Raw genomic sequence first — 71183 nt, forward strand, 5'->3', positions numbered from 1 at the left:
ATCTGTAATACTGTCTCCGAACTGAGACAGATTTTTAAGAAATGTCTTTAAGAACAGGAATAATAAGTTTAATTGGGAGCACTGGGATTTCTACTTCCAACTCTTAAGAGTAAAAAAAAAAAGACAATGAAAGACTTAATAGGGCTTCTCGCTGATCAGGAAGGAAACCTTTCATGTTTTTCTGTTTCAGCTTATTAATATTATTTTGTAACTAAAGGACCTTTGAGAAGAAGAGAGCTCCCCATCCCCAGATTAGCAAGATGGAATTCCATAATATTTTCGAAGAAGAACTTTCGCCTGATTTATATCCCATCGTAGAGGGAAGCAAGGAAGAAGAAACATATATATTTGAAGAGCAAGACATGGAAGGTTACAATGATTGTTTATCTATCTGCCTGTCTGTCTGTCTACTATCTATCTATCATCTATCTATGATCTATCGACTAATATCTATCTATCATCTATTGACTAATAATTAAAAAAACCATTTCTGCTTTCTGTCTAGGTGGTGAAGAAGGCGAGGAAGCCCCCCCAGCCGAAGAGGTTTCTTTGGAAGAAACTGAAGAGACTACGGATATTAGCAAGTGAGTCCTCGACTTACAACAGGGTTCAAAGTTACAACTGCACTGAAAAAAAGTGTGTTTTTACAGCTGTTTTTCACGCTTAACGACCATCGCGACATCCCCCATTGGTCACTGGATCAAAATCCAGGCGCTTGGCAACTGACTCGTACTTATGACGGCTTCAACGTCACGTGTTCCCTTTTTGCGACCTTCTGACAAGCAACGTCAACAGGGAAGCCGGATTCACTTAACAGCCAGGTCACTAACTTAACACCTGCAGTGTTTCAGCTTAACAACGTGTTGAACGGAAGGTCGTAAAAATGGGACAAAACTCAGGTAGCAAATGTCTCGCTCAGCCACAGAAATTTTGACCTCAATTGTGATCGTAAGTCGAGAACTACCTATATATCTTTACTCTAAACCACTCAATTTATTTAAATAAAACATAAAATAAATATATCTAATGAGGTTGTTGTTGTTGTTGTTGTTTTTAAAAAAAGAAAATTCCAAAGCAAAATTTGGAAACGTTGCTTCTTTAAAGCCGGGCAAAATTCTGGGACTTCATACAAACTCCCCCTCTCCTTGCGGGAGAAACACGATGGAGCTGGGCTGGGGCATGCCCATAGAGGGCACTCCAAATGCCACATCTGGCCCGCGTGCCAGAGGTTCGCCACCACTGGCTTATGCCCATTCCTCAATGCGTTTCTTTAATTTCTAGGCTGCCCTTCTCCGTCTCAGGCTGTTCCTTGATGTCGATAACATACTTTTTTAACCAACAGGAAAAGTTCGGAAGGATTCCCGGTGCCGAGTCGAAGACGGACCATGAACTACTCAGACCGAGTTCGTGTCCTCAACTTGCGGCGAAACCTGAACCAACTTGACAGTCTCACCAAAGAGAAAGAGCTGCTCATTCAAAAAACAAGGTCAGGTGGTGTTTTTTTTTTTTTTTCCCACCGTTGTCTTCCTTTTTCTCCCATGCCCCTAGCTCAGAAAATTTATTCCGGCTCCATTTGGAAGATGAGGAAAACGCTAACAAGGAAATAACTCCATTAACTTTAATTACCAAACAATCCAAAAGATGTCAAAAGCATCAAATCAAAATCAGGACATTGATTCCTTTACAGGCCTCGGCTTACGACCACAAACTGAGTCTGGAATTTTGGTCGTAAGTCGTTGTGGTTGTAAGTCGTGACAACATGCGACTGGACTCAATTTTACAACTGTACGACAGCTGCTCTGCGAGTTGCTGAGGTCCTTAAACAAACCTGACTTGGCACAGAAAGAACATTCTTTGTTGTGCTTTTTTGATGATGTTATTGATGTTAGCTGTCCATTTTAGGTCTTGAGATATGATAGTAGCTAGAAATGTGAAGGTCTCTATTGTTGATACTGTGTTGTCTAATATTGTAAGAGTATTATCCAGTATTGTATAGCTGAACTAGTTGTCAGCACTCCAAACTACATTCGTTCCAGTGCTGACATAAGGAGGAGAAGAGGGGGGCAGCTGGCAAGAGGACGCTTGACTTTTCACCTACTTATTTTCCCTGAAGATAATATCCCCTAAGAGATTAGATGGGAGGGGGGACTTTCCTGGGAGCTGAAGTAGTAGATATGGGGAGAGTGATTTGGAAGATGGCCAATGAGACGCAGAGAATTGGGGAACGGAAAGGGAAGGTTTGGGGTCAGGAAGTCAGTGTTGGCTACGATATAATTGGGGACAGATTGTCGTGCTTAATAAACGAAAGATTTCATCAAAGACTATTTGTTTGGAAATGCAATTTATTTTGAGACGACACTGAAACCTGACACTAGTCCTCATGCTCCTTTACTTGGGAGCCAGCAGATCTAAAGGATGGCGTGAGAAACGTTCACACTACAAGGGAGATTAGAACTCCTTTTTCCTCTTCCCTCCTCCTCTCTTTTCCTTTTGTGTAGCACCTGTCCCCTGGCGAACCCTTGGGCTAGTTTTTCCTTTTAATCCATGCACGGCATATTATCAGCATGGGTAGGTGAGGGATGCCACAGATGTCCAAAAAGAAACGGACTGCTGCGCCAGCCTCTCTGGCTGAATCCTGCTCGCCTGTATTTTCAGAGAAGAGTTGGCGACTTGCCACGACCGACTGGACATGCTCACCGGCCAGCAGAAGGATGTGGAGAAAGAAATTGAGAAGGAGAAGGAGGACGGGAACATGTATGTAGTTCGCCCAGCTGATCAGCAGTTTCTTCTCCAGGTGTTTCCAAGGGGGTATAAAATTGGCTGAATTCGGCTCCGTTTGGTGGCTGAAAAATATCCGCCATCTCTTTGATTTCCTTCTGTTTAAAGGTATTTAATGAATTAGCGATTAAGGTCTTCGATAAGTAAAACAAGAGTTATCTCCAGAGACCGCAGCCAGCGACAGGAGGAGTTAACCTTTTGCTGGGTGCAAGCAAAAAACCCAAAAAAATTCTATTTCTGATGCCATCTTTTATCTGTCCCACAAGTTATTAGTGCGTGAAAATGGGCTTTTTGTTCAGCGAATCTAGGTCCGTGCAGTTGCTTTCAAACAGCTCACTGTTCTCCGCTTCGACTTCAGAGGCAAGAATCCACCTAGGAGAGTTAAAACCAGCACTAGGGACAAACAATTGTTTCCCCTTCTCCCCCCATCCCACTTTTCGTTTCCACAGTTTAATCGCAAAGGAATTGCTCATTCGCTTCCCCACTCTTTAAAGCAAAACGTTGGTTAAAATGTTCTTGGGGTGCAAAGTTCTCGCTCTGGGATCAGCCAAGAAATCAAAGAGCCGGAAGGGACCTTGGAGGCAGGGTGGATAAAAATCGATGGATTAAAAAAAAAAAAAATGGATTTTTTAAAAAAATTAAATTGGATTTTTATTTATTTTTATTAAATTTATTTTAATAAAATGCTTTTGGAGTAAAAAAAAAAAATACCTAAAGAGTTTTTCTATTTAAGATACGTTAATAATTTAGTTTATTCGACATGAAATGGAGCTCACTTATGTAGCATGAGGCTGTATATTCTGCAATATTGGGACTGTCGGTGAGTCAGCAGCAGGTCAGAGGAGAAGCTGCTGCGGGACAGAGATGATGACAGTTGCTCTTTAAAAATGGTGATTTAAATCGAGTTGATTTAAATCAAGTCTTTTTACTAGTAGTTTAAAGCGTGATTTAAATCGACTTGATTTAAATCAAATCCACCCTGCTTGGAGGTCTTCTAGTCCAGCATCCTTACCCAAGGCCGCAATTAACAAATGCATTGGGGAAAGCAGGGAGTGATCACGTTCATTTAAGGCGATTCAATCAACCACCCTCTCCCTCCCTCCCTCCCTCTCTCCCTCCCCCCTCTCTCTTTCTCTTTCTCCCTCTTTCTCTTCCCCCTTCTCTCTTTCTTTCTTTTTCTTTCTTTCTTTCCCTCTCTCCCTCTCTCCCTCCCTCTTTCTCTTTCTCCCTCTTTCTCCTGTCTTTCTTTCTTTTTTCTCTCTCTCCCTCTCCCTCCCTCCATCTCTCCCTCCCTCCCTCTCTTTCTCCCTCTTTCTCTCCCCTCTCTTTCTTTCATTCTTTCTTTCGTTCTTTCTTTCCCTCTCTTCCTCCCTCCCTCCCTCTCCCTCCTTCCTTTCCTCCCTCCCTCCCACCCACCCACCCACCCCTCTCTCTCTTCTCCTTTGTCTCCCAGTGTATGAAAAGCATGCAAATGCAACACAACATTGGCACCAGGTTTGGAAGATGGCACACAATTGTTGTGCTGGCTCCGCTCCTTCAATTTGCTTGAATTAAAAGCTGCTGGGGAGACGGGGGGGGGCAGGGAGGGGGGGGGCTTGTACGCAGCAGATCAACTACATTTGCATCCACCCTTGTTGCTTCTTGCAATTAATTGAGTTAATATAATTGTGCCAAGGCGGAACGCATTATGTGCCGACTGGCTAAAAAAACGAAACAATCCCGATCCGCAGAATAAACAGCCTCATTATGCGCCGGCGTGCAAAAAAAACGAATGGGCGAAGGTGACCTCTTCAAATGCTTAAATTTAAAAGAAACAATCGGAGGCAGGACTGGGTAAAAGTTGCATTCCGTTTTTCAGTGAACCAGATTAAATCAGGTCCTCTCGCAAGGAAAATGCTCTCATTGTTTTCTCTCTCCCCCCCCCCCCCCTTTTACAGCTAGAGGCTTGGCATTTGGGAAAGCTGGCATCCAGGAAGAGACAAAGCATTAGGATTAGGATGGGTTTAAGGAATTTATTTAGGGCCACCCACCAAAGCACAGCCTCTGTCCGGGAGTCTGAATTTCCCGTGTGCCTTTTCTCGAACTTGCCAAATGTGATTGATTTCTAAAGATATCACAACACCTGGAAAACGCCTCTTCATCCCACCTCACCTGTGTCATTATTACCCGTTATAATCCTTCCGCTCAATTCTACTTTCTAGTCATTCTCTTTCAGGGATCACTTTTTCTTCTCCAAGAGAGCAAATGAACCACAAAACACTGAAATGGCAGAAAAACAGGAATTTTAATTTAATTATGAATTACAGAATAGCAGAATGAGAAGGGACCTTAGAGGTCTTCTAGATCACCCCCCCCTCAAGCAGGGGACCCATATACCATTCCGGACAAATGAGATTCTGGCCAATCTCTCCTTAAAACCCTCCAGTGATGGAGCAACCTACAACTTCTGGAAGCAAGTCATTCCGCTGGTTAATTGTCCTCACCGTCAGGAAATTCCTCCTTAGTTCTAAGGTTGGATTTATTCAAATTAAATCGAAATTGAAATGTGAATTTTAATTTCTCCAGGAGAGTGCCTCTTTCCTAGGCTGTGAGTTCGATCCTAGGTAGAGGCAGATATATTTCTCTCTCTGGGCACGATGAGGATATATCTGCTGAACAAAGCTCCGTATTGGCAACAGGAAAGGCATCTGGCCATTCAACGCTCTGCTAGCTCCATTCAGTTGCCCGGACTCCACTGCACAAGGGATTATGAGGTCGTTAAATGATGATGATGATGATGATGATGAGTGTCTCCTTCCTGGGCCATGTCTAGGGCTCTGTGTACAGCGAAGAAACCATATTCTTTGTGGTTGTTACAGGGGCTGTCGTGATTATTATTTTAGATGCAGGAGTTGGCTCTGATGTCTGCAGGGGGAGACCAAATAAAGAACCTCTTATTTGAAGTGTCGGCTGGTGTAGAGGTTTTGAAAGAGACTGAAAAGGATTCTTTTAGAGTATAATTGAAAAACATTCCATTATTATCAACCACCGGAAATTCAGAAAAACAACGACCTGAAACCCTCCGGGCTGCAGAATTGTTTCGCCTTTGTTTACGTGCTGACTTTGAACAATTCACTATTTCCAATTTTCTTCCCCTTTCTTTCTTTCATTTTTTTTCCTCTCCTCCCCTCCCCTCCTTTTAATGGCTCAGCGCGGCCGTGTCCCGCCTGCAGGCATTACATCGGCGCTTGTGTACTGAACTGGGAAACGAAAAGGGCCTCGAATCGAAAGTCACCGCAGCCCTAAATGAAAACGTGTAAGTGAAAAGAGACCCGGGGGAGGGGGGGGGAAGGAGAGCGGGACACATTGGGCCAACTGGATCCTTGCGCAATTTCCTCTTAATGCAATTTAGCGGCTTGGCTCGTCTTTGGGGGGACTGGGAGGGTGGAATCTCTCCTGAATGTTTTATAGGGTGAAGGGGAATGGATCTATAAACAGGCAAAGCACGTTCCGGATTTTCAAGTTGGCAGCACGCTTCGTTGGGAATTTTTTGAGCTTCGGCAAGGAAGCGTTTTTTTTTTTTTTCCCTCCTCTCCCTCTTCTAACTCTTCTAACAGTTCTGCCAACCTGAAACGCCTCACTATTCCCATATTGCTGACTTTTTCTTTAGGAATTTAGGAATTCAAGCTGTCACATTAGTATCGCCTCCCCTTTTTTCCTCCCCTAATGAAACCTCGTAGGGGAGGTCTGGCCCAAGAGTGGGCTTCAAAATTTTTTAGAAAGGGGTTCTCTGCCCGGATGCTGGGTGGGCGTGGCCATGGTGGGCGTGGCCTAGTCAACTTGCACCACAGTGGATGGGAATTTTTGCCCTCCCCAGGCTCCGGAGGCTTTTCTCGAGCCTCGGGGAGGGTGAAAATGGCCTCCCCAGGCTCCAGAGGCCCTCTGGAGGCCTTCCCAAAATTCCGGTAGGCCCGTTTTTTCGCCCTCCCGGAGCCTCCGTGCGTGTCCTGCACTTACCTGCATCCAAAATGGGCCGTGTGGGGACTCCTGGGAGGGGCGGGGTGGGGTGGGCAGGGCCAGCCAGGAGTGGGATTTGGGTGTTCTCTGAACTGCACAGAATCTTAGCTAGAGGTTCTCCCGAACCCCTGCGAACTCCCAGCAGTCCACCCCTGGTCTATCCTAAGAGGAAGCAACCAGCTTGAAGCCGCCCTGAATGAGGGTGGACTTGAAACCGTATCTCCATAGCCTACGTCCAATACCTTCACCCACTACACTATCCTGGCCTGTTGTGTTGGAAATGTGTTGATGTTCCTCAACCTGGTTGAGATACTGATAAAAGCCTCCCTTTGCCAAGGTTCGAAATGTGGAAGATTGAAATAGAGCAAGGAAATTTTGCCAAACTTCGCAAGCAGCTCAAAGTGGACGAGGCGGAGCTGGATCAGCAGCGCCGAGACCAAGCGGAGGAAAGGCTCCAGAAAGAGAATGAGTTGGCCCAGCTGTTGAGCCAGAGGTGGCAGAACACCGAAAGGTAAGCTGGATTTCAAACCCCCTCTTAAGGAATGCTTTGAAATTTCCACTACTTGTTCTGACCTAGTTACTCCCTTAACAAGCAGGAGGCAGGAATTGATCCTGGCAAAACCTCTTTTATTTACACGACTGTGAATTAACGTTCATTCACAGTCAGAAAGGTTTGTCCAAACAGTTTTTCAAAGGAATATTTCTCAACACAGACCTTATCTCGCTTGGCAAGCTGTCACGTAACTTGTTTCCAACCGGAGTACAAGGCCAAACTTGGCACAGAGTCTCTCAGAGTCACGGAACGAACGAATTGTTTCCTGCAAAAGCCCCCTCCCCGTTCGCTCCTCTTTTATTTCCTATGGGAGGGGCCAATCACCCCCAAGGTGTGGCTTTACTCCTGAGTCGACCCTGCTTTCTGAGTTGTTCTTGTCTTCCGACAGCTCTGCGTATGTGCACGCTGGGAACGGGCTCCAGCTGTTCCTCTGCCTTGCTGCTGTCTAACTCCCTCTCTGCCTCCGATGCAGAGCCCTCGTCTGAGCTTTCCCCAGCCCCCAGGACTGGCCCATGTTCCTCCCCAACCTCCTCACTGTTCGACTCTGCTGCCAGCTCTGCTGGTCGCCGATGGGCCACAACACTACAACTTATGTAAAGGCACCAGGAAAATCAGGAGATCCAGACAATTCAAATGGATATAAAGATTTTGTCAGGGTTCTGACCAATGCCCTAATAAAATTTAAGAGTCTCAAGCCATTTAGCAAGAAAAATCCTGTTGTTTATTAGGAGCGCCAGGTCGGCACAACCTAGGCGAAGCCAGCTCTGGCTTCACCTAATTCACACCTTGCCTCTGACCCTGTTTCCCCCTCCCCCCCCCCCAGGTTGTGTCATCAGTCACATTTCCCAATGAAGCAATTTTGCGGGTCGTAGAAATCATTCCCTCCAGTCGTTGTGGGTCTCCGTGGAGATGGCCTTGACTTGATGGTTGGCTAGGCTGTGTCTTGTTTTGGTGCAGCTGCGAGGCACGATTCCCATCCCCCCTGCCTATGGCAACTCGGGAGCAGGTCAGGAAAGCTTCGCGAGTTGACAGATTTATTGTAAGCTTGTGCTCTCTACAAGAATCTGAACTACTAACAGCCAAGGGAAAGTAGAGAGAGATAAGAATAAGAAGGAATTCAAGGTGGGCTGGGCTTAGAACCGGGGAGAAAACATTTCAGGAAACCTTGACAGGATGAGTGATGAAAGTTCTTTGCTGTCTATTACACGTTAGGATTTTGCGGTCCCCTTTGAAAAGAATTCTGCCTTTTTTTCTTTTCTTTTTTTCCCCCTGTAGAAAAATCCAGCAAGCTAGCAAGGCTTACGAAGAAAACCTGGCCACTGTGCTGGAAGATTCTCAGAGGAACCACGCAAAGGCCGTCCAGTTTCTGAAGGAGAGTTTAGGAAAGTATGTTGTTTAATTTTTCTTCCCTCTTGTTTCTCCTTTCAAAGAATGCAAGAGGTCTGGTCCATTAACTTTTGGGATTTTTCCTTCTCCAACCTGTGGCTCCAGATATCTTCAGCTCCAAAACATACAGTCAGGAGTGGTAGTCATTTACTTTCCCTACCAGTTCGCAAATGTGAGCGCACGCGCGCAGTCGCTACATTCGCGCACGCTCCGTCCACGTATGCACCTGGCCTTCCGTGCATGTGCTTTGCTGGCGCACATGTCTTCTGTGCCTCAAAAAAGCGCCTAAATAGAATGGCATAGAGCCAGGGCGAATGGGCGGGCCCCGATTTCCGCCACCGGTTCGGGTAAACCGGTCTGAACCGGCTGAATACCACCTCTGCATACAGTACTTCAGAGCCACAAAAGGAGGTGGGGGGGAGTAGAGATAGCTGGGGTTTTGTAGCCAAAACAAAATGGTTTCCTCTGGGAACCAAGGACGTTCCAACAGTTGGCCGAAGAGAGGAGGAGCGACGTTGCCCAGCAACCGGATAGCACCTTGATTGGACCATGTGACTGACTGATTGGGGAAAGGAGAAAAAACGTGTACTTTTATTGAGGTGAAAACCACGGGGACGTTTAGAGTCGGTTTTCACCAGCCTGTGCCAATATGATATATCCAATAAAACTGTTCTTTTGAGGAATCTACCTGCCTTGGAGTTCTGTGTGCTATGGGTGTATTACTTGGAAACCTGATGTCAGGTTTTCAGGCTGTCTTCGAATAAATTGCATCGCAAACAAAGTCTTTTATAAAACAAACTTTCATTTTATTAAGCACAGCACTTTTTACACCGACTCGTTGCAGCCGGCACTGACGTGCTGCCCCAAAACCCCTCCTCTTCCTTCCCCCACTCCTTTGCATTCCTTGGCCATCTTCCCAATCATTCACCCCTAATCTACTGCTCCAATTCCAAGAATTTCCCCCCTCCCATCCATCTCCTAGGGGACATTATCTCCAGAGGAAATAAGTAGGGGAAAGGCAACCGTCCCGTTGCAGACGCCTGCATTCTCCTTCTTATGTCAGCACTAGGATAAATGCATCTTGACGTGCTGACACCTGACAGATATACTGTATATAATTTATATAATAATACGAGATCATATGAGATCAAGGCTGCCTCCTCTCCTAGGTCCCATTGCATTGCAAAAGTCCTCAGCTAGCCTGCTGTAGAAGGACAGTAGAGGTGGGGCTTGACAAACCCAGGTTGGCCATGGCTTGCTAACCCTGGTTTGTTGACTGCATGAAGCAGCCAAGCTCTCATGGCACGTTAAGCCTTGCCCTTTGATGGGCATCAGCCCAGATGGCTGGCTTGGCACCAGCCTCTTCCCCAAAAACGGATCAGGATTGACTCTGTGCTTTTCCAACAGGGTTCGTGAGAAGGAATCGGCGGAGGAAGTGAGCCATCAGGAACACTTGCAAAAAAGGATGGAAACGGTGCTGTCTCTGAAAAACAGCATCAGTTCGAACCGGGTGAGGGCTAGCTGCTTGAGAAGGAGAATATGCCACTCAGTGTTGAAATGTAAAATTTGTTACTACTGGGTCTGTGGGCGTGGCTTGGTGGGTGGGTGGTAATGTGACTGGGTGGGCGTGGCCAACTTTTTTTAAATTTTATTTTTTAAAGCATTTCTTCTACAATTTTTTCTACTCAGCTGACGAGGTTGTTAAAAAATGCTTTTAAAAGGCTCTGACGATCAGGCAACTCAGCTGGGGAAGGATACTGTAAAATCTCCATTCCCACCCCACTCCAGGAGAAGGATACTGCAAAATCCCCATTCCCTCCCGATCAGCTGGGACTTGGGAGGCAGAGAATAGATGGGGGGCGGGGCCAGTCAGAGGTGGTATTTACCGGTTCTCCAAATTACTCCAAATTTCCACTACCAGTTCGCCAGAACTGGTCAGAACCTGCTGAATTACCACCTCTGCATTGCAGCATTCCCAAATTCAGACTTTTGGCAAGTGACTCATATTTACGACAGTTGCAATGTTCTGGAGTCATGGGATCACTTTTTTGTGACCTTCTGAAACACAAAGTCAATGGGTTTTCCAGATTCGCTTAACAACCGTGTGACCATCTTAACGACTACAGCGATTCACTTAACGGGGGGCAAGAAAGGTAGTAAAACGGGGCAAAATTCACTTAACAGCCGTCTCGCTTAGCAACATAAATTGGGCTCCATTGTGGTCGTAAGCCGAGGACCACATGTAACTTTTGAAAGCAATTGAAATCCGGGAGAGGATTACCTGCTGATTTCTGCCCTCGTGAACTGCTTTCCTGCAAATCCAAAAGCGAAGGCTTAATATTTTAATTTTTTCTTTCTTTTTAATATTCTTGTCTAGGAAAATCTCAAAACCCGTCAAGTCCTGAGCAAATTGATCGGACTTGATGCTCAAGAGCAAGATCAGAAAATAAAGGAAGCCATTCAGGCTGAAGGACACAATGTAACCCGGGAATTTTTTTGCCAGAAGCGACAACTCGAATTCGAAAAGCGGAAAAAGTGAGCTGCTAATTTTCGTGAAATGCCATGTTGATGTGGAGGTGGGAGGAAGTGCTGATAAATTAACAGATTTATGAGTTATTTCCTCCTAAGTCCTTGATGGGTGAGACCTCCGTTGCAAAGGGTCAATTATGCAGGGAGGGGGAAAAAGTTTTATAAAAAAGATATTTGGACTAGAATTCCTTGTCCAAATATCTTTTTTATAAAACTTTTTCCCCCTCCCTGCATAATTAATCCTTTGCAATGGAGGTCTCACCTATCAAGGACTTAGGAGGTAATAACCCATAAGTCTGTTAATTTATCAGCACTTAATTAATTAATTAAGAATTAAGTCTTCCTTAACATTTCAGGGCAATTTTCTGCTAGGATGTGCTTTGAAACGATCCCTATTTTTTTTAATAGCTGAAGCATCATTTAAAAAGTACTGTGTGCGCGCACAGATTCCCCCCCCCCTTTCGGTATGTTATTTTGAACATATTTTCAAATTCCAGAAAATGTTGCCTAAAAGTAACCTCAGTGTTAGTGGAGTACATCTGGAAAATAGAACCATTAATCCCTTTCCAACCTCCCTCCTCCTTCCTGATATCTTGTCATTTCTTGTTAAAAACATGGAAATTCTTCTTCCTTAGTTAATTCTAGTCAATCAGCAGTAGATTTTGCCAAAAGGTGAGAGGAGACCTGAATTTTAGCAGCTGGTAGCCACCAGCTATCAGAGTTCTTTTGATAGCAGCCTCAAGAGTCCTTTCAAAGAAGGATATATGCAAATGCAATAAAAATGCAGGTCACAAAGCGCACACATTCGATTCTTATATATATATACTAGCTGATAACCCGACGTTGCCCGAGTATTTATTTATCCCAATCCCCCTTACCAGAGGGAGCCCCCTTGTGAAGTACCGTGAAGCCGTTACCATGGCAACTCCACTGTGCTGTACAGTAGAAGCCATTTTAAGGCACAACAGGCTATATCTTAACAGAACTTGAATCCAAAATGCACACTATCACTGTCAAAAGTACTGTGATTTGACACTATAGATATAATTCATTCCTTTTCATTTCAGCGGCCCAGGCATTCCAGAGTCATGCTGGAACACACACACACACACACCACACACACACACACACACACACACACACAACCACACACACACAACCACACACACCGAGGGGTGTTGGGGTGTCTTACCCCCCACAGTACTTTTATCCAGAGTAAATCATCTGTGTACCAAATTTGGTTGAAATTGCTCGAGGCGTTCCAGAGTTATGCTGGAACACACACACACACACACACACACACACACACACACACAGAGCCATTTTTATATAGATAGATAGATTTTTAAAGGATTAGCGGATTAATCCTTTTGGGCTCAGAGATCGGCGGTTTGTTCCCTCAGTTTCCCTGGTGTCTGTTCCCAGTTTGTCTCCATTATCTGTCATTGTATCACCCACAGGGAGTTTCTGGACCAACAAAAAACCAGGAAACTCGAAATAGTCGCTCGGATTTTGAAAGAAGAAGCCCAGGTGGAGAGAATAAAAGCACAATCTCGTCCCCAGAAATCTAAAGGCCCGGACAAACTCTCCGACGCCATTAAGTGGCGCATGAAAACATGGCGTTACATTGAGGAAACGTGTAGCGATAAGGTGGCGCCTGTCATACAGGTGAGAGAAAGCAGGGAGGGCTTATTATCATTGATCAACTGGTGGGGACTGTTTGGATCAGATTAAAATCCTTCTACGTCCTTCCTTCCTTCCTTCAATTAGCAACTTGTAAAGGTTCTGTGAAATGGCCCAGAATGGAAACTCTCCTAATTTGTCAATGTGGGATTTCATCACCGCAGACATCAGCCTGGACAGGCAATGCAGAGTTGTGTATCTTAATTATTTTTTTCCTTTTTTCATAAATAGCAGATTTAAATGGGAGGAATCCATGTGGATCTTACTTGGTGTGTAGACCCCAGCAGTAAAGATGAGGTATACTGATCCATAAGCAGGGATGGGATTCAGCCGGTTCGGATGTTAATTTTAATCTGGTTCGGCGAACCGGTTGTTGCAAGGATCGGCTCGCCCCGCCCACCCCACCCCGCTCCTCCCAGGAGTCTCCACACAGCTAGTTTTGGATGCCAGATAAGTGCAGGGCCCACGCGGAGGCTCTGGGAGGGTGAAAAACGGGCCTACCCAAAGTTCCGGAAGTCTGGAAATGGGCCTGTTTCCAGCCTCTGGAGCCCGGAGGAGGCCATTTTCACCTTCCCAGAGGCTCGAGGAAAGCCTCCGGAGCCTGGGGAGGGCAAAAAACAGGCCTACCGGAAGTACCGGAAGTCCGGAAACGGGCCCGATTCCAGCTTCCGGAGTCTGGAGGAGGCCATTTTCGCCCTGCCGGAGGCTCGAGGAAAACTCTGGAGTCTGGAGAGGTTGAAAACACCCCCCCACCCCTCCATCTCCATGGTGCAGGAGGCCGAGTAGGCCACGCCCACCATGGCCATGCCCCCATCAACCGGGCAGAGAACCGGTTGCTAAAATTTCTGAATCCCACCCCTGTCCATAAGCCAAGACACTTGATTCGTCTTCATGGGTGTTCTTGGCAAGAAAGCCATTTATTTGGAAGTAGGGATGGGTCTGTTCCAAATTAACCGAAGTTTCTAGGAGTTTGTGATGAATTTGATGTGGGTTTTTTTTCCTCCTCATTTTCCCAAGATTTTGTGATTAATTCACCTGGCCAAATGACCCTTTGAATTTTCGCCACTCTCTTCTGCAACAGAAACATTGGCGCAGCCCTTCAGTTTCCCCCTCGCTGGACGACAAAAGTTGTAGCGCCTCTTGTGACTTCATCCCTGAAAGCAAAACCGAAGGCGAGCAGGAAAATGCGGACAATATTCTCGCGGAGCCCGAATTTGTGGGGATCTGGGACCAAGAATATAACCCGCTGCAGGTACAGATCCATCTTTCTGTCTTTTCCGTTCGTTTTCCATTCGCTCTTACCCGCTTGGTGGATGGCAAAAATACATATTTACCAAGAGATGAACTCAATCTGTCACCCTGCTCCATTATCCCTGTTTAATGTGTTTTTAGGATAACGGAATAACAGTGTTTGGGAGTACCCAAAACTTCTGGAGGCAAGTTGTTCCACTGATTAATTGTTCTCACCATCAGGAAATTTCTCCTTAGTTCTAGGTTGCTTCTCTCCTTTCCATCCATAGCTTCTTCTCCTGCCTTCAGGTGCTTTGAAGAATAGGTTGACCCCCTCTTCTTCTTTGTGGTACCCCTCAAATATTAGAAGATGGCTATCATGCCACCCCTAAGTCCTTCTTTTCATTAAACTAGAGGATGGGATGGAGTCTCGTGATTGAGTAAAGTTGGAGTAAAGTTCCAACCCTGTTATTCTATGTTCTGGGTGTCAACTTGCAAAGCTTTCAAGTTGCCATGAGCAGGAGGGAGGAAGAACTGATAGAGATGATTGATTTCCCTAACTGAAGTGCATTCCATACATTCTTCCTGACCGCAATCAGAAGGAGGGTGTTGGATTTCACAGCCAGCCAAAGTGGTTAATTGGAGAATGTGATTTATGACATGGCCAGAGAGGAGGGGAGAGACAGGGTCATAGGGGAACGTAAATCTACGTGGGATTAGTTCTAACTGCATCCGAATATTGCCGAAATGGTGCTCCTAATAAATGACTGTATTTCTTTTGAAGTTCGGCTCATGGCTCATGAATTAATTAGGGCATCTTTCGGAAACTTCACACTGGGTTCTAGATTTAAATAAATCCCTTTTTTGACGTGTCAGCTGGGGCAAAGAACTGGTGGGCACCAAAAGACACCCTGGCAACAACTCCCACTTTAGCTGAAAAGAGAGAACGTCTTTTATAAAAAAGACAGCCTGGCTAAGTTGTTCAGTGGCTAAGACGCTGAGCTTGTCGATCAGAAAGGTCCGCAGTTTGGCGGTTCGAATCCTTAGTATAGGTCTCCTGCGTGACCAGGGGGTTGGACTAAATGACCTCTAAGGTCCCTTCCAACTATGATACTGTTATACTGTTGAGAATAAATGGAGAAAGCCACCATTTTTCTACAAATCTTCTGTCTCCAGCCCTTTTGAATCAAATGAGCCCTTTCTTTTATCAAGCTGCTCTGTTTTATAAGTCCTTTTGAAACCAGCGTTGCCTTATTTCTCAGGTCCTGGATGACAAAATTGATTCCAAACCTCTCAATGTGTCGAAACTTGAAAAGGACATTTTTGCCCGGAATTTGGAGAAGTTACATGCTGGAGTCATTCGCAAACACCGTGTTTGTGGACGTGAGTTTAAAGGGTGTCCTTTTTACAGCAAGCCGAGCCTCATTCATTTCAAGGTGAGTGATGACTTGGATCGACCATGTTCACACAGCGGGCTGAAGTTGGCTTGTTTTAAATCTGGACTAGGTCTCCCTCTCTTTCTTCCTGCGATGTGCAAACCCAAACTGTTGGATTAGTTGATGGTTTGGTCCATTGTGCAAAGCTAGGAAATGAATCCGTGATTCAGTAGATTGATTTACACTGAATATGTTGTCGGTTTGCGAGAGGAGGAACTGCCTTTCTTGGCCAAATTAATATGTTATGATTGCGATGACAACAACGTGAGCATTTTGAAGAGCTTTAATCCAATACTATAACTTAGTCTTTGCTAACTTGGATGCCCGCTCTGTAGGTAAGGATCAATTTTTCAATTCCCCAGCTAGCATATTATTGATAATTCAGATTTTTTTTAATACACATTTGGAGACCATCTACTTTTCTATCTTCAGCATCTTTAAAAGCCTTCATCCCATTAAAGAAGGCAAGCTGGTCTATAGCCAGTATGCTCAGCTTTGCAAATCTCCCAGTATAAATAGAGTTGCCATTGTTTTAAAATATGTTTTTTTTAATTTTAAAAATAGAATACACCAGATTCTCGTACTTCAGGTGCATGGTACATTTATAAAAACATTTTAAAAATTCATAATATATTAAAATGCAGTTAGGATTATTTTGTTTTGTGTGTTTGTGTGTGTGTGAGAGAGAGTGTACTATTTTGGAAAAAGGCATTTCTCCAGAATGGGGGAGAAAAAAAGGAAACGCTGCTTTTAATTCTGATTATCTGTTTTTAAAGAAATAAAAAAAACATTGAAGAGCCTGTTGCCCGGTTAATCGCAAGAACATTTTAAAAAGCCGATCAGAAAGTAATTTAAAAGTATTTAGTCGATTTGCAATCTTACTTCTGACCGAATAAATACATTCTATCTATCCAATCGAATGCTCTCCAGTTTAAGCAGTTGTGTTGCACTGATCAAACCATCATGCTTTCCGTGACAATAAAGCTAATATATTTAAAAACAAATATTTCCAGGACTTCGATGTTGGAAAAACCTATAAAAAGAAGGTGACTTTGATCAATGCCTTCTATAGTATCAACTACTTGAAGCTGGATGGCGTCAGCGAACATCTGAAAGATTTTTTCACTGTGCTGTAAGTCGATATACGCTAGTCATTTAACCAGGGTTTGTGGATCGTACGGCTACTTGGGCATTCTGGAAACATGCGAGGGAGAAAGATTTTCTGTAAAATAATAATAAGGGGGCTGTCACTATGCCAACATTTTAATAATTATAATAACAACAACAATAACAACAATAATAATAACAACAACAACTTTATTGTCATTGTACGTGTATACACAGTATACCCATACAACGAAATTCACTTAACACCCAGGTCAAACACGCATAACAATCCCCAAACACCCACCCACCACCTACCACAAATTCCCCACCCCTAAACCACCCAAACATCCACACAACAGGCCAAGTAATGCTGTCCATCAGCTCACTGATGGTGGCCCTTTAGTTCGTTGTTGAGTGCAATTATAGCTCTGGGATAAAAACTATTCAGAAAACATGTGGTCCAAGTTTTAATTGTTCTGTAATTTTCCCTCGCAGCTTTGATCCCCCGGGCCCAATGTCCTCAGGAATGTCTTGTGAAGTTGGGGTGACCTTTAAACCTATGGTAAGAGAGATGTGTCCATATGCGTTTGAAAGGGAGACAGGAGCCTGAGCCGAAATTTTGGAAACTAGGCAATGGAAGAGGGTAGAGGTGGGAGAAATATCTAGATTGAAGAGCCAAGAAGGAGACGCAGACAGAGATAAAGATTCAAGAGAGGAATTTGGGAGGCAAGTCAAAAAAAACCATAGCAATTGAAGTATTGAAGCGGGCAAGAGATGATGGATAGATGATTTCTCTTTTTTGTTTTTGTTCTGATTTGCTTTTCCTTTTCTCTCTCTCTCTCTTTTCTTTTTTTTTAGGTAGTTGACATGACTAGAAGTTAGGTAGGATAGAAAGAAAAAGTCTCTTAATAAAGGGTGACAGGATTAAACGTTAGAATAAGTGATAGAAATAAGAGAAGGGGGAATATCTGTATACACTTTAATACAACAAGAGAAAACATGGACTAATGACAGATTGCAACTTAATATAAATGAGTATTATTATTAGAAATATATAACTTGATTGAATGTAATAACTACAATTAATTCTACTAGATTAATTCTACTAGTTTAATAGTTTTATTCGTATTAGAATGTATGATTCCCAGGTGCCACGCATTGATTTGATACGTTTGTAAAAAAAAATTAAAAAACTTGGAGACATGTGTCCACTCCGCCTGATTAAATGGACGACCGTTTGGAAATTTCACAGTAGCCAAGAAGATCGATGGCCGAGTCACACTTGGGTAACAGTCTGATAAAGCCACGAATCTCCATTGCTCTGCTGTGTATAACTGCCCCGTGGCCTTTGAAGTCAAGATTTTTTTTTGAAAAAGCTTCCCTTGTGGAAAGAGGAGACAGAAATTACAGTTTATTCATTTGGGCCCAGTGTTGTTTATTTTCTTCAACTCCAGTTTTTTCAGGTCCAGGAAAAACGTTTTCCAGTTTTTCCTTTTTCTTTTAATGATTTCAGATGTTCAGAAAGGGCTACAGCAAGATTGTTCCCCAGCGTTTCTATTTAAAACCGTGGCAAAGATCCCGAGATTTCCTTCGGTTGATGTGCTACCAGTGATTGTTTTTCAGCCAAGGGTTTTATTAGTTCTCTAGGACTAGGGCAATTCGATAACAACTCTCAAGGGCCAGCGGCCTAGATCCCCGTAATGCTATAAATACCAATTTGAACTTTTTTAACTTTGAAGAAGCATTTCTCGCCGCTATATTTCAGCCATTTACAGGTAGCCCTCGAACTTACAGCCATTCATTTAGTGACAGAAGTTACAACAGCATTGGAAACATCAGGACTTATGACCATTTGTCACACTTAATGACCATTATTGCAGCATCCCCATGGTCGCATGATCAAAAATTCAGACACCTGTGCAACTGGCATGTAATTTATGACGATTGCATCTCTCTCTCCCTGTTAAAGTAGCTTAGAACTGTGTTGGCTTTTTTTTTGGCAATTGCAGCACACTGCTGGCTCATATTTACAGAATACAGAGTTGGAAGGGACCTTGGAGGTCTTCTAGCTGATTTGTGGTCATAAGTCGAGGAGTCCCTGTACACAGGAAGAGAAATAACATGCTATTCGTGAGATGAATTTCTCAGGCCCTTCAGATATTTAATGGGCTGATAAAGGTATCTTGCTTGTTTTCTTTCAGATAAATGAAGATCTTGAAGGAGAAGTCACCTTTTTATCCCAAACTGGATCCTTTTCCATTCCCCTGAAGTGTTCAACCAAGAAGTGTGTGGTAAGTCCAGATTTTGCCTTAGGATCCGAGAGGAAAATTCTATCTTGCTTTGGTATACTACCGTATTTCCCCAAAAATAAGACCCTGTCTTTTATTTTTTTTGAACCATGAAATAAGCGCTTGGCCTTATTGCCATGCGCTCAAAAGCCCGATTGGGCTTATTATCAGGGGGTGTCTTATTTTGGGGGAAACAGGGTATATACAAGAGCAAAGGAAAAAAAAACATTGGAATTCATTGTTGGAATGTATTTTTATGCAACAAGTACAGTAGTATTTAGCCAGTAGATGGCAGTGTTTACAAGCCTGGATCTATGATATATACTCTATGCTTTTTTGCTCTAAATAGAGTTTCCTGTTACAATTATGCAGTTGAGCAGTAAAGCACATGGTGACTGTACTCTTTGTTTGCTCTGTGTGGTGCTATCTATAAAACAGAATTTCTAACAAAATGTTAGCAGGAAATGAGGAGAAGCAGGAAGAGATCTGGGAGAATTCAAATGAACAGCGGCCTAACAGCATTTCAATAAATAAACTACACACTACTTTTCTTGAAATAAATCCACAAATCATTTACTCTGTAGCCAGCTCTGTCTGTTTAAAGGAGGCTACTGTGAAATGACACTCTAGCAAGCGTAAGGATACATTATTTGATTTGGATGGCAAGCCTCACCCTAAGTAAACCCACAGATGTTTAAATCCTTTTTCACACATGAAAGGAAATGCCTTTTTAATATATTTTTAAAAATGAAGGCAAGCGAAAGAATACATGAACACAGAAATCGGGCAGAGGCTTATTTATCTCTCCGTGTTATTTTATTTCTTTTATTAGATTTTTATCCAGCCTTTTCCACCAGGGGACTCAGGGTGAGATTCATACCCTCTCTCTTCCAGTTTTTAACCCACAAGAACCCTGCAAGGTAGACTGGCCTGAGGTAGAACAACTGGTAGAGTTTGACTCAGCAAACCTGTTTGTCTACTTCACGTCCAGCACCTTAACCATTTCCCCATGGTGTGTTTGTGTGTGTGTGTGTTTGTGTACATCACACACACGTCTGCAGACATTATTTTCCACCCTGATTATTATTTTGATCACCGTCAAGTTGCCAAGTTTTTGAGCTGCGGCATTTACAGGTTGATAAGTCGACGGTCTACTCTGTAAATTGCCATTTAAGATTTTGTCCTATTTTTTTTTTTAAGTCAGAAGTGTTTGAGTCGTGCCTGATGTTAACGACCTTCTTCGCCAGGGTCGTTAAGCGGATCACTTGAAGTTGTTAAGTGAATCCTGCAGTCCTTAAGCAAATCCAGCTTGCCCCATTGACTTTGCTCAGTCAGAAGCTGGCCGAGAAAGTTTCAAATGGTGACTGCACCCATCATAAATACATTATCTATGTATTTATGATGGGTGCGGTCACCATTTGCAACTTTATATCTAAATGCCCCAGTTTTGATCACAGGACCTCACGCTGTAACTGTGAGGACCGGTTGGTTATTAGTCACTTTTTTCCACTGCTGTTGTAACTTTTAATAGCTGCGAAACAAAATGGTTGTAACCAGCGGTGGGTTTCGGATTATGTTACTAATGGTTTGCCCTGCGCACGCACCAGGGGTGGGTTCTACTTACCTTTACTACCGGTTCGCATCGTGCCCGTGCGCAGATCACTTCTGATGACGTCCGGGTCAGTGGGCGGAGCCTCCCGCCGGTTTTACTACCGGTTCCTGCGAACCGGTCTGAACCGGGGGCAACCCATCACTGGCGCGCATGCTCACTTTGTGCCCGGACGTGCCCGGTTCGTGCTGACACCTGCCTTCCACATATGTGCCTGGCCTTTCGTGCTTGTGCTTTGCTCACATGCGCACCTTTTGCCTAAAAGATGTGCCTAAATAGGATGGCATAGAGCCAGGGCAAGTGGGCAGGCCCACCCGCGATTTCTGCTTCCGGTTCGCCAAAAACCATCCCGAACCGGCTAAATCCCACCTCTGGTTGTAACTTGAGGACTTTTCTGTAGAGACGCAGAAACGCTTGTGCTCCTTCCCTGAACCAACGCGATCGCCCCCGTAGCGTTAAATCAAATTATTTCCCTCTCCCCGCCCTCCACTTTCTCTTTTTTTTTCCAGCTGTCCCTTGATAAAGAGCTCATAGATTTCGGCATGCACGTGGTTGGGGAAACCATTTCACGCACCATCACCTTGACGAACGACGGGGCCCTGGGGACACGGTTCCGGCTCCGAAAATTAGGTGACACCGAGGCTCCATACGCAGTTCCAATGCCTTCCACCGAGAAACCGGTAAATCTGCATTAAAGTTCATCAGTCAATCTAAAAATAGCCAGTTAATAGTCATTTTTCCCTCTCTGCCCCACCCCGAAAGGACCAGTTTCAAGGTCCTTTCGGCCTGCATGGTAGCTCTTTCCAAAGAAGTTAATCCATGCAACTTTGCTCCAACTAAATCAAGGTGTCTTTAATTTCATATTTTGACCAGAAAGATGCCATTCTCGGCTCCTTAAATGGAGCATTTTCCCACCCTGAGGCTTGCGGTGAAGCCAAAGGCTTAAAAGAATCGGTGGGAAGAGAAGAACGGAAATAATGCAGGATAGAAATATTGAAAACAGATTTTTCCGAGGGGGTCTCTTTCCTTCGGACTTCGGACTCAAAGTGAAAAAAAAATTATCGGGAGCTGTGTTTCTCAACCTTGGTGACTTTTTTTTTTTTAATTTAATGTCATTTTTATTTTATTCCCAAAAAAAAAAAAAAAAAGTTAAAAGACAAAACTCCACTTTGATCAGAAAGTCAAAATACAATTTTTTTCTCTTTTAATGTCTTGATTGTTTGTTTGTTTGATCAGATTTTACTAATAACTTGTGTCTGGAACTCTGCACTTTGATATGGCCCAAGGGCTAATCAATAAACTAAACTAAACTAAACTAAACTAAACTAAACTAAACTAAACTAAACTAAACTAACTAGGTTAATGCAGTAGGCTCAGCCATAATTTAATTTGTTGGATTTAGCTCATTATTATTTGCACATCCAAGCCCTTGTGGCTTCTTAAACTATAAATAATTAAGTGATGGCTTGGTACAGCTTGTGAGCAAAATTCTATTTTTTTCCCCCATCTATTTTTTTGCCCCATGCCATTTCCTAACCACTTGACCAAACGTTGCCAAGGTAAGGAGATATTTTGGAATGTGGGTTTTTTTTGTAACCTCCCTAAAAATGTCCATTCTGGGATACGAAACATTTGGCTGATGTCCAGTTCAATCAATCACCTCCTGCCATCACAACGGGAAGTGCAATCCGGCCTGGAGGTGCACATCCCCAAACCTTGAGGGTCCATCTGGGGAAAATGATTGGAATTGGACTCTTTTCAACGAAGCCGCTCGTCCTTCCCATATTTAGGTCTGCTCTGCTACCGGTGAATTATTCAACATGGAGAAAAGCAGCTACAACACGGGAACTGACGCCGTGTCTCTGTCCCGCTCGGAAGAGGTTATCCAAGGCGCTGCCCCGCTGGAGAAACTACGTAGCGATGCCACCATAACCACCACGAATGGTATGCAGCTGGCTTTCCTTCGTTCGCAACTGCAGTGGTTAAAGCAGGGGTCAGCAACCCGCGGCTCTGGAGCCGCATGTGGCTCTTTCATCCCTCGGCTGCGGCTCCCTGTCGCCGCCACAATTTTGAGAGGAGCTTCCGGTTATGGGGAGGAAAAGCAAGGCGCAGCAGGAAGAAACTCTATGGCAAGGGGCAGGTTTTCCAGTCACGATTGATAGGGCTTTCAGATAGGACAGATAGAGGAAAAAGGATGCTGCGCTAGGAGGAGACTCTATGGTTGGGGGAATTGGACTTCCGGTCGGCTCCAGAATTGAACGGTGGGAACTTTTGTGGCTCTTTTGAGTTTTTAAGGTTGCCGACTCCTGGTATAGACCACTGGGCCACACAAGGTTTTTAACGATAGACAGAGCCCCAGGGTAGATATCATGTCTCTTGATTCTCCTCCGTTTCCTTTTTCAAGAGCCACAGGCCGTGATGGAGATGGACATCGCTGGAGAAATCTCAACGCTTTCTCCAGATGTCGGCTCCCTGGATGACCCCCCGGAAGAGTTCTGCGAACTAAAATTGGGCAAGGTAACAGAGCCATGGAGGACTTGTTCGATCTGAAGGTGGCGTTCGCGGATGGATCCAGGTGGCGTGATTCCCGAGTGGGCAGTCACCAGAGTGGATTATCAAAGAGAGATCAAAACCTAGAACGAAGGAGAGATTTCCTGACGGTCATCATCGTCAACTCCTTTTTATGACCCCATAATCCCTTGCGGAGTAAGGTCTGGGCAACTGAACAGAGCAGAGGGTTTCCTGGCCGGATGCCCTTCCTGTCACCAGTGCGGATTTTTTTTTATTCAGTAGATAAATTCTCATTGTGCCCAGAGAGAGAGAAATATCTGCCTCTACTACCTAGGATCGAACTCACAGCCTCCTGATTTTGAGGCGAGAGCTCCACCTCTAGGCCACCGCACCACTCAGAGATTTCCTGACAGTGAGAACTATTGGCTTGCCTCCAGAAGTCGGGGGTGCCCCAACACTGGAGGTTTTCAAGAAGAGATCGGGCAGCCGTTTGCCTGGAATGGTCTAGGGGAGGGGTAGGCAAACTTGGCTCTTTTACACCTCGTGGACCTCAACTCCCAGAATTCCTGAGCCAGCCATAGTTTCCCCCTCTTGTATAAGGTCTCCTGTTCTAGCTGGGGTTTTGAGTAGAAGCAGGGGTGAAATGTTTCCGGTTCAGACCGGATCGCCCAATCCGGTAGCGAGGGCGGTGGGTGTTTCGGAGAACCCGTAGCAAAAATCCCTGCCCCCCCCCCCACATGCCCAGCTGAGCCGCGCAATCATCAGAGGCTTTTTTTTTTTAATTTTTAAAAGCATTTTTTCGGCTTTTCTACAAGAGGTTGTAGAAAAAATGCTTTTAAAAATTAAAAAAAAAGAAGCCTCTGATGATCGCGCGGCTCAGCTGGGATCGTCAGAGCCTTTTAAAAGCATTTTTTCTACAACCTCGTCAGCCGAAGAGGTTGTAGAAAAAATGTTTTTAAAAGGAAAAAAAAAAAGCCTCTGACGATCAGGCAGCTCAGCTGGGATCGTCAGAGGCTTTTAAAAGCATTTTTTTTACAACCTCTTCTAGCTTTTAAAAGGCTCTGACGATCCCAGCTGAGCTGCCTGATCATCACAGGCTTTTAAAAGCATTTTTTTTTTTTACAACCTCTTCGGCTGAAGAGGCTGTAGAAAAAATGGTTTTAGAAGTAAAAAAAAAAAGAAAAAGTTGGCCACGCCCACTCAGTCACATTACCCCACCACCACCACCAAGCCACGCCCACAGAACCGGTAGTAACAAAGCCCCTTCCAACTCTTTTGTTATTCTATCTTTCCACCCTTGAGGTCGCAATAAGAAAATGTTAGAATAAAACCGCTTAAAAATCTCTTTTTAAGAATCGGAAAGAAGAGACCTTACTGAAAATTACTAATAAACGGAGCTCTTTGATGATGGTTTCGTTTTTTTTGCTTACCTGCAGGTAACCGAGGGCGATATCGGGCCCTTCAGCTCGGTCAAACTTCAGATTATTTTCACACCCGTGGTTCCGGGGACCGTCCAGGCTGATTTCGAGATCACCTTTGAGAACCCAGATTGCAAACCAGTGAGTGGTGGGATTAATTTCTCTCCCCCTCCCCTGCCGCAGATACATTAAGAACAGAGCCAGCAAATATCTGTCAAGGTTCCAAGTAATACATTCCCAACAATGAGTACTCCGAGCAGGCATATTCCTCAAAGAACATTTTATTGGGACATATATTGCCACAAACTTGGTGGAAAACTGGCTCTTAAATTCCCGCAGGTTTTACACCCAATTAAAAGTAAAACTTTGTCACTTCCTCCCAAAAGTCACCAGTCATATGTGTTGTGACCCAGGCCCAAGTAGGTAGTAATTGACACAACCAAGTAGGTAGTAATTGACGCAAACAGTTCCAAAACAAACAGACTTTATTAGAACAGCTGAGAATTAACTCCTTCTCAGTGTAGTCCAAACTAAATTAAAACAAACTCTTCGTAACACAAATTCTTCAGTCTAATCACCAACCTTGGTATAATTAGGCAAACTGCCAAAGGCTCCTCTTGGCAAAAGCTCAGAAGCAGAAGACGCCGACAAGAGAAAAGTGCAGCAAGACTATCAACGTTGTTTTCCGGCAAAGAGCCCAAGAGCCGTTGCTGGTTTTTTAAGCCTTATGGGAGGGGCCAATGATCTCTTGGCCTTACTCCTGAGTTGTCCTCTTTGCTTCAGCTGCTCCTGCCCTCTGGCAGCTCTTGTTATACGTGCAATAGGAACAGGCTCTTCCTGTTCCTCTGCCTCTCTGATGTCAGCCTCTGGAGGCTCCGGAGTCCGCACATCACTCCCCAATGGCCCTGGCCCCATCTCTGCCTCCGACGCAGAGCCCTCATCCGGGCCTTCCCCAGCCTCCAGGACTGGCCCATGTTCTTCCTCAGCCTCATCGCTGTCCGACTCCGCTGCCAGGTGGCCGACAAGTGTTTGATGACCATTTTTTCACACTTACGACGGTCGCAGCATCCCCCATGGTCACACGATCACAATTCAGACACTTGGGCAACAGGGACTCGTATTTATGAAGGTCGCGGTACCCCAGGGTCACATGATCCCCTTTTGCGACCAAAGTAAAGTCAGTAGGGAAGCCAGATTCACTTAGTGTTGTGTCAGCGGCCTGTGCAGATTGTAGCTGATTCCAACAACGAGGAGGCTGGTGTGGGGCAGAACACTTAACAACAAGTGGGCATCTCTGCTGGGACGCTGAGTTTTGCGCGGATTTGCCTTTAGTTGCCGATCGGGGTCATCGCCGTCGCAATGGCCGTGCCGGTTTGGGTTTGCAATCCCACGATCGACCTGAAAATCTGCATGTACGATCGACTTTACCAGGACTGCATCGTGGTTCAAAGCAGGTGAGCAGATTTTAATATATTTCTTCTAGCCCGATACTATGCCAATTTTTAAAATTATTATTATTTGAAGGACAGGGCGTGTAACGTCTAGAAAGAAGCATCCATTTTAGCAGACCCCGCAAGGAATTGTAAAGTTACAAACAAACGGGGGGGGGGCTGCGTTTTCCGAAGAAATGGATCTCGTGCGCGTGCAGTGTTTGCTTTTTCCAAAAAGCGTTGCGGGCGGCCCCCCCCCCAATTTCCACCTTCCTTTCATTCCACAGCTTCAGCTGGCAAGATGTTCTGAGCCTTGCTATTTTTAATTTCCTCGCCGTTTTAACGTTCTATTTTGAAGGCGAGCAAATAGGATCGGCTTTTTAAATATGTATGCTGGATTTATCCTCTTCTCCTTTGCTTCCTTTGTGTGTGTGTGTATGTATGTGTGTTTAACAAGCCACACATATTCTCAGTTCCTTAAAAAGTAAAGGTAAAAAGGTTCCCCTCGCACATATGTGCTAGTCGTTCCCGACTCCAGGGGGCGGTGCTCATCTCCGTTTCAAAGCCGAAGAGCCAGCGCTGCCCGAAGACGTCTCCGTGGTCATGTGGCCGGCATGACTCAACGCCAAAGGCGCACGGAACACTGTTACCTTCCCATCAAAGGTGGTCCCTATTTTTTCTACTTGCATTTTTTTTTACGTGCTTTCGAACTGCTAAGTTGGCAGAAGCTGGGACAAGTTACAGGAGCTCATCCCATAACGCAGCACTAGGGATTCGAACCGCCGAACTGCCGACCTTTCAATCGACAAGCTCAGCATCTTAGCCACTGAGCCACCGCATCCCTAAGTCTCAGTTCCTTACTAAGGCCTTAAACACTGCCAAGTTGTTTTTTTTTTCACAGTTGGAAGAGAATGAACTCAGCTTGACAAATATTTGTCAAGTCGTAAAGTGGAGCAGAATTCACCAAACAAATGTCTCACTTAGCAACCAAAATTCTGGGCTCAATTGTGGTCGTAAGTCGAGGGCGCTCCGCTCTCTTGCCTTTCTCTCTCTCCAGAGCGACCAGCGCCTTACGCCTGAAGTTTGAAGTTTGCAAGGAGCTGGCTAGCTACGTGGAGCTGCTGCCCAAAACAGGCTACATCCAAGCCCATTCTTCCTTCAGCGTCCAGCTGAAATTCCTGCCAAGGTAAGGAATGCACCGGCTGCTTTCGCTACTTTCCCGATGCGTTTCTTTCTCCGCCACCGTTCTCTTTGAGGAGGGCCTGCGTTCAAAACCCGACTTCTTTCTTCGCCAATTTGGCCGGCTTGGAGTTGCAACAGCCTGGATAGTTCAACAGACAGAGCTCTGTAATTTAACACCAGCTGTCTGCAATTAAAGTAAGATCGAATCTCGCCAGGCTCAAGGTTGACTCAGCCTTCCATCCTTTCTAAGGTAGGTAAATTGAGGACCCAGTTTGTGGGGGCAATAAGCTGACTTTGTATAAAATATACAAAAGTATGAAGGCTATTGCTTAACGCATTGTAAGCCGCCCTGAGTCTCCGGAGAAGGGCGGCATATAAATCAAATTAAAAAAAAAAAAACTGTCCTAACCGAAAGCGCTATCAATTGTGGAGCTGACCAGCGACAGGGAGCCTCAGCAGAGGAATGAAAGAGCCACATGTGGCTCCAGAGCCGCAGGTTGCTGACTCCTCATCTAGTAGTAGGTTATGGTCTACTTTATCAAATGCCTTATTGAAGTCCAAGTAAATTATATCAACAGTATTCCTCCGGTCCACTAATTTTGTCACTTTATTTTTCTTGCCTAAATGTAGAATTTTCTTGGCTAAATGTAGAAAACGCTCGTTTTCTTTCACCTCCGTTCAGGGAGGGGGCAATTAGGGGCCATGTGGATTTGAGGAGCCCATCTTTTCCTCTCCACTTGAGCGAGGACCAGTTGAGGGGTGAGTGGAGATGCCAGGATATTGGGGGGGAGCCCAGCATGGCTCCATCCGTTCGACACCGCGCTCCCACCGAGGGTGACTCAGAATTGCTGCTAATTAATTCACGTCAACGTCAAAAGGAACAGATTGGCCGAGATGGGTGCCTTAGCTCCCTACAGCTGGGATCTCGGAAGCTGACATACTGATTAGTGTGCAAGTTTAAGTTCTATTTATAGCCAAGAGTTACTGTCCTGAAAACAGAGCAATCTCTTGGTCTGTTTTTTAAAAAAAACACACACACAGTAATTATACAGCATCGGCTTATCTTCGGCTCCTATTTAATATCACGAGCTGACAGAAGGAATTCCTGGCAGTGAAAATCAGTGAAAAGCATTGTCTCGAAATCCCCGTGCGGAAACGAGGCTTAAAAAAAAAAATCTGCTTTGCCACTCAATCAGACTAATAATAATTTGTACTGCAAAAAAAAAAAACACACACACACCAAAGGAGAAACTTATTTCTCGTATATCGCAGTGGTTTGGATGCGAAGGGGGTGAACCTGAAAATACGGTACCCCGAATTATTTGCAGGATGCAAAATGGAGGATTGCGTTCCTACTTTTATTTCTTTATTCTCTTATTTATTCAAGCTGCCCATCTTTCTGTCACTTGTCTGTGTCAGGGTATTGAATAAACCAGGATTGCTAGTTCTCTTACTTCCTCAAGCGGGAGGCTAGGAAATGCAAATCCTTTTGGATGGGCTCAATGCAGGATTCAGCTTTGCTTTTTGTGAGCGCTCGGTACCAGGCGGAATACATTATAACAATATGTCATTGGAGTCAAAAAGATAAATGCCTTGTGTTTTATGGCATCGCTTGCAAAGGTCCTGCAAAAATTCCCCTGTTGGCTGAAAGAATTAAGAATTTTCTAGCATCTGGAAATAAGTTTTCCTTCCATTCTCAGTACAGATAGGCTGTATTGCAGGTGGATTAATTTATTTACCATAAAGGGTGCGATATGGGCAGCGAATAAATTTCATGAGTGAATGAAATGAAATGAGTGGCATATTTGTTTGAATCGTTGACACCCGTGCCTTAGCCAAATGCTGGTTCCCAGACAAGCCTGCTAAAATGCAATACAAAAACTATTCTTGTCTTCAGATTATCTAGAAAAAAGCAGAATAAGAGAAACAAGGATCACGGAAAGCCATCTGGAGCAAAAGCTCTTAACGGCAATATTCGATAAGATGTTCTTTTCTTCACTCTTGCTCAGAGAAATCCCCGTATGTAACTAGGTAAAGGTTCCCCTCGCACATATGTGCTAGTCGTTCCCAACTCTAGGGGGCGTTGCTCATCTCCGTTTCAAAGCCAGCACTGTCCGAAGACGTCTCCATGGTCATGTGGCCGGCATGACTCAACGCCAAAGGCGCACGGAACGCTGTTCCCTTCCCACCAAAGGTGGTCCCTATTTTTCTACTTGCATTTTTTTTTACGTGCTTTCGAACTGCTAGGTTGGCAGAAGCTGGGAAAAATTCACGGGAGCTCACCCCCGTTACGCAGCGCTAGGGATTCGAACCGCTGAACTGCCGACCTTTCGATCGACAAGCTCAGCCTCTTAGCCACTGAGCCACCGCGTCCCCTCACTAGATCACCTGAATAAATTTAAATCTGGATTTTTCAAGGAAACTTCTAAGCGTCTGAGCAACATTGTAGGAATATCCTTAAAAGTTTGTTTACAAAGTTGAGTCAAGGTTGTTTATGCTGTTTTTCCCGAAGGTATACTCAAGCTTTTAGCACAGGGATAGGCAATTATGGCCCCTTTAATGACCTATGGACTTCAACTCCCAGAATTCCTGAGCCACCCATGCTGGTGGCTCAGGAATTCTGGGAGTTGAAGTCCACAGGTCATTAAAGGGTCTATAGTTATCCATCCCTGCTTTAGCCTGGACACCCCCACTTCTCTTCTTTTTCAGACTCCCCCTTTCAAAAGATGCCAAGAAGTACTTTGATGAGAGGACCCGAGTTCTGGAAGCACCCCTGACTATCATTGTTTCTGATCAGGTCAGCCTGGCCAATCTGTGGCTTGTTGTTTGCTCTGTAAGCACAAACCTCAGGTCACATCTCATTCTGGACAAACCTGGATTCTTCATTTGAAGAATGAAGAACAGGGGTGGGCTTCAAAAATTTTAGCAAGGAGTTCTCTGCCCGGTTGCTGGGTGGGCGTGGCCATGGTGGGCGTGGCCTAGTCCTTCTGCACCACAGCGGGAGGGGGTGTTTTTGCCCTCCCTGGGCTCCGGAGGCTTTTCTCCAGCCTCAGGGAAGGCAAAAATGGCCTCCCCAGGCTCCGGAGGCCCTCTGGAGGCCAGAAATGGGCCTGTTTCCAGCCTTCCCAAACTTCCGGTAGGCCCGTTTTTGCCCTCCCCTAGCCTCTGTTTGCGCCATGCACTTACCTGCATCCAAAACAGGCCTTCCAGGGACTCCTGGAGGGGTGGGGTGGGGGTGGGATTTGGGGGTTCTCTGAACTCCATAGAATCTTAGCTAGAGGTTCTCCCGAACCCCTGCGAACCCCCAGCAGCCCCTGATGAAGAACCTCTGTTCAAATGTACCGTATTTTTTGGAGTATAAGACGCACCTTTCCCCCCCAAAAAGAGGGTGAAAATCTGTGTGCGTCTTATACTCTGAATGTAGCCCCACCCAGCTTCTCAAACAGAGGTTTCAGAGGCTGAAAAAAGCATCAGAAACGACGCTTCCCCCAAACAGAGCTTCAGAAAAGAAGCCCCCAAACAGAGCTTCAGAAAAAAAGCCTCCAAACAGAGCTTCAGAAAAGAAGTCCCCAAACAGAGCTTCAGAGGCTTTTTTTCTGAAGCTCTGTTTCGGAGGCTTTCAGACGCAGGATTTTTTTTTTCTGAAATAGGGTTTCAGAACTTTCAGAGGCAGAAAAAAAAGCAAGGCACAGAGCTCACAACCAAGGAACCTGTTGCTAAAATTCACCTCTAGGAACAGCTGATTGGGGGTATTCCAGGAGGCCGATCCACCTGCCAATCAGTTTTTTTCTTATTTTCCTCCTTTTTAGAGCAAGCCGGTTGAATTCAGCATGCACGCTATCCTGACCACTTCGGATTTGGAGATCAACCCAAGCGATGTGGATTTTGGATACTGCTCTATCTACGAAGCTGTTCGGACAACCATCACCGTCACCAACAAAGCGATTCTCCCCCAGGAGTTTGGTTTCGTCGGGCTGCCAAAGGTAAAAAGATCTGCTTGCTTTTGTCCCTTGACATTTTGCAGCCCGGATAAGAATTACGCTCAACTGTTTATGATGGGGAGGTTCTGGTGGGTCCCGCTTAGAATGAAATCTGCGTCAGGAAATTCCAACTTCTTCATTTTTCTACACTGGACCAGCCGGTAAACGTTTGTCGTGTTCCCTAGTGTCGGGGTGAAATTCAGCAGGTTCTGGAGAACCGGTAGCAGAAATTTTGAGCAGTTCGGAGAACCGGTAGCGGAAATTTTGAGCAGTTCAGAGAACCGGTGGCGGAAATTTTGAGTAGTTCGAAGAACTGGTAGCGGAAATTTTGAGTAGTTCGGAGAACTGGCAAATACCACCTCTGGCTGGCCCCGGAGTGGGGTGGGAATGGAGATTTTGCAATATCCTTCCCCTGCCACACCCAGCAAGCCATGCCCACCAAGCCATGGCCACAGAACTGGTAGTAAAAAAAATTGGATTTCACCACTGTGATCATCATCATAATTTCTGATGTTTTAAAATTCTCCTGGAAAGGAGCTTTAAAAGCATATATATTTTCAGAGCCAGGAGGACTAGTAACCTGGCTTATTTAGAATTGGGGGGTGGGGCAGCAGACGTCCATAGTCAATACAATATTCAAGATGTTTCCTTTTTTTTTTTTTTTTGCTTTGCAATCTCACTAAATGTATGAGCCTCGGTGGCGCAGTGGTTAGAGTGCAGTACTGCAGGCTACTTCTGCTGACTGCCGGCTGACTGCAGTTTTGGCAGTTCGAATCTCACCAGGCTCAAGGTTGACTCAGCCTCCCAGCCTTCCGAGGTGGGTAAAATGAGGACCCAAATTGTTGGGGGCGATAGGCTGACTCTTTAAAACCGCTTAGAGAGGGCTGTAGAGCACTGTGAATATAGTGCTATTGCTAATTGCTATAAGAATTCTGAGAATCAAGTTTAATAACAGATTAACAGATTAACATAGTCGGAAGGGACCTTGCAGGTCATCTAGTCCAACCAAAATAAAACAACCCTTTTGATAAGGGTAAAATATCTACCATTTATACCTTAGAAGTGATAGGACATTCCTTAAATAAATAAATAACCGTCCATTTTCTAATACTTTTCCTTGGTTCATTTTTCTCCCGATTTTGGGAAGTTTGTCGAAGTTCAGCCCAACGATGGCTTTGGGGTGCTCCTACCTCTGGAAAGCTTGACCCTGGATGTCATCTTCAAAGCCAAGACAGCGAAACTCTACAGTTTTGAACTCATTTGCAAGACGGAGATCAACAGGTATGGGTGTCTGTTTCAGTTGTCAATTTTCGTGATGTCGTTGGGCAAAAACGATTTTGGGGAGTCACTGAATTGGGGCGAGGTCCCCTTGAGGTTCAGCTCGCCCTAGCTAGAACAGAGGACTCCATATTTAGCTCCTGGCACTTTTTTACAATACTAGTTTAAACTCTCGAACCGTGATAGCAAACAGCTGCCACGGCGGGCACGCGAGCTGTCGCCCAAATCAGCTCCATTGCGCATCAGCCAGCCAGCTGATTTTTGGGATGCACAGGGGACAGGGCGCATGTGGGAGATGTCCATGCATGTGCATGGGCCACACCCACATGCATGGGGTCATGTGCACGGGGGGCAGCGGTTGCGCATGCGTGCACGGGGGTTGGGGGTCGTGTGCGCATGCGGAGGGGCGGGAGTGCGGAGGGGTGCAGCACGCCTCCCCCATGGCCCTTTTCTGGGCCCAGTAGGCTGCAGTGAGGCCTACTAGGCCTAAAACAGAGGGCAAGGGGGTTGGGTAAACTGGATGCTAATTTTACATCTGGTTCGCCGAACCGGTAGTTGCAAGGATTGGCTGGTCCCTCCCACCCTACCCCGCCCGTCCCAGTACTAGCCACGTGGCCAATTTTGGATGCCAGTTTAAGTGCAGTGCCCGCGTGGAGGCTCTGGGAGGGTGAAAAACGGGCCTACCGGAAGTCCTGAAACGTGCCTGTTTTCGGGCTTCAGAGGGCCTCCGGAGCCCGGAGGAGGCCATTTTCACCCTCCCAGAGGCTCAAGAAAAGCCTCCGGAGCCTGGGGAGGGCGAAAACATTCCCCTCCACCGCTGTGCTGCAGGAGGCCGAGTAGGCCATGCTCACCATGGCCATGCCCACCTAGCAACCGGGCAGAGAACCGGTTGCTAAAAATTTTAATGCGCGGAGGGTGCACATTGCATTATGGGTGCCGGCATGCGCCTGCACTGTTGCGAGCGCACACACGCTTTTGGCATGCAAAGGGGAAATGGTTAGCCATCCCTGCTCTAGAAAGACATCCAAAGAGGGGAGCAGGCCTGACAGGATCTCTGTGTGGTTTGTAGATAATTCCTGGTTGGCTTTTAAAACAACCCATCCGAGCCACTCATCGCTCTTCAGACAGAGAAGACAAAACAGTGTTAAAACATGAGAAAACAAACCCGAGAACAGCCCCAAACAACTGCCAATTACTGTCATCGTTTTTTCAAAAGTGATGCCGCCTCATTCAGGGAATAATATTTAAAACAAAACAATGAGGAAAAAAGGTTTGCTATCGAGAGACGCCCAAATCCTATATATTCCAGAATCAGGGGTGGGCCGATGGGGGTTCGCAGGGGTTCGGGAGAACCGCTAGCTAAGATTCTGTGCAGTTCGGAGAACCCCTGAAATCCCACTCCTAGCTGACCCTACCCACCCCATCCTGCCCCTCCCAGGAGTCCCCACACGGCCCATTTTGGATGCAGGTAAGTGCAGGGCCCACGCAGATGTTCGTGGAGGGCGAAAAAGGGGCCTATCAGAAGTTCAGGAACTTCTGAAAACTCTCTAAGCGGTTTACAGAGTCAGCCTATTGCCGCCAATAATCTGGCTCCTCATATTACCGACCTCGGAAGGACGGAAGGCTGAGTCAACCTTGCGCCAGTGAGAATCGAACTGCCAGCAGCCGGCAGTCAGCGGAATTAGCCTGCAATACTGCATTCTAACTATCGTGCCACCCCAGAGCTCTTCGAAGCCATGAAGCAAGTGGGGATTTCTCTCTTTATTTGCAGAAAGGGGCGTGTGTGACAAACTGCCAACTTGGTCACGCCGCTTCTTCGAAAAGAATCCGACGCTGATCCCGAAACATTTCGGTCCCGTTTTCCCATTTTAGAGAGTTCAAGCTGTCCTGCAAAGCTGTCGGAGTCCATCCTCCCCTTGTGCTTTCCCACTCCTTCGTCCAGTTTCCGGCCACGGCTCTGGACGACGTCTCGGCCGCCACCCTCTTCATCCTCAACCCTCACGAGAGAATCAGCCACTTCACTCACACCATGCCCCGAATCGGCGAGGGGGAAATCGCTCCAGTTGGACCCACTTCCTTCCAGTTCCTTGTGCCCGAAGATTCTCCCATCATCATCATCCCCTGCGTGGGGACTGTCCTGCCTGGGAAGGTAAACTCTGAGCATGTTTAAATAAGATATCACTACTACTACCTCCAGCCTCCCAACCAGCTTCATGAATTTTTGGCTTGGGGTTTTAATCAGTGGTGGGATTCAAGTAATTTAACAACCGGTTCTCTGCCCTAATGATTTCTTCCAACAACCAGTTTGCCAAACTGCTCAGAAAGTTAACCGGTTCACCCAAAGTGGTGCAAACTGGCTGAATCCCACCACTGGTTTTAATTCCTGGCGATGGATCCGCCCTTTGAAAACTTTGCCATCAAGTCGGCCTAAAAATTAGCAGATACAGATTAACAGAGTTGGAAGGGATCTTGTAGGTCATCTAGTCCAACCCCCCGCCCAAGCAGGAGACCCTACACCATTTCTGACCGATGGCAGTCCAGTCTCTTCTTGAAAGCCTCCAGTGATGAAGCTCCCACAACTTCCGAAGGCAACTTCTGTTCCACGGGTTGATTGTTCTCACTGTCAGGAAATTCCTCCTTATTTCCAGGTTGAATCTCTCCTTGGTCAGTTTCCATCCATGATTCCTTGTCTGGCCTTGGAAAATAGCTTGACCCCCTTCCTCCTCTCTGGGGCAGCCCCTCAAATATTGGACATGTATTTCCTCCCTCTTCATTTGGGCTTTGTTGAAAGCTAAGAGGAGAATGACACATTTAAATAGGAAATAATTGCTTGAATAATTAAAATAAACAATTAAAGCTACCTCCACCACCCCATCCCTCAGATGAAGTGGAAACTAAAACATAACGAAGAACGGTTGCAGGAACTGGGTGTGTCTAGTTTAATGAAAAGAAGGATTGGGGTGATATGATAGCGTTCTTCCAATATTGGGGGGGCAGCGCCACAGAGAAGAGGGGGGTCCACCTATTCTCTAAAGCACCAGAAAGCAGGACAAGAAGCAATGAATGGAAAACTAATCAAGGAGAGAAGCAACCTGGAATTAACGAGAAATTTCCTGACAGTGAAAATAAATTGATCAGTGGAACAACTTGCCTCCAGAAGTTGCGGATGCTCCAACACTGGAAGTTTTTAAGAAGAGATTGGAAAACCATTTGTATGAAATGATACATGGCTTCCTGCTTTAGCAGACCTAGAAGACCTCCAAGGCAGGGGTGAAATGCTACCGGTTTGCACCGGTTCGGGCAAATCGGTAGTAAAAAAAAAAAAAAAAGCTACGGGTTCGTCTGAACTGGTATTTCCGACGATCAGCTGTGCCGCGCGATTTAGATTCGGTAGAAAGCGGGAAATCCTACTTTCTAGCGAATCTAAATCGCGCGGCACAGCTGTCCGTCCCCCCCCCCTCACTTACCTTCAAACAGCTCCTTTTTCCATGCGAAGTGCGCACATGCGCAGGCAGTGAATAGGTGGCAACCCGCGGAGGATTTCACCGCTGCTCCAAGGTCCCTTCCAACTCTGTTATGCTGTTATTTTGAAGTTCTGTTGTAGTTTTGTGGCTTCAGCCATTTTCGTTTCCTGCCTGGTTTATTTGGTTTTTTATGTCCTTGGTCATTTCTGCTTTTAGTAAGGTCTCCCCCCCACCCCCCTCCTTATTTCTTTCTCTTCTGTCGGCTTCTGATGTCCAGAAATGCCTCCTTGATGTCTCCTTCCACCCAGCGCTGTCCGATCAGTTGATCAGGCAAGAGGCGGTCAATATAACCTGTCAGAATGCCGAAATCAAAGCTCAGATGGAGAAAAGGGCCCGAGAATTGGAAATGCAGGTAAAGAGAAGAGTGGCGCGGGACGCTTCCTCTTAGTTCTTTCTGACCAAGGGAATGTATGACAGGATCACAACTTGGAGAAGCAGGTGGCAAAAGTGCACAGACACACACAGAAACCTGGCTGTGGGGGGATATAAGGTGAGCTGGACAAAAATTAGAGACCAGCAATTCATCACAGTAGTGTAATACTTCATTCAACACCCAGTAAAAGTAATAAAGTCCAGTGACATAATTAAGAGAGTCACAGAATGGCTACAAAGGGAGGGGAGGGGAAGAGAGGGAAGGGAAGGGAAAGGAGGGGAGGGGAGAGGAGAGGGGAGGGGAGAGGAGAGGAGAAGAGAGGAAAGGATGAAGAGGAAAGGAAAGGAAAAGAAATAAGGAAAGGAAAGGAAAGAAGGAAAGGATAAAGAGGGAAAGGAAAGGAAGGAAAGGAAAGGAAACAATGAAAGGAAAGGAAAGGAAAAAAGGAAGGAAAGGAAAGGAAAGGAAAAAAGGAAAGGATGAAGAGGGGAGGGAAGGGAAGGGAAGAGTGAAGGGAAGGGAAGAGGAAAGGGAAGGGAAGGGAAGGGAAAGGAAAGGAAAAAGAAAGGGACGAAGGAGAGAACCGAAGGGAAGGGAAAGAAGGAGAAGGGAAGAAGGAGAGGGGAAGAAAGGAAGGAAAGGAGAAAAAGAAGGAAGGGAGAAGAAGGGAAGGCATGGAAGGAGAAAGGGAAGGAAGAGGGAGAGGGAGGGAGGGAGGAAGGAAGGAGATGGAGATGGAGGAGATGGGGACTTTTCTTAATCTATGCTGAAAAAATCCTGGTGGCCCCAGTCTCTCAGTTCTATCTCCAGGAGCCAAAGCTAGGATTCAGGGGAAAGTCTAAAGTTGTGTTTTGTTTGCTGCCATTCACACAGAAGGATTTGACTTTCCCATCTGCTCTTTATTTGTTTATTTATTTTGATGGTAGAGGAGGAAAGAGGAGGCAGCCATATTGGGACGGAAAGACGGGAAGAAGACAGCCAGCATCTCCTTCGTGGCTGAACCTTCAAAGGACAAGAGCCCCATCAAGCCCTTCGAAGTACCCAACCCAGAAGACATCTCCAGAGAGTGAGGATGCCAAAATCTATTTGTCAGGGTTCCCGACGGTTGCCCTAATTAAATCATAAGCCTCAAGCCAAGCTTCCAAAGAAATCCAATTATTTATTAGGAGCTTCATGTCGGCACGTTCCAAGTGAAGCCAACTCTGACCCCACGTAATTTACGACCCAGGCTTGACCCTGTTTCCCCTCCTCCCCCCCCCAGGGTGTGTCATCAGTCACATTCGCCAATGAAACAATATCGCGGGTTGTAGAGATCACTCCCCTCCGGCCGCTGTGGGTAACCCTGGGAGACAGCCTTGAGAGAGATATGTCTGGAATGTGCTTTTGTTTTTGGCTGCCATGCTGCTTCGCCGTTTTCCCATCCCCCTTGCCTATGGCAACTCGAAAGCAGGCCAGGGATGCTTTGCGAGTTGACACTATTTCTGCTTCCTGGCTAACACTCAATTGTAGGAGTTGGGTGTGCTCATCGGTCTACTTTGGTCAACTATTGATTGGTTTCTTCCCCCTCTAGCTCCGAAGAGTACATTGCGGCGCATCTCAATCTAGTCCGTAGCTACACCAGCTGTTTCGATAAGTACATCATACCTTGCCTCGTCGCGAGCGGAGACATCGACGAGAAAAGAGGGGTCGAAAACATGAACTTCAGGTACGCCACGTGCATCAACCGGAGAACCAATGCGGACGAGGGCCACTTTACCATGGCATTACCGTGGGAGGGGTTGAGTTTGTCAAAGTCTGCTGCTTTGGCTACATGTGTGGCTAATAAAATTAGCACAACGTCAGCCTCTTTTTGCTTGCCATGGACACCCTTTGATTTGCATCCGCATGTAATTAAAGACTGGGCTTTGTTTTTACTCTGATTTTAAACCGGGTTTTTTAAGTGGAAGGGCCAGATTTGGTAGGAGTGATTTTTCTTTTCGCCTGGCTTCATTCCTCAACAAAGATCTTAACGCTTTCTGGTTGTACAAAATATTTCTTTATATTTATCTTATCTATATCTGATATTTTGGGACCGCCCGTCTCAGGCGGTGTATAATAAAACAGGAAAGAAGATTAAAAACAGGCTGTAAAAATTTAAAATTTTAAAAGGACGCTATTGAATGCTATTAAAATGAGTTAAAAGTCACAGGGTGGGCTCTTCGGCCACTCATCAACCCCATGGCTGCGTGCTCCCCTGCGCTCCCCATACGAGGCCGCAGAACCAGTGGTGGGATTCACCAGTTGTAACAACCGGTTCCGCTTCGCGCGCCTTCCAGAGGCTGGAAATGGCCCCATTTCTGGACTTCCGGTACTTCCGGTAGGCCGGGTTTTTTTGCCCTCCCCAGGCTCCAGAGCCTTTCCTAGAGCCTCCAGGAGGGTGAAAACAGCCTCCCCTGGGCACTTTAGGTCCTCTGGAGGCTGGAAACAGGTCTCCAATAGACCCATTTTTCGCCCTCCGACAGCCTCCGCACACACCCTGCACTTACCTGGCATCCAAAATGGGCCGCATTGAGACTCCTGGAAGGGGAGGGGCATGGTGGGCAGGATCAGACAGTCCTTGGAACAACCGGTTCGCCGAACCAGATTAAAATTAACATCCAGTTTGCCCAAACCGGCTGAATCCCACCCCTGCGCAGAACCATGTTTTTAATTTTCTCTGCGATCAGAATCATGTTTTTAATTTTCTCTGCGATCAGAATCTTCTCTGAGAGTTTGCTTTCTACAAAGCTATTTTTGCCGATCTTGGGATCTTGCGGTGTTCACGGGCCATGATGCTTTCCGTGTCGGAAACCAGGGGCATTTGAACTGCAGTGTATTTTTCTCTCGACAGCCCTTATAATACTTTGTACTTGGAGCTCCATTGTCCATCTGTCGCCCCTGTCGTGGTGGTCACTTCAAACAACGGGAGGACCTTTTTCAACTTTGGGGACGTCGCCGTCGGTACGAAATCCTCTTTCTCTATCCTCTTTTTTGATTCATAAACCTTGGTGCTTTCTGGCGGAGATCCACAAGTTTTCTCAGTGGCCTTATAAGCATCTTAAGAGCAACAAAGTTGATTAAGGGACTGGAGGCTAAAACATACGAAGAACGGTTGCAGGAACTGGGGATGTGTAGTCTGATGAAAAGAAGGACCAGGGGAGACATGATAGCAGTCTTCCAATATCTCAGGGGCTGCCCCAAAGAAGAGGGAGTCAAGCTATTCTCCAAAGCACCTGAAGGTAGGACAAGAAGCAATGGGTGGAAACTCATCAAGGAGAGAATCAACTTAGAACTAAGGAGAAATTTCCTGACAGTTAGAACAATTGATCAGTGGAACAACTTGCCTCCAGAGGTTGTGAATGCTCCAACACTGGAAGTTTTTAAGAAGAGATTGGATAACCATTTGTCTGAAATGGGTATAGAGTTTCCTGCCTTGGCAAGGGGTTGGACTAGAAGACCTCTAAAGTCCCTTCCAATTTTGTTGTTCTATCCTATCCTATCCTATCCTATCCCTATCCCTATCCCTATCCCTATCCCTATCCCTATCCCTATCCCTATCCCTTTCCCTTTCCCTTTCCCTTTCCTTTTCCTTTTCCTTTTCCTTTTCCTTTTCCCTTTCCCTCTTCTCTTCTCTTCTCTTCTCTTCTCTTCTCTTCTATTTCTATTTCTATTTCTATTTCTATTTCTATTCTAACAAAAAACAAAAATCTCTCATTTTGGAATATTGGAGCAGTACAACACTTTGTATAGGGCAGGACAAAGGTATATAGGTAGTCCTTGATTTATGACCACAACTGAGCCCAACATTTCTGTTGCTAAGTACGACAGTTGTTAAAAGAGGGTTTTGCCCCATTTTACAATTTTTCTTGCCGCAGTTGTTAAGATAGTAACATGCTTTTTTTTTTTTTTAATAAAAAAGTTTTTATTTTCTGATCAAACAAGTATACAATATAAACAATCATTCATACTATCATCAGAAAAAAAGAAAAAAAATCAATTTGGTAAACTCAATCTTCAACCCCTCCTCACCACCCCCCACCCCCGACTTCCCAGAACAAAAACAGGGCATAGATTTCACCAAACATTCGCTAAAATAAACTAGCTAACTGCAAGATTTAATAACTCCCAAGACCCCTTAACTCCCCTTTTACAATTTCATCAACCTCCCTTTATATAAACACAAAGTAACATGTAATAAGATAGTAACATGCTTTTTAAGCGAATCTTGGCCTCCCCCATTGACTTTGCTTGTCAGAAGGCCGCAAAAGGGGATCACTTGATCCTGGAAAACTGCAACCGTCATAAATATGAACTAGTCTGAATTTTGATCACGTGGCCATGGGGATGCTGCAGCGGTCCTAAGTGTGAAACAAGTCATAGGTCACTTGTTTCAGTGCTGTTATAACTTTGAACGGTTGCTAAACGAAAAATTGTAAGCCAAGGATTACCTGCATGCCAATTCACCTGTAAATCAGATGATTTTTTTTTAGCTGGAGCAGGGAGCAAAACTCCAACCTAATGGCTGGATCTGTAGTCACGCTGAGCCATAATTCACTTAACCTGGCTTATTATAAATTGGTTTGTCTTTTCCCTGCAGATTAAGCCATCATTCATGGTTTATAGGTCCCTGTAGCTGGGGTTGTCTAATTGTCTAAGACAAAATGAAACAAGCCAGTAGTGGGATTCAATTTTTTTTTACTATGGTTCTGTGGGCGTGGCTTTGTGGGCGTGGCATGGTGTAGTGGGCGTGGCATGGCTTGGTGGGTGTGGCAGGGGAAGGATACTGTAAAATCTCCATTCCCTCCCCACTCCAGGGGAAGGTTACTGCAAAATCCCCATTTCCTCCCGATCAGCTGGGACTCGGGAGGCAGAGAATAGATGGGGGCGGGGCCAGTCAGAGGTGATATTTATCGGTTCTCCGAACTACTCAAAATTTCTGCTACCGGTTCTCCAGAACTGGTCAGGACCTGCTGAAACCCACCTCTGAAACAAGCGTATATTGCTTGAATCAGGCCATGCTGATCTCAAATCCTACTGTAAACGGAATCTGTGATACACAGACATAAACACACACAAACAGTTGTAGCTAAACTGTAATTTCCAGAAATACCGGTTAATATTGCCAATAGCAAAAGAGGATTTGAACTATAGATCGATAGGATCTGGTAGGCTGCTGGTTTCCCAAAGTTGGTTTGGTGGTTTGGCTGGTTTTGATAACGCGCACAGTGAGAATTCTTCGTCTTATGTTTTCCGAGACCAATGTAAGAATGGCTCCTTAATGTCGTCCTTCTTTTAAAATTGTCTTCAGCTGGCTTTCTTTTACCTGAACTGTCTTCTCCCACAGGGCATAGAATCAAGAAAGAAGTGGAGATCCAGAATATATCCAAAGAACACTTGGTGGTATCCTTTTCATTAAACTAGGCCCTAGTTCGCCATCGCTGCGGTATGGGCTGTGACATTGTTAAGCGACGCAGAGGCAAGCAGGTGGGCACAGGGGAGCAACTGGCGGCAGCGCTCCTGGCTGGCAAGGGGGCAGATGCCCCGGGCTGTATGTGGACACCGATGACAAGCAAGCAGGCGAGGAGCGGGAGCAGCTGGGCCTGGGCGAGTGGCGACGGCAAGCAAGTGAGGGGGGAGTCCCATAGTCACTCAGATAGGCAGCAATTTACCAAAAATTAGGCAGGCGATGGCACTCCAGCAGACGAGGAGCGGGAGCAGCTGGGCCTGGGCAAGTGGTCTGGGCGAGTGGCGATGGCAAGCAAGCGAGGGGGAAGTCACACAGTCACTCAGATAGACAGCAACTTATCAAAAATTAGGCAGGCGACGGCACTCAAGCGGACGAGGAGCGGGAGCAGCTGGGCCTGGGAGACATGGTCTGGGCAAGCGGCGATGACAAGCAACAAAGAGAGCAGGCGAGGAACCAGAGAACAGCCAAAGAACAGTTGGGGGGGGGGGCTCTGGCAAGCAGCCAACGCGGGCGAGGCGAGATAAGGAATGGCGGGGAGGTGTGGGGAGAGGAGGGGCCAGCCAGTGGTGTGATCAGCCAGTTCGCTGAACTGGGCAAATGGGATAGGGGAGGGTGGTGTGATATATACAAGAAGTCTGCCTTCAGGCAGAAAACAACTTGGCGTGGCGACGGCACGTGTGCCCACAGAGAAGGCTCTACGTGTCACCTCTGGCACGTGTGCCATAGGTTCGCCATCACGGAACTAGGCCCTAATGCTCCACCGTATTTCCCACTAGATTGCTTTTCTCTTTCTTTTTCTTTTTTTTTAAAAAAGAATAATTTGTTTAGTTTTGTTTGTTTTTTTCCAACCAGAAAGCTCCTGTCTGTGATTTAGAAATAGTAACGTCGAAGGGGGTGGGGGAAAATTACAGTTCAAAAATCAAAAAAGGTGGGGAGGGAGGAGGAGGCGGGGGAAAAAAAAGGAAAGATTCAAACTCAGGTTTCAGCTCCTAAAACCCCGGTTCACGTTACCCTCCACTTGGAAGAAAAGCATTCCGAGGTGAGTTAGTTTGTATTATTTGGCCCAAGGTTAGGAACTGGCTGTTTTTCTTTGTCCTTTGTTGGATTCTTTGAACCAAGTTTTTCAGGTGGGATACTCCCTTCTTGATCCCTTCGGACCGTTTCTGCTGGCCAATCCGATTTGTTCACTCGGAGAAGGAGAATCCCGGGAGCTGGTCCTGTCCTTCTGTCCGGAGGAGAGCAAGTCCGTGAGTTTCTCCGTTCTCTTGTCACACTTTTCATGTTTTGTAGCGCTGGGTCTCAACCTTCTTCACTTTTAAGACGTGTGGACTTCAACTCCCAGAATTCCCCAGCCGGCTGAGTAATTCTGGAAGTTGAAGTCCACACCTCTTAAAGTGGAGAAGGTTGAGACCCACTGATCTATACAGTGTCCCACTGAACATTTCATCCATTTCCCCCTGAAATTTCTCTTCCCAGTATTTTGAAATCCTGGAGATTCGAACTGAGAAAGCCACCCTGACTCTGACGTTGACTGGCAGGGGAGTAATCGTGTCCATTGCCTGTTCGCTGGAAGAAGATGTGTTGAATATGGGATATGTAGTCTCCAAGGAAACCACCACCTCTGTCTTCAAGGTACGGTCTCCTTTCCAAGGAAATCCTGTTCTCCTATTCCCAAGCGAGGCGAATCGATGGGGGCGTTGTAACATCCACGCCTAATAACAGTAAAAGAGTTGGAAGGGGCCTTGGAGGTCATCTAGTCCAGCCCCCTGGCTCACGCAGGGGACCTGTCCTAGGGATTCGAACCGCCGAACTACCGACTTTTCGGATCGACAAGCTCGGTGTCTTCGCCACCGAGCCACCTCCCTGTGGTGAACCGTGTTACCATGATTTGCAAGCAAGCTGCAAGGAAATGCCACCACTTGGTATTATTATTATTATTATTATCATTATCATTATTTAAGATTTCATCTTCAATTCGATTGACAGCCTGGGACTGGTAAAAACTTAACAATTCAAGTCCTAACCAAGGACCTAAGAGCTGTTAACATAACGTGTCATTCATTAAAATGAAACTCCGACAACTGGACAATTAAAAATGTGTCACAAATACCATTGACTGGTGCTAATGGTTGATACAGGTTGCTGCCAGCGTCCTAGGTATTATTATTATTATTATTATTATTATTATTATTATTATTATTATTATTATTATTAGTTAATCTTTAGTGAGATCCACAGCCTTTGAGGCTGGTTAATAGCTCAGCAGCTCAAGTCCTAACCAAGGACCTAGGAACTGTTAAGGTATCGTCGGAGGATGTAAGCTGTTCCGAGTAAGGTGGTTTTTTGTAGAGTCAAAATGTTCAAGTCCGGTAAATTTAGAATTTCTAAATAGCAGGGTAGCCCTTATTATTATTATTATTATTATTATTATTATTATTATTATTATTATTATTATTATTTCAGATTTCTTCCGGTTACCCCGCCTCTAATCCTACTTAGCTTCTGGACATAAGCCGACGTCAGCCTATTTATTGCCATCTGCTGTGATCTAGCAATTTTTGATCAAATACCATAAATTAGTTAATCCTTGGAGGATTTCAAGCAAATCCTATCTAAAGTTCGCAGGGTCGTCTTTAAAATCAGGAATGGGGGGGGGGAAATGACAAGAAAAATTAACCTCAAGATCAATCTAGACTACAGGGCAAAATAATCTTTATGAGTGATAAACTTTCAAAGATTTTTTTTGCAGTGAGCAATTTCCCCAGATTAGAGATGGTCCATTTTTGGGAACAAAGGTGGTCTGAAATATTTAACATCTGAACCAGGGGTGTGCAACCTTGGCAACTTTTAAGTCTTGTGGACTTCAACTCCCAGAATTCCCCAGGTCTGAAGTCCACAAGTCTTAAAGTTGCCAAGGTTGCACACCCCTGATCTAAACCACATTACTGTTCTCATCCATGACAAGCTAGGAAAGATTTCTTGCAAAAATTACTTTCCCGCCACTGTTTTCTTCCTGAACCCACAAAAAGAAAAGTTCGCGTTTTTGCCAAAGTCCAACAAGCACCTGTACTCTGCTACCGAGGAAAAACAGCTTAATATTGGAAGTAATTTTAGGACGATGGGTTCTTTTGCAGATTGACAACATTTCTCCTTTGGCCTTGAAATATTCTATCGTCTTGGACTCTCTTTCTCCGGACAGATATCAAGAGCTGCAGAAGTTTCCCCCATTCCTTAACACTCCAAGAGAAACACATATAGTCGGTAAGGAAATGGGCCCCGTTTTGAGGTCTATTTTGTGCTAGATGTGGGTTGTAGGTTGCTTCATGGTTACGATTCATATGATTTGAACAAATTCTCCAGAGGGATACATGCTGTGATGGGATTCAGCCAGTTCGCACCACTTCAGGAGAACTGGTTGTTAATTTTCTGTTGTTTGGCACACTGGTTATTGGAAGAAATCATTAGGGCAGAGAACCGGTTGTTAAATTACTTGAATCCCATCACTGGATACATGTTCCAGTTACATGAAGGTGGCAGGGCAAATTTCATAGGAAGAAATGGCAATAATATCCATCTATCCAGTGGTGGGTTGCCCCCGGTTCGGACCAGTTCGCAAGAACCAGTAGTAAAACCGGCAGGAGGCTCTGCCCACTGACCTGGATGTCATCATAGGCGATCTGCGCATGTGCAAAAGAGCGTTCACACGCGTGCGGGCACAATACGAACTGGTAGAAAAGTAGAACCCACCCCTCTATCTATCTATCTATCTATCTATCTATCTATCTATCTATCTATCTATCTATCTATCTATCTATCTCTCTCTATCTAATATCTATCTATCTATCTATCTATCTATCTTTCTATCTATCTATCTATCTATCTATCTCTATCTAATATATCTATATCTATCTTTCTATCTATCTGCCTGTTTATCTATCTATCTTTATCTGTCTGTCTGTCTGTCTGTCTAGCCATCCCTCTACTTATTTAGCTACCTACTTATCTCTATATCTATGTATCTATCACAAGGGACACGGTGGCTCAGTGGCTAAGACGCTGAGCTTGTTGATCGAAAGGTCAGCAGTTCAGTGGTTCGAATCCCTAGTGCCACGTAACGGGGTGAGCTCCCGTGGCTTGTCCCAGCTTTTGCCAACCTAGCAGTTCGAAAGCAGGTAAAAAATGCAAGTAGAAAAATAGTGACCACCTTTGGTGGGAAGAGAACAGCGTTCCATGCGCCTTTGGCATTGTGTCATGCCAGCCACATGACCACGGAGATGTCTTCGGACAGCGCTGGCTCTTTGGCTTTGAAACGGAGATGAGCACCGCCCCCTAGAGTCGGGAACGACTAGCACATATGTGCGAGGGGAACCTTTACCTTTACCTAAGTGTTCTTCAAAATACTTTGGTCACCTAATGAGAAGGAAGGACTCCCTGGAGAAGAGCTTAATGCTGGGAAAGATTGAGGGCAAAAGAAGAAGGGGACGGCAGAGAACGAGGTGGCTGGATGGAGTCACTGAAGCAGTCGGCGTGAGCTTAAATGGACTCCAGAGGATGGTAGAGGACAGGAAGGCCTGGAGGAACGTTGTCCATGGGGTCGCGATGGGTCGGACACGACTTCACAACTAACAACAACAACAAAATGTTCTTCCTTGGGCTCAACTGGTTAATATCCTGGTTTTTCTACTCGTTGGATTTCCAGCACTGCTGTGGGAAGGGGACTGTTTCTTTCCTACTGGCCTTTTTACCGATTCCTTTCCCAGGTACGCAAAACTACAGTGGCCTGAGTGTCTTCAGTATCTTCCCAATGCAAGGCATCATCGGGGTTGGGAAATCTCAAGAATTCACTGTCACCTTCAGCCCTGATCATGAGAGCTTGTATTATTCCGACCGCATCCAGATCTTGCTTTTCGATAAGGTGAGCTTCCATATATTATTCAAAAGGGAATTGGGAAAAAGGTGTGAAATTCAAGGGGGAAGAGAAAAAGAAAGAAAAGGGGGCATTGACTCTTCCTAGCACAGTACAAGATAAACACACTCCAACCTCAATGTTTTGCTTTTACATCTATATATATAATAGTGAAAACCACTCACGCATTAATCACGAAATCTCCAGAACTGTAAAGCCTACAAACTTGAAATTTGCCACATATATTCTTCTTGGCTTCTAGGTGCTCACTAAGAAAGGATTTTTCAAAATTACCATCAGAGCATTAGTATTTCCTATATTATTATTAACCCGCTCTGATGCTAAGGACTTCTACTCCTCCTCCTCACCTGAAAAGAAACCTGTTCCAAATGCAAAACACAAGCAGAGGAGAGGAGTTTCACTTTCAGTTTTACTTTCACAGCAGCAAACAGCTTTACTACAGAACAGTTGAGCTAAGCCATGCCCAGCCTCCTTCCTGTCTCCTTGCTCACACAGCAAATACTGTTTGAGTTTCCAAACACCCCTCAACTCTTTCACACATTGACAGGATGCTAGCCAGATGAATACCGATGGATGCTGTGGGCTGGGACATTCTGCTCCCCCTCTCCCTCTGTTCCAACTGCCAGTTGCATTATATTAACACACTCTGATGCTACGGAGTTACACATTCTACATTAAGTTTCAGGCTGCAAGTGTCAATTTATCAAGCCCGAGCACATAGTTACTAGCGTCCAGCTAGTATTAATATATAACGAGCCATTTCTATAATACCGAATCTTTCTCATCAACAAAACCAAAATCAAAGTTTCATTCTTTTTTTTTTCTTCACAAGCACCAATGCCAGAAGTGATGTCCAAATAAGAACATATTTTGCTCTTCAAATAAAGTATTCAATTTAACCATTCCTGCTATATCTTCTTTGCTATGGAAACAGTGTGTATTTTTATTTGCACCTGGTAATCTTTGTGAACTGTCACTATTTTTATTTTATTGTATTCTTTCAAAATTCTTTGGCCTTACCGAAGTCCACGCGTCTTAAAGTTCCCGAGGTTGAAGAATATTGTTTTAAATATTGTCGACAGAAGGAATAGATCAGACATCCAGCCCTTGCTTATCAATGGAGACCGAGTGGAGCAAGGGGCCAGTTTTAAATTTCTGGGTATTATCATAAAAGAGGACCTGACCTGGGGCGCTCGAATTGCAGCACTGCTCAAAAGGGCCCAGCAGAGATTATACTACCTGAGACTTCTCAGTAAACAACAACTGAATGAGAAACTGCTGGTGACCTTCTACCGCTGCACCATAGAGAGCATTTTAACTTACTACACCGGTGTATGGTTTGCCAATTGCACAGTGGCAGATAGGACAGTGCTCCAGAGGGTCAACGTCATTGCCCAGAGGATCATGGGTTGCCCTCTCCCCTCCTTGGAAGAGCTTTATACCTCCCGCTGCCTTAAGAAAGTTCAAAACATTCTTAAAGATCCATCTCATCCTGGGCACCCTTTTTTTTTTTTTTTAACGATTACCATCTGGCAGCCGGTACAGGACAATCAAAAGAAGGACAAACAGGCTGAAAAACAGCTTCTATCCCAGAGCAGTAACTATATTGAATTCTACTGTGTAGTGCAGTGATGGCTAACCTTTTTGTCGTCGCATGCCAAAAGCAGGGGGAGTGCAAGGGGGTCGCGTACGTGCGTGCCCACACCCATAATTCAATGCGCCCCATCCCCGGCGCACAACTCCCCCAGCGCTCCCCCCACTTTTGCCATGTGATGGCATGGTGGGCCCGGTAGGCCCGTTTTTCACCCTCCCCAGGCTCCAGAGGCTTTCTTGGAGCCTGGGGAGTGTGAAAACGGCCTCCCCCATCCCTGGAGGCCCTCCAGAGGCCGGAAATGGCCTGTTTGCTGACTTCCAGTGGGCCGGAAGGCCCAAAAAACAGCTGGCCAGCGTGCGCATGCGCACTGCAGCTGAGCTAGGGCAACGCTCACATGCCCACCGATATGGCTCCACGTGCCACCTGTGGCGTGCATGCCATAGGTTCGCCATCACGGGCATAGTGCAATACTAATGCAATATCAGGGGTTTTCAATTCAATTGTATAGAATGTGAAGGCGGTGTGTTTTTATTTTTACAGTTGTCTTATGTATGATGTACACTGAAGGTGGCATTTAATTTCGTTGTACAAGGTGCAGTGACAATCAAGTAAGCTAAAGGGAGTAGTAGGGTCTAAATATCCTTTTCCTTCAGAAGATTTCCTTCCAAGATTCCTTGGAAAGGTGATTGTTAAGGAATTCGCAGAGTAACCCTTGAGTAGCAAGGGTGTACACGTGAAAGCGATTGAGATTAGTTACGAATAAACACAGCCAACACACAGATACACTGAGTTGTGTTTACTTTCAGGAAATAACAAGGCACAGTCCAATAAACAGTCCAGGTCATACACATATAAAGCAGGAGATAGCCAAAACGACAGTCCAGGGATAATCCAATAACAAAGTCTTCTTACCAGTCGTCGTAGTCATTCACAATAAACAGTTCTTCTGAATTTGCAAACAGTAGCATACAGAGATATCGGAGAGCAAGAACAGCAAAGAGAAGCAAATCATGTTTCTAGCTCTCTCTTAAGGACATTGGCTACAGAGCTAACCAATCAGGACACAGTATGATGCAATACAGCAGTTTTAAAGGTACATTGATAGTTTATATATTGCCAACCCAAAGTTAAATAAACCATCATAGTGATGGGAATAACACAGGCAAGTGACGGAGAGGCGTTTTAGAAACCTGGAGCTGTTTGAAACTCCTTGCAGGAAATTATCCGGGTGATAGAGCTGAAGGGGGCAGCAAGAAACCACATCATGTACGTGGAAGGCGGAGAGGCGCTGGACGTGCCCTTTGAATCGCTGGCGGTGCTAAGCTCCATAACTGAAGAAGCCTCCAAAGCAGGTGAAGCGGCTTTAAAAGAGGGATAAACTAGGTTCATCTTGGGCTTGGAAACTGCAGGTGGAAAATTTGGGGGGGTCCGGCGGGCAGAGGATGGGGAATCAAAACCTGTTCCTCCTGTTCCCGTTCTCCCAAAATGGACAAAAATTGCATCTCTGCAGAAGCTGAGAAAGCCATCAACTGCGTCCTGGTCAGCCTGAAGTGTGTGCAAACGGAGACGTTGGTGATCCCAGCAGTGAGGGAGTTGAAAGTCGGAGCCATACGGACCGCTCAGTTTGCATCGAAGAAGGTGCGACAGTCTTCGGGGGGGGGGTAGGTGGGGAGAGGGAGGGGGACATTCATCAAAGCAAATTGTGGAATTCAGGAGAGGACTTGGTCTAGAGGTGGAGCTCTCGCCTCACAATCAGGAGGCCATGAGTTCGATCCTAGATAGAGGCAGGTATTTCTCTCTCTGGGCAGAATGAGAAATATATCTGCTGGACAAAACTCCGTACTGGTGACAGGAAGGGCATCTGGCCAGTAAACACTCAGTTGCCCAAGACTCCACCTTGCAAAGGATTATGGGGTCATTAAAAAAAGATGATGATGACTTGGTCAGACATAGAAGAGGATTGGGTGGGAAAATCCTTCGGATGTATTACAGTAGTCCTCAATATACAACCATTTGTTTAATGACCGTTTGGATTTACAAAGGGGGACATGATTATGCACCAAGACAAATTCCTTGTGTGTCGAATCATACTTGGCCAATAAAAAATTCTATTCTGTTCTGTTCTGTTCTGTTCTGTTCTGTTCTACTCTACTCTACTCTACTCTACTCTACTCTACTCTACTCTATTCTACTCTATTCCTGTTCTGTCCTGTCCTGTCCTGTCCCATCCTATTCTATTCTATTCTATTCTATTCTATTCTATTCTATTCTATTCTATTCTATTCTATTCTATTCTATTCTATTCTATTCTATTCTCTACTCTACTCTACTCTACTCTACTCTACTCTACTCTACTCTACTCTATTCTACTCTATTCTACTCTATTCTACTCTATTCCTGTTCTGTCCTGTTCTGTCCTGTCCCATCCTATTCTATTCTATTCTATTCTATTCTATTCTATTCTATTCTATTCTATTCTCTACTCTACTCTACTCTACTCTACTCTACTCTACTCTACTCTATTCTACTCTATTCTACTCTATTCCTGTTCTGTCCTGTCCTGTCCTGTCCCATCCTATTCTATTCTATTCTATTCTATTCTATTCTATTCTATTCTATTCTATTCTATTCTATTCTATTCTATTCTATTCTATTCTATTCTCTACTCTACTCTACTCTACTCTACTCTACTCTACTCTACTCTACTCTACTCTACTCTACTCTATTCTACTCTATTCCTGTTCTGTCCTGTCCTGTCCTGTCCCATCCTATTCTATTCTATTCTATTCTATTCTATTCTATTCTATTCTATTCTATTCTCTACTCTACTCTACTCTACTCTACTCTACTCTACTCTACTCTCTTCGCTTGTATTTGATGCTGCTATTTTATATAGATAGCTATTTTATGCTGTGTCAGGAATTAAGAGACTAACAAAGCTGGAAGGGACCTTGTAGGTCATCTAGTCCAACCCCCCGCCTAAGCAGGAGACCCTACACCCTTTCTGACAAATGGCAGTCCAGCCTCTTCTTGAAAGCTTCCAGTGATGAAGCTCCCACAACTTCCAAAGACAACTTCTGTTCCATCAGTTGATTGCTCTCACTGTCAGGAAATTTCTCCTTATCTCCAGGTTGAATCTCTCCTTGTTCAGTTTCCATCCATGATTCCTTGATCAAGGGTTTTCTCCCTTTGCAAACCTTTCTTTTTCTTTCTTTCTTTCTTTCTTTTTTTTTTTTTTGGCAGAATGTCGAATTCACCTGGGAAAACTTACAGGTTTTGCAGCTGAAAGGATTCAGCGTGGACCCCATCAAAGGAATGGTGGAACGTGGGCAGACCAAATCCATCATCGTTTCTTGGGTGCCCCCTGCCGGCTCAGATGTAGGTTGGCACGCTTTAAAATTCTTATCCAGTTGAGGTTGTTTGCCCTGGCATTCTCTCCTTCCCTTTTAAACTAAGAACAGGGTGGATTTCAATTCCCAGAATGGGGAATTCTGGGAGCCGAAGTCCACCTATCTTAAACTTGCCAAGGTTGGCAAACACTGCATTAATACAGCAGTACCCATTTTTGGGCCACCGGGAAGTTGTTCCATGGAGTGAGGTTTTTCCGTGGACCGAAGGGGTTTCACATGGTACCTGCATCCCATGGATGGGGCTTTGCTTGTTTCCACGGCCTGGTTTATGGTCTACCGTGTCCCAGTGTCAATTCACAAACTAGGGGTTGGGGACTCCGGCTTTAACACACACACACACACACATATATTCTTTGGGGACGCAGTGACTCAGTGGCTAAGACGCTGAGCTTGTCGATCGAAAGGTCGGCAGTTCAGCGGTTCGAATCCCTAGTGCTGCGTAATGGGGTGAGCTCCCGTGACTTGTCCCAGCTTCTGCCAACCTAGCAGTTCAAAAGCACGTTAAAAAATGCAAGTAGAAAAAATAGGGACCACCTTTGGTGGGAAGGGAACAGTGTTCCGTGCGCCTTTGGCATTGAGTCATGCCGGCCACATAACCACGGAGACATCTTCGGACAGCGCTGGCTTTTCGGCTTTGAAACGGAGATGAGCACCGCCCCCTAGAGTCGGGAACGACTTAGCACATATGTGCGAGGGGAACCTTTACCTTTATATATTCTTTGCATACAATATGTGCTTAAAGAACAGTGTATTGTCTGGGTCAATTCATTTATATCTTAAGCTCCTAATTTCTACCCCTGTTGTCCAATCATTGATAAAATAAGTCCCAAGTTTGAAAGCATTTTGTGTCTTCTTTTTTCTTTTATCTTCAGTGTTAATCTGTCCATTTCTGCACAGTCCGATATTTTTTTAAATTACCGGTACATCTTCTGTAGGTGTCTCCTCGGTTTTCCAATGTTGTGCAAACACAATTCTTGCCATTGTTAAAACACGTACTATCAAACCTGCATTCTCTTTGTCGTATTTTTCTGATATTATGCCTAACAGGAATAGTTCTGGCTTAAAAATCTACTGTGCTGTCTTTACATTTTTTTTTTCTAACTGCATTTGCATTTTCGCCCAAAATCTTTTTTTTTTTTTTTGCTTTTGGGCACATCCACCACAGGTGTTGGTATGTGCCTTTCTCTGTCTTGTTTCCACAGCCCAATCAGCCTATCACCGGATCGGCCACGCTGATCGTGAAAGGCGACGTGAAGGAAGTTTACGGCGTCTACTTCATGGGCCGGATCGTGACCAGAGAAACTCCCAACTGAAAAAAAAAAACCTTCCCAGGGAGGAGGCTCCATTTGAGGCTGTGCATCTTAAGAACGTTTTGAAAAGGCCATCTGGAACATGGGAGGTTTTAACCCAAAATAGATTTCCGGTTTTATCCCTCTAGAATTCTTTGAGGCCGAATATTATCTGCTGCTTCCCCCCCCACCCCATTTTTTTTCCTTCTAAACACGCAGAGAAGGCTTCAAGCTGGATTGGAGAAATTGCTTTTTCGTTCATTTCTGTTTCTGTTTGTTGGTAAATAAAATTGGCCTTCCTGGCAATGCTTGAATTTGTCACCTTTTGGGATGAGAATGGGCTGAAAGGAGGAGAAATGCCATCTAAGAACTTGCTTCTGTCTCCCTCCCTCCCTCCCTCTCTCTCTCTCTCTCCCTCCTTCCCTCCCTCCCTCCCTTCCCCTCTCTCTCTCTCTCTCTCTCTCTCTCTCTCTCTCTCTCTCTCTCTCTCTCTCTGTATCATCGTCTTTTAATCTCTTGCGGGGTGGAGTCCGGGCAACTGAATGGAGCTAGCGGAGTGTTTACTGGCCGGTTGCCCTTCCTGTTACCAATGCGGAGTTATATTCAGCAGATATATTCTCATCGTGCCCAGAGAGAGAAATATCTGCCTCTACCTAGGATCAAACTCAAAGTCTCCTGATTGTGAGGCCAGAGCTCCACCACTAGGCCACCGCAACCGCTCCGTGTGTGTGTGTGTGTGTGTGTGAGTGTGTGTAGGTGGCTGGGGAATTCTGAGAGTTGTAGTCCACCCATCTTAAAAGCGGAGAAACTCTGCCATAAACCACGAGTTTGCAAACCACGTTGGCTGGTGTTTGGGCAGGAGGCAGGAGTCTCCCAGGGACCAACCACGTTCTCCAGCAGAAACAACGTCGTGTGCGTTGCTTTGGCAAGAGTTCTTCCCTACACACACACACACACACACACACACACACACACACACACACACACCATCCCCAGTTGTTCCAGGCCTTTTGCAGAAAAGATCTCCCACCTCCACCGAGAGCAACTAATGATTGTTTAAGATTGCTGGCTGGGGTGGTCGGACATTTCCTTCCAGAGACTGGACCAATGAGATTAGCTCCGGGGGGGGGGGGGGGGGGAATAATTGCAGACTTCTTGAATGAGGCTATAAAAGACCGTAATTATATACTTGGAACAGCCTCTACCCGTCAGCGAGATGGCCTCTGCATACAAATAACCCCAGCAGGCTGTTATTTACAATTAATGTGCAAAAAAAAAAAATGTCATTTATTTATTTATTTTTAAATGCAAAGATTTGCAGGCTTTCTAGCTCATCGCCAGCCCTGCCCATTTTGAGTCCAGCCAACTCCTTTGCTCAAATATCTGGACGTCCTTTAGATATTTTCAGATTTGAATAAGTTCTTATGTCACGGGCATCCATCACAGCTCGGCTAAAAAACGGGTCCGTGTTACATAAAACCCCGATAAGTTGTTGTTAGGTCGCATTAAGCAAACAACCGTCGTGTCGAAATCCAATCCTGCAAAAGAGGTTTCTGTTTTTCTTTCTTTCTTCCTTTCTTTCTTTCTTCCTTCCTTCCTTCCTTCCTTCCTTCTTTCTTTCTTTCTTCCTTCTTTTTTCTTCCTTCCTTTCTTTCTTCTTCCTTCCTTCCTTCCTTCCATTCTTTCTTTCTTTTCTTTCTTCTTCCTTCCTTCCTTCCTTCCTTCCTTCCTTCCTTCCTTCCTTCCATTCTTCTGGAGATACTTGGGAAGGTTTTTCCATCTTCCTCTTTGTAGTGTTTTTCAGCTTCCTTCCCCTTGCAGGGTAGCCGGGGACGATGGTTTCTCCCGCACTCTAAAGACTTCACCAGTGCTCGTTGTTCCCGATCCGAAAAATCTCCCGCAACGATTGGAAACCTTTTCTTTGGGCTTCGAGCAAGGAAGCAGGGAGGCCACAGGCCCCTAGAGAGAAGGGCGTGCAGGGAAAGGGAGGCCGTTTGCAGCTACAGGTAATATACACACCCTTGCTTTGTCCCTAACAAAACCTGTTAGTGCATGAAAATTCTCCCTTTCGTTGGAAAGAAACTTCTGAAGCAGATTCTCCTTCGTTCAGATCAAAGGAGGACTTGTATGAATTGGGGGAGAAGGAAGAGGCGAAATTCCTTCCTTCCTTCCTTCCTTCCTTCCTTCCTTCCTTCCTTCCTTCCTTCCTTCTTCCTTTTCTCCCTCCCTCTCTTCCTTTCTCCTTTTCTCCCTTCCTTCTTCCTTCCTCCTTTTCTCTCTCTCCCTCCCTCCTTTCTCCCTCTCTCCTTTTCCCCTCCCTTCCTCCCTCCCTTCTTCCTTTTCTCCCTTCCTTCCTCCTTTTCTCCCTCCCTCTCTCCTTTTTCCCCTCCCTCCCTTTTTCCTTTTCTCCCTTCCTTTCTTCCTCCTTTTCTTCCTCCCTTCTTTCCTCCCTCCCTCCCTCCCTTCATCCTTTTCTCCCTTCCTTCCTTTCTCCCTCCCTCCCTTCCTTCCTCCTTTTCTCCCTTCCTCCCTTCCTCCATTCTTCCTTTTCTCCCTCCCTCCCTCCATTCCTTCCTCCTTTTCCCCCTCCCTTCCTTCACCTTTTCTCCCTCCCTCCCCTTCTCCCTTCCCCCCTCCCTCCCTTCCTTCCTCCATTCTTTTCTCCCTTCCTTCTTTTCTCCCTCTCCCTCCCTTTTCTCCCTCCCTCCCTTCCTTCCTCCTTTTCTCCCTCCCTCCCTCTCTCCCTCCTTCCCTTCCTTCCTCCTTTTCTCCCTCCCTTCCTCCCTCCTTTTGTCCCTTCCTTCCTCCTTTTCTCCCTCCCTCTCTTCCTTTCTGTTTGCTACCGGTTACCTTTGCGCATTGTGGTTTATGAATCCTCGCATTCCACTTAAAAACAAGTCAGGCCTTAACCCATTCTCTGCACGCTGCCTCAGTCCCATTTCTGGCATTTTAACCTCGGCGGTTTTTTAAAACCATAGGGCTCTCCTGCCACCCTTTACTAGTGCTAACTGTGGCTTTTGAGTTTCATTTTTGAAGGCCCTGAGAGGTTTAAAACTTAGCGTTGCTATGGTAAGAACTGGGATGGAAGCGGCCGTGGTGTCACCATTATAAGACGAGAACCAGGCTAATCTCTGTTGGCAAAAAAAATCCCCGGGATCTGGTAGCAATTGATAAAGGCATTTTATTAAGAGGCAGAAGATTTTGTCCTACGCCTGGTAAATTACGTCTCTTGTCAAGGCTTTATAATAATTCTAGGCACCTCCCCGAGACTCCGTTCAGCTGGCGGGGCAGGTTTTAAAAGCAGTGACACACAACTGGTGTGCTCCACTTCAGTGAGAAAAACACAGCTGTCTTAAGCCCAGGAGCCTCCCAGGGGTGAAATTCAGCAGGTTCTGACAGGTTCTGGCGAACCGGTAGCGGAAATTTTGAGTAGTTTGGAGAACTGGCAAATACCATCTCTGGCTGGCCTTGGAGTGGGGTGGGAATGGGGATTTTGCAGTATCATTCCCCCAGGAGTGGGGAGGGAATGGGGATTTTGCAGTATCCTTCCCCTGGAGTGTGGTGGGAATGGAGATTTTGCAGTATCATTCCCCCAGGAGTGGGGTGGGAATGGAGATTTTGCAGTATGCTTCCCCTGGAGTGGGGAGGGAATGGAGATTTTGCAGTATCCTTCCCCTGGAGTGGGGTGGGAATGTAGATTTTGCAATATTCTTCCCCTGGAGTGGGGTGGGAATGGGGATTTTGCAGTATCCTTCCCCCAAGAGTGGGGAGGGAATGGAGATTTTGCAGTATGCTTCCCCTGGAGTGGGGTGGGAATGGAGATTTTGCAGTATCCTTCCCCCAGGAGTGGGGAGGGAATGGAGATTTTGCAGGATGCTTCGCCTGGAGTGGGGTGGGAATGGAGATTTTGCAGTATCCTTCCCTTGCCATGCCCACCAAGCCACGCCCACCAAGCCACACTCTGCCCACCAAGCCACACCCACAGAACCAGTAGTAAAAAAAAAATTGAATTCCACCACCGGAGCCTTCTATGCTTGAAGATCTGTAGAAAGTGATAACACAAAGTTGCTTAAATTCCATTTCCATTCAAGAACTCGCTGATAAAGATCATTTCCTCACCACAATGGGCCTCACGTACACTTCTTGAAAAAAAAGAGCAGTGGAAAGTCAAAAATATTTGAAACATCTTGGAAAAGGCAAACCTCTCACCTTCCCTCCCCTAAGGGGCCATTCGATCGCCTAACGTGTTTCCAACTAAACAATGCTGCATTTTTCTTTATTTATTTCTTTTGCTTTCTTCTTTCAACACCGGGATCTTATCTCCATCAACCTCAGGGCAATTACTGGCTATTTTAGAGAAGGAGGAAACTACAAAGGGGTCGTGGACCTGTTCTCCAAAGCACCTGAAGGCAGAACAAGAAGCAAGGGATGGAAACAAATCAGAGAGAAGCAACCCAGAATGAAGGAGAAATTTTCCTGGCAGTGAGAACAATTAATCCGTGGATTATTTAAAGTTGTGAATGCTCCATCACTGGAAGTTTTTAAGAAGAGGTTGGATAATCATTTATCTGAAGTGGTGTAGGGTTTCCTGCCTAAGCAGGGGGTTGGACTAGAAGACCTCCAAGCTCCCTTCCAACTCTGTTTATTCTATTCTATTCTATTCTATTCTATTCTATTCTATTCTATTCTATTCTATTCTATTCTATTCTATTCCATTCCATTCCATTCCATTCCATTCCATTCTATTCCATTCCATTCCATTCCATTCTATTATATTTTATTCTACTCTACTCTACTCTACTCTACTCTACTCTACTCCCTATTCTATTCTATTCTATTCTATTCTATTCTATTCTATTCTACTCTACTCTATTCTATTTTATTCTACTCTACTCTACTCTACTCTACTCTACTCTACTCTACTCTACTCCCTATTCTATTCTATTCTATTCTATTCTATTCTATTCTATTCTATTCTATTCTATTCTATTCTATTCTATTCCATTCCATTCCATTCCACTCCACTCCACTCCACTCCACTCCACTCCACTCCACTCTCTATTCTATTCTATTCTATTCTATTCTATTCTATTCTATTCTATTCTATTCTATTCTATTCTATTCTATTCCATTCCATTCCATTCCATTCCACTCCACTCCACTCCACTCCACTCCACTCCACTCTACTCTACTCTACTCTACTCTACTCTACTCCCTATTCTATTCTATTCTATTCTATTCTATTCTATTCTATTCTATTCTATTCCATTCCATTCCACTCCACTCCACTCCACTCCACTCCACTCCACTCCACTCCACTCCACTCTCTATTCTATTTTGTTCTGTTCTGTTCTATTCTATTCTTCCAACTTGGTTATTCTGTTATTCTGGAGTTTTATTTATCTTATTGATTAGATTTCTGTCGCGCCCATCACATCTAGAGGCGACAGAAAGTGGATGTAAAATAAACGGCATTAATCAAGAGTTAAAATTAAACAACTGCATGTAAGTTAACGCAGCTGTCCCCTTGTCTCATTCGCATTTTCCTCGTCTCGTGATATTAATCCTTCCAATTTCTCAACAACTAGGAGCGAATGAAACGGGACAGGACTATTCCAGTTCGGTTGTCTGCCAAGGATATCTGCTCCTGCTCCTGTGGTTACCCAGAAGGATCGTAATTGCCAACTGAAAACAAAAACGGTGAGATTAAATAGCTTTGATAAATCGCCAGCTTCTTGTGTTGCGACAAACTTCCTCCATAGGTATCAACTTGGCTAAAAAAAAATGTCTCGGGCTCCGCTCCTTTCTGTAATCCTAGCTTTCGCCTCTAGTTTTCCAGCATTGATAGCTTATCTGGTTAAAAATAGCTTCTTTTTTTCCCCCCTCTTTTTGTTTGACTAGAACGCTGCATTGTGGGGATTTTTTTTTTTTTTTTTTTTAACAAAAGGGTGGGAAACTGCTCCAGAGAATGAATGGCACAAGCAGCTGGCAATCAAAACTACAAAAAGGAAGTTTCCCACAATTTTTTATTAAACTGGTAAGCGGTTTTTCTGTGGGGTCCTTAGTGCGCTCCAAGGTTGAAGACATTGCTTTCTTGAAGACATCTCATAACCCAAGTAGATAACATCATCAGGAGTGCGGGAGGAGGAGGAGGAGGACTGTGAGGTCCTTGAAGATCTCTGAGCTTGATCATTTTCTTGCAGGCATTTCATTACCAAACTAGGTAACCTCATCAGTGTTTCTCCACAGCGATCAGAATCGGTTATCTGTAGGCATTATCGCTGTGACACACTTCAGTTGGGAAATGTCATCCCTCCTGTTCCAAATGATTAATGGCTTCATTAATTCACTAAGCTGATATTATTAACCCTTTAAGTGGAGAGGCTGGGATCTATGACCGAGAAGAAGACACATCCCTTCCTTCCTTACTCACTCATCACCTGCTTGAATGCCCTTTTAGCTGATAACCCGGCATTGCCCGGGTAATTTATTTATTTCAATCCTGTATTAGACAGGACGAGCAACTTCACCCTGAGCCCTGATGTCGGTGAGAATTAAATTAGTTAAAAATGTTTTCCCTGTGCCCCCAGAAGTGTCAAGTAAACCGATACCACCTTATTGTTGCTAGCTGACCTATGATTATTTGGTATGCTTTTTGTCTGATCTTGATTTAGAAGTGGCTTCTTACCATGGCAACTCCACTGTGCTGTACAGTAGGAGCCATTTTAAGGCAGTCCAGTAGAAGCCATTTTAAGGCACAACAGGCTCTATCTTAACAGAACACACACACCCAAGAGGTGTTGGGGTGTCTTAGCCCCACAGTATTTCTTTCCAGAGAGTAAGTCATCTGTGTACCAAGTTTGGTTGAAATTGCTCGAGGCGTTCCAGAGTTATGCTGGAACATACACACACACAGCCATTTATATATATATAATAGATTTCCCAGAAATGCATGTTTCATGAGGCCTAGAAACGTGTTCATGTTTTTCTAACTGAAGGCGGGAGGAACGCTGGAAGGAATTTAAGCGTTTCCCTTCCCCTTTAAAGAAAATCAGATAAAACCCAGATTTAAAGAATAGAAATAGAGGCGTCAACAGGGTTGAGATAAGACTCGTGGGTACTTGTGCCTGGAGCAAGCTGAAGATATAGGAGTTAGTAGAATTTCTATTAGCTAAAAAAATTCAGGTCACCTCCAGTTTCACAAGCGAAGGTATAAATAGTCAACACCTTGTACCCATAATGGATTAGATGTGAATCAGCTCTCTTTAATGACATAATCTAAATAATATTTACCTACAGCCATGGGGTGCTATTCCTCTTTTTGTCGTTTCTGTTGATCAAACACCTGGCTCATTAAAAGATATATATATACACACACACACACACACACACACACACACACACACACACACATATCACCATGACTTTTAATCAGCATTTCCTCTGGCATTGCAGAGTTTCACATTTTGGAAACACAAATAAATGATTCATGCTTAAACCACCTTTTTTAAAAAAAAACACTCATATGATCTTAAAGCATATGCTGTGTTTTGAAATCATTCCTGTTGAATTTAGGGACTTTTTTAAAGTCACATCTGAGCCTTGGATAAGAACAACTAGCTTCAGAGCATGTGCAGAGAACAGTTCTGGAATCTCTCAATCGATGCAGGCCGTGGTTTGATGGATTGGGAAACGCTGAAGCGTGGGGAATAATTACTCTCAGAAAAAGATTCTTGGCCAGGGATCCACAGATGCACAAATTCTACATTTTGTTAAGCATAAAGTTGTTAGAAGAGCTTACAACTTTAAGTTGTTAGAAGAGCTTACAATCGGCTTACAACCGTTTGTTTCGCAACCATTCGAAGTTATAAGAGCGCTGAAAACAGTGACTTACAACCATTTTTCACACTTATGACCGTTGCAGCATCCCCAAGGTCACGCGCTTGGCAACTGACTTCTGACAAACAAAGTCAACGGGGAAGCCAGATTCACTTAACAACCGTGTGACTGGCTAACTTAACAACTGCAGTGATTCACTTAACAACGGTGGCAAAAAAAGGTCATAAAATGGGTCACCTAACAACTGTATTGCTTAGGAACAGCAGTTTTGGGCTCAATGGTGGCCGTAAGTCGAGGACTAGCTGTAGTTCCAAGCTAGAAAAAGAACTGCCTGGCCTCGTTTTAATCTCAAGGCACTCCTCTGCTGAAGGATAACTTCTTGAGGACTAGAACGTTGGCATTTCTACCAAGTCAACAAAACTTCAAAAGTTGCTTTCACATCTGACTTACCTACAGTAGTAGCCAAAATTGTGGAAACCTTTTGGGAAAGGTATATTTTTTAAACACCACTTTCTTTTGGAGTAGTGCCCTAAAATTATATATCAATGGAAAGAGTATTTAATCAAGAATGTAATGCCGTAACTTTTATGAAGGATTTGCTATTAGAATAGCAGTTACAATATAAGGAAGAAAAGTGAAACACGTAGAAAAAATGAGATATTCAAAAATTATCACCACGTCAGTTAATACTTAGTTGGGTAACCTTTAGCATGAATGACGGCCTTACAACGTCTTCCCATGGAGGGAACCAAACCTTTGAGTGCTGCAGCTGTTATAATATGAAACCAAGATTGAATGATGGCTTCTATTAACTGGGTTTTATTGCTGGGTCGTTTCTGATTAACAAGTTTCTTTAGTCGAAAAATCCATAGATTTTCAATGGGGTGAAGGTTTGGGCTATTCCCAGGCCATTCCAGCAGTGGAATGGGATTATCTTGAAACTCCAAAAAAAAAAAAGTGGTGTTATTAGCCATCAAATCTCAAAAATACAACTTTTCCAAAAGGTTTCCACAATTTCAGCTGCTACTATAGTGCCTGACAGAGATTTCTTTTGTTAGAATAGGCCCCAAATTTGAAATTTTCCAAAATGAAAAAAACGGGGTAATATTCTAAAGGGCTGCATTTTTTTTAAAAAAAAACCTGACCATCTGGAACCCTGGCGAGAAAAAAAATCTTCCCGATCTTGTTTATTTTAGAGATATATACACACACTTGGCTTTTGAGCAGCTCCTAGTAATGGCTCATGAACGCCTTTCTCTCGTGTGTACCTTTTCCTAAGCCATTAACCTTCGCATCCGTCTCTAAAAGGAGCAAAAGTCGCCTTGCCTATCTTCACGATCTCGCAGAAATCCCTCCGGATGAAACTTGCTGCCCGATGAATCAAAATGAGAAACTTAACCTATGCGGGTTACCACCGTGTAATAATACTCAACGGACTCCCATTTAGGACTTAACAGCCAGACAAAAGCTTAGCCAGCAAGGCTTGGGAACTGGGATAGAATCAGGACGCTTCGATCAGAAATTCAACAGAAATGCGAAGAGGTTATTGTTTTATTTCTTTTTTAATTTGCATTGACGCAGTTCTAGGGCATTGCACGCCGGGACAACGGGGCACAAGGACAGTTTCCCCCCCCCCCCATTGTGCCCTCACTCTGCTAAACAAACTCATTCCCACAACACTGTCAAACTATCTAATATGGCTGTGTATTGCCATTATTTTCCCCACCTTTTCCTGTTACCTATTACGGTTTACATTGTTTATTTAGTATCCTAGTATGACTTATGTCGATTGCCTATTTAGTATCCTATGACTATCACTAAGTGGTGTATCTTATGATTTATGATGAACGTATTTTTACGCTGACTACGATCATGATTTATCACTCGTTGCTTGTATGCACACTGAGAGCTTATGCACTGGAGACAAATTCGTTGTGTGTCCAATCACACTTGGCCAATAAAGAATTTTATTCCTATTCCTATTCCTATTCCTATTCCTATTCCTATTCCTATTCCTATTCTATTCTATTCTATTCTATTCTATTCTACTCTACTCTACTCTATTCTATTCTATTCTATTCTATTCTATTCTATTCTATTCTATTCTACTCTACTCTACTCTACTCTACTCTACTCTTATTTCTATTTCTATTATTTTATTTTATTCTATTCTATTTCTATTCTATTCTATTCTATTTCTATTATTCTATTCTATTCTATTCTATTCTATTCTATTCTATTCTATTCTATTCTATTCTATTCTATTCTATTCCTATTCTATTCTATTCTATTCATTTCCATTTCCATTTCCAATTATTCTATTCTACTCTGCTCTGCTCTGCTCTGCTCTGCTCTGCTCTACTCTACTCTACTCTGCTCTATTCTATTCTTATTTCTATTTCTATTATTTTATTCTATTCTATTCTATTCTATTCTATTCTATTCTATTCTATTCTATTCTATTCTATTCTATTCTATTCCATTCCATTCCATTCCATTCCATTCTATTAATTCCAATTCCATTCCATTCCATTCTATTATATTCCATTCCATTCCATTCCATTCTATTATATTCCATTCCATTCCATTCCATTCCATTCTATCCTATCCTGCCTTTATTATTTTTACAAATAACCCAAGACGGCAAACATGTCCAACACAACTTCCTCCTCCTATTTTCCACACAACAACAACAACATTGTGAGGTGGGCTGGGCTGAGAGAGAGAAGGGGGTGTGTGTGACTGGCCCAAAGCCACTCAACCGGCTTTCATGGCTAAGGTCGGACTTGAACTCGTGATCTCCCACTTTCTAACTTGGTTTCTTAATCACTAGGCCAAATTGGGTTTATGCAGAATTTGACTTACATTTTTTTTTCCAGCTCTGCAGAATTTGGGTTTCAGGCTTGAATTGCAGGAAGGACCAATTTTAGCTGCCCCGCCCTCCAAAAAATCAAGCACAGGTATAGATACTTACATTAAAAAAAATTAGAGGAAGAAGGAGTATTATGTATGTTTGCTTCTTACTTACAAAGTAATAAAGGTGGGATAAAAGATAATAAATGAAGGCAGAGAGCTCGGAATGACCTCAGCACGCCTTTTTTCCACGTTTAATAGGGGCTTCTTACATATTTTACATTTCTTTTTCTCTGTTTTAAGATCCTGAAGATGGAGATAACGCAAACAGGAATGCCAATCATCTCTCTTTAGACCTACAATGAGATTTATGGAAATCTGCACTTCTATACCATTCCTTGCTGCAGATCCTTTGTTCCCACCCACCCCCTGAGAAGCTGCTTAAACGCGCCAGCAACCTGACTGGGTAAGGTAAAGGTAAAAAGGTTTCCCTCGCACATATGTGCTAGTCGTTCCCGACTCTAGGGGGCGGTGCTCGTCTCCGTTTCAAAGCCGAAGAGCCAGCGCTGTCCGAAGACGTCTCCGTGGTCATGTGGCCGGCATGACTCAACGCCACAAAGGCGCACGGAACGCTGCTCCCTTCCCACCAAAGGGGGTCCCTATTTTTTTTTTACTTGCATTTTTTTTACCTGCTTTCGAACTGCTAGGTTGGCAGAAGCCGGGACAGGTCACGGGAGCTCACCCCGTTACGCGGCGCCAGGGATTCGAACCGCCGAACTGCCGACTTTTCGATTGACAAGCTTAGCCACTGAGCCACCGCGTCCCAACCTGACTGAGTAGGCCACAAAGAAACGTCATTCTGCCCAGATCTGGCACGCGCCTGCCAGCCAAGCCTCGGTTTCCCCATTTCCTTCCTTTTGAAAGACTCTTGAGCAGCCAAACAGGTTCGGGGGAATTATTGAAACCTAGGAAAACAGTTTATTACCATGTGTTTTTCCATTGCGTTTCAGCGAGCTCACACCCACACTCGGATCTGTGCCTGCTCCCTTGAAAAGCGCAAACAGATATAAAACAACAGAGTTGTGGGGCTGGGAAGTCTTAAAATAACAGCCACATACTTTCTGAAACACACAAGCACTAGGCCTCTCTCTTTTTTTTTTTCCCCTTTTCAAAAAAAGAGAGCCAGGAACAAAAGGTGTAGTTTTAAGGGAAATGAAAGAGCAATTCTCTTTTGCAATTGGCCTTGTTTATAGCTTGGTGTGTTGCGTGAAAGAACGTAGGTATGTTTTTAACCTATCGAAGAGAAGGATTGGGGCAGGGGGGCACCAGGATAGCTGTCCTCCCAATGTTTGAGGGGCTGTCACGGAGGAGAGGATGGTGTTGACTTATTCTTCAAAGCACCTGAGAGCAGGACAAGAAGCAACTGGTAGAAGATCTTTAAGGAGAAATTTCCTGACAGAGTCATCAATCAATGGGACAGATTGCCTGTCGCAATTGTACATGCTCCATCGTTGCAGGTTTTCAAAAATAGACTGGACAACCACCTGACAGATGGTATAAAATCCCCTGCCTTGGGCTCAGAGGTGGGATTCAGCCGGTTCGGGCAAACTGGATATTAATTTTAATCTGATTCGCCGAACCGGTGGTTCCAAGGACTGGCTGACCCTACCCGCCATGCCACGTCCCTCCCAGGAGTCTCCACGCAGCCCGTTTTGGATGCCAGGGCACGCGTGGAGGCTCTGGGAGGGCGAAAAATGGGCTTACCAGAAGTCCGGAAATGGGCCTGTTTCCGGCCTCCGTAGGGCCTCAAGTGCCCGGGGGAGGCTGTTTTTGGCCTCCTGGAGGCTCAAGAAAAGCCTCTGGAGCCCGGGGAGGGCAAAAAAACGGGCCTACTGGAAGTACCGGAAGTCCAGAAATGGGCCTGTTTCCACGTTACCGCCAAGGAAACTACCCAACGATTCTGCATTCTGTAACGCTTGACTCGAGAAAGACTTTATAACTTTCCGGTCAGAGCATCTAGCCAACCGTGGTTGAGCTCCGAAAGCTAATCAAGATTGAACTTGATACTCTAGTCCAGAGGCAGAAAGCCACCGAAATCTGAAGGCGGTAGGATCCTAAATATAGCACAAGGTTCAGAAATTTAAATAAACTAGCTGGAGCCGGCCTCATGCTTTCCAAATATAAGAATTACCTACATTTCTTAAGCATTGTAGTTTCACCACACCAGATTGTAGCCCCGTCCCTCTGCCAAGATTATCCCCATTCCCTCCCAACTCCAGGGGAAGGATATTGCAAAATCTCCATTCCCACTCCACTCCAGGGAAAGGATACTGCAAAATCCCTAATCCATCCCCACTTCAGGGGAAGGATACTGCAAAATCCCCATTCCCACCCCACTCCAGGGGAAGGATACTGCAAAATCCCCATTCCCTCCCCACTCCAGGGGAAGGATACTGCAAAATCCCCATTCCCTCCCCACTCCAGGGGAAGGATACTGCAAAATCCCCATTCCCACCCCACTCCAGGGAAAGGATACTGCAAAATCCCCATTCCCTCCCCACTCCAGGGGAAGGATACTGCAAAATCCCCATTCCCTCCCCACTCCAGGGAAAGGATACTGCAAAATCCCCATTCCCTCCCCACTCCAGGGGAAGGATACTGCAAAATCTCCATTCCCGCCCCACTCTGGGACCAGCCAGAGGTGGTATTTGCCGGTTCTCCGAACTGCTCAAAATTTCCGCTACCGGTTCGCCAGAACCTGTCAGAACCTGCTGGATTTCACCCCTGATATATGCGATCGTACCAATCGTTATTGAAGAGTATATTACCTTCCATTATGGTATCGATTATATAACCATCAAAATATTTACTCATCAGTTTTTCTTTCTCGTGTAGTCCATATTTCACACAAGGTCACTCATCTAACCTCTGAATCTGTAAAGCTAACCATTTGTAGAATCGTTCCCATGTTGTAAAATATTCCGAATCTTCTTTTTCTTTGATTTTTAGAGTTAACCTATCCATTTCTGCAGAGAGAAAATGTTTTTAAAAGCCCCGTCCAGGGACAGGGATGACTGCCTTATCAGCACAGAGGGCTCGGCTTTGGCCTGGTGGTTTTCTTGGAGATGTTTCACGACCCATTTAGGTACCATCATCAGTGCTAGAAGGGAGTGGGGGTTTGGGAGGAGGAGGAGGGGGACGGTGGGGTCCCTGATGATCTCTGAGAAGGGTGGTTTTCTTATGGGTGTTTCACGACCTGTTTAGGTAACATCATCAGCGCACAGGGCATCATCAGGGACAGGGCGAGATTGACAAGAGAACTTAATGATGCCATGTTCTAATGCTTGTGTGGTTTTCATAGGTCTCTAGGGTATGTGTTAATGATATATTGCTGTCGTTTTAACTCTCCGCTGGGAGCTGCCCAGACTTGTGATGTAAGATGGGTGAGCTATGTAGATTTTTTTCAATCAATAAATAAGTATAGATAAAGACCAGCCTCTCTCGGGGAAGCCAGCTGGGGAAAGGATCCAGGGCTTGGATGGAGATGCGATGCTCATTATTGACGGTTCTGGACAGCAGGGGTGAGAGGGGGGGGGGGGAGAGAGATGGATAGAGGGATAGAAAGAAATAAGACAGGTAGGTAGGTAGGTAGGTAGGTAGATAGATAGATAGATAGATAGATAGATAGATAGATAGATAGAGGGATAGATAGATAGAGGGATAGAGGGATAGAAAGAAATAAGGCAGATAGATAGATAGATAGATAGATAGATAGATAGATAGATAGATAGAAATAGGTAGGTAGATAGATGATGAGAGAGAGAGAGAGATGGTAGATAGCTGGATAGAGGGATAGATAGAAATAAGGTAGATAGATAGATAGATAGATAGATAGATAGATAGATAGATAGAGGGATAGATAGAAATAAGACAGGTAGGTAGATGGATGATGAGAGAGAGAGAGATGGTAGATAACTGGATAGAGAAATAAGGTAGGTGGGTAGGTAGGTAGATGGATCGAGGGATAGATAGAAATAAGGTAGGTAGGTAGATGGGTAGAGGGATCGAGGGATAGATAGAAATAAGGTAGATAGATAGATAGATAGATAGATAGATAGATAGATAGATAGATAGAGGCATTGAGGGATAGATAGAAATAAGACAGGTAGGTAGATAGATGAGAGAGAGAGAGAGAGAGAGAGATGGTAGATAGCTGGATAGAGGGATAGATAGAAATATGGTAGGTAGGTAGGTGAGTAGATGGATAGAGGGATCGAGGGATAGATAGAAATAAGACAGGTAGATAATGATAGATAGATAGATAGATAGATAGATAGATAGATAGATAGATAGATAGATAGATAGATAGATTACAGAGGGATAGAGAGAAAGATACAAATAAGATAGATAGTAGGTAGATAGCCAGACAGACAGACTGATTGCCTGCCTGATTGATTGATCGATCGAGGCAATGTCGCCCAAACAAAGGAGGCATCTGATCGCACTTTTCCCAGGCATAATTGTATTAAAAAGACATCGGGGCAATAGAGGCTTAGCCAGGGCTTTGGGTGCTTGACTCCCCAACCCATCCTCCTGATCCTCCCCCCCCCAAACACCCTCCTGCTAGACCGGGCCCACCCCTCCGCCTGTCCTCCCCCCACCCACCCCCGTGTGTCCCCCATTAGCGCCCGGGGGGGCGAACAAAGCCGGCGTGGGGGGGGGGGCTGGGTGGGTGGGTGGGTGGGTGGGGGTGGGGGAAAAGCAGGGAGGGGGCGTGGCCGAGGCAGGGAGGGGGCGTGGCTCCTGGCCGAGGAATACCCTTGGCTAAGCGGGCGCCGCCTCCTCTTTTTTTGTCCGCTCGGGCTGCGTGGCTCCCCTGCGCGATCGGCGGCGCTCTGGGCTGGTGTCCGAGACAAAGGCTGCCTCGGATCGGGCCCCATGGCTTCCCCCCGCCGAGCCAGCCCGGGCTCTTCCTTCCCCTTCTTGGCAGCCGCCCTCGGGGCGCAGGTGAGTGGCTTTCAAGTCCCAGGCGCCTCTCGGAGGATGCTTCAGGTGGGAGGGAGGAAGCCGGCTTCTCACGACCCGCCAAACCCCCCGGGTCCATCCCAAGGGGCTGCGTCTCTTGGGAACCAGGAATCCGATCTGTAAAAGCAAACTTGGTTTATTAGAGTCCCGGGGAAAAAAAATGGGAGGGGAGCGGGCTTAAATCTGACATCCTTCAATGCTTTTCTTTCTTTCTTTCTTTCTTTCTTTCTTTCTTTCTTTCTTTCTTTCTTTCTTTCTTTCTTTCTTTCTTTCTTTCTTTCTTTCTTTCTTCCTTCCTTCCTTCCTTCCTTCCTATTATTCTTTCCTTCCTCCCTCCCCTTCTCTTTCTCCTTCCTTCCTTCCTTCCTTCCTATTATTCTTTCCTTCCTCCCTCCCCTTCTCTTTCTCCTTCCTTCCTTCCTTCCTTCCTTCCCAGCTTCTGATTTCCACTCCCTTTCTTCCCACCCTCATTTCCATTTCCTTCTTTCTCATTTCCATTTCCTTCTTCCCTCCCTTTCTTCCTTCCTTCCCACCTTCTCATTTCCATTTCCTCCCTTCCTCCCTTTCTTTCTCCCTCTCTCCCTTCCTTCTCACCTTTTCATTTTCATTTTCTCCCTTCCTTCCTTCCTTCCTTCCTTCCTTCCTTCCTTCCTTCCTTCTTTCTTTTCTTTTCTTTTCTTTTCTTTTCTTTTCTTTTCTTTTCTTTTCTTTTCTTTTCTTTTTCTCCATCCTGGAGACCCATTGGTTAAATCCAAACCGATATTCCATTCTGATTTTGGGAATAATTCACAGCTTGGCCAATCCACCTGCCTCCCTCCCTCCCTGTCCTGAATCGGAAATTTGTAATCGGTAAATCAGCCTGTGATTTCGTTTCATACAAAAGCTTTATTTTATTTTTTTTAAAAAAAACCCTTTAGATTTTTGCAGGTTTGACTAGCCTTGATGAAAATCCTAAAAATTTGGAAAAATTGCTGGTTTTTTTTTTTAGCCGAGCTGTGTGTGTTTTGCTGGACAATCCTAAGGCACTCCCACCCCCCCCCCACCCCCGGTTGCAATAAATGAGTTTATAGTCCAAAGTTGAATAAATACTTTCAATAGTCCGTCTCTTTAGTCTTATTTTGGTAGAGCGGTGAAGAACGTGCATTTCAGGTTGAGTGAATGACAGCAGATTTTTTTTTTCTTTGTTGTCAAGCAGATCTCCGGTTAGGGAAGAACTTCCAGTCAGAATGAGTCCAGAACAAACCTGCTTTCCAATGTTTTGTATTGAAGTCCAGCAGTGCGTATGTGTTGTGTTCACACAACTGTGTTGTGGTTTTTTTTTTTGGTTTTTTTTGGGTTTTTTTTTTGAGTTTGTCCTCAAGCCAAATGCAGCAGGGTATCTCCACCTGGGCTGCTTGAAGATTTGTGTGGGACGTCAACTACCCAGAATTCCCCAGGCATGGGGAATTCTGGGAGTTGAAGTCCACATCTCTTCAAGCAGCCAATGGGAGTTGAGGTCTGCGCATATCTTCAAGCGGTTGAAAAACATTGGGCTTTAGCATCTGCATTTGTGAAGGATGCTTGGTTGAATTTAACTTTGGCTTGTTCTTGAGGGTTTGTTTGAATTATTGGTTGAACTCAATCCCTCAATAATGGTACTATATGGTTTCCTGCCTAAGCAGGGGGTTGGACTAGAAGACCTCCAAGGTCCCTTCCAACTCTCATATTTCTATTCTATTCTATTCTATTCTATTCTATTCTATTCTATTCTATTCTATTCTATTCTATTCTATTCTATTTATTCCATTCCATTCCATTCCACTCCACTCCACTCAACTCTACTCTATTCCAAGAATAGATGCAAGTCATGAATTCTTCTATCTTCCATCCCCTCCCCTCCCCTCCCATCCCATCCCATCCTGTTCCATTCCATTCCATTCCATTCAATATGAATTGAAACTCTCCTCGGGTCACTCTGTAAATCCAGAAAGTAATTAATTCAAGAACTCAAGGCAGGAAATCTTGAATATCAGGGTATAATTTTGTGAACCGCTCAGGGAGATCTGAGTCGTGGATGATTAGTCCTGTACTGCTTGAGTCTGGTTCTCAAATCCATCAGATTAACAAAGAGTTTTTTTTTTAGCCGCTGTCTATTTTTAAGAGCCACCAAATTAGGATTCAGGATTTGCCCTCTTGTCTTCCTTTTCCTGTGCTAAATATTCTATTTTTCCATCCTCTCCACCAGGCTGTGCCTTCCTTTTGTGAGATCCTCTGCAGCGGCCACCAACAGTAAGTCAATTTTAAGTTATCATCTTTAAGAAGGTACCCAGGGAGTCCTCCACTTTCGACCACAACTGAGCCCAAAACTTCGGTTGTTAACTGAGTTTTGCTCCCATTTTAGGGCCTATCTTGCCACAGTGGTTAAGTGAATCACTTCAGTTGTTAAGTCCCCGTTGACTTGGCTTGTCAGAAGGCCACAAAAGAGGCTCAC

General features: G+C 44.9%; 2 protein-coding genes across 2 annotated transcripts in view; both read left to right on the top strand.

Annotated features, from left to right (window-relative positions):
* The first annotated feature begins 260 nt into the window (after window positions 1-260).
* On the top strand, window positions 261-53020 carry CFAP74 (cilia and flagella associated protein 74). The gene is made up of 38 exons (XM_070956154.1): window positions 261-369; window positions 506-584; window positions 1343-1486; window positions 2656-2754; window positions 5969-6073; window positions 7112-7285; window positions 8603-8713; window positions 10121-10223; window positions 11091-11248; window positions 12703-12910; window positions 14007-14177; window positions 15418-15591; window positions 16605-16723; window positions 17194-17260; window positions 18900-18989; window positions 21105-21275; window positions 22386-22539; window positions 23000-23112; window positions 24543-24665; window positions 25857-25978; window positions 27012-27140; window positions 29846-29933; window positions 30946-31119; window positions 32264-32397; window positions 34267-34543; window positions 36136-36270; window positions 37218-37357; window positions 37862-37996; window positions 39161-39270; window positions 41654-41709; window positions 42904-43023; window positions 43253-43408; window positions 44911-45037; window positions 46537-46691; window positions 49514-49649; window positions 49808-49935; window positions 51541-51675; window positions 52910-53020. The coding sequence occupies exons 1-38, from the start codon at window positions 261-263 to the stop codon at window positions 53018-53020; spliced, it is 5040 nt and encodes a 1679-aa protein (XP_070812255.1).
* A 15606-nt stretch (window positions 53021-68626) lies between these two features.
* The window catches only part of TMEM52 (transmembrane protein 52), an 8763-nt gene continuing 6206 nt past the window's right edge, over window positions 68627-71183 (top strand). Inside the window, exons 1-2 of the mRNA XM_070956218.1 lie at window positions 68627-68695; window positions 70938-70981. Coding sequence (XP_070812319.1) covers window positions 68627-68695; window positions 70938-70981 — 113 coding nt within the window. The remainder of the gene's footprint in view (window positions 68696-70937; window positions 70982-71183) is intronic.

The sequence above is a fragment of the Pituophis catenifer genome, unplaced genomic scaffold (genome assembly GCF_029215685.1).
Source record: "Pituophis catenifer annectens isolate HBS135680 unplaced genomic scaffold, rPitCat1.0.hap2 SCAF_18, whole genome shotgun sequence".
In the NCBI taxonomy this organism is placed as follows: Eukaryota; Metazoa; Chordata; class Lepidosauria; order Squamata; family Colubridae; genus Pituophis; species Pituophis catenifer.

Coding starts and splice junctions, on each gene's coding strand:
- CFAP74 (XM_070956154.1), top strand. CDS start 261: ATGGAATTCCATAATATTTTCGAAGAAGAACTTTCGCCTGATTTATAT. Junction 17,261..18,899: donor GGGTGACCTTTAAACCTATG/GTAAGAGAGATG, acceptor GTTTTCTTTCAG/ATAAATGAAGATCTTGAAGG. Junction 39,271..41,653: donor CTTTGGGGACGTCGCCGTCG/GTACGAAATCCT, acceptor CTTCTCCCACAG/GGCATAGAATCAAGAAAGAA.